Source organism: Nannobrachium achirus, assembly GCF_963921795.1.
Source record: "Nannobrachium achirus genome assembly, chromosome: 13".
NCBI lineage: Eukaryota > Metazoa > Chordata > Actinopteri > Myctophiformes > Myctophidae > Nannobrachium > Nannobrachium achirus.
Genome location: NC_137833.1, coordinates 53,811,072 through 53,883,160, shown reverse-complemented (window position 1 = coordinate 53,883,160; position 72,089 = coordinate 53,811,072). Strand labels below are relative to the sequence as shown.

At 42.3% G+C, this 72,089-nt stretch overlaps 2 protein-coding genes across 2 annotated transcripts in view; both read right to left on the bottom strand.

The window, feature by feature from the left end:
• The window catches only part of marchf8 (membrane-associated ring finger (C3HC4) 8), a gene marked incomplete at its 3' end in the record, with an annotated part of 218,951 nt that extends 212,702 nt beyond the window's left edge, over positions 1–6,249 (bottom strand). Inside the window, exon 1 of the mRNA XM_080740262.1 lies at positions 6,195–6,249. The remainder of the gene's footprint in view (positions 1–6,194) is intronic.
• A 9,198-nt stretch (positions 6,250–15,447) lies between these two features.
• On the bottom strand, positions 15,448–58,045 carry zfand4 (zinc finger, AN1-type domain 4). Its single transcript, XM_080740384.1, has 13 exons — positions 57,824–58,045; positions 54,137–54,477; positions 52,786–52,861; positions 51,876–51,943; positions 50,229–50,427; positions 44,393–44,540; positions 43,148–43,607; positions 40,249–40,647; positions 36,485–36,710; positions 35,060–35,231; positions 34,369–34,423; positions 22,911–23,028; positions 15,448–19,936 (listed from the first exon to the last, which is right to left on the bottom strand). The coding sequence occupies exons 2-13, from the start codon at positions 54,318–54,320 to the stop codon at positions 19,801–19,803; spliced, it is 2,241 nt and encodes a 746-aa protein (XP_080596510.1). The 5' UTR covers positions 54,321–54,477; positions 57,824–58,045; the 3' UTR covers positions 15,448–19,800.
• Positions 58,046–72,089: the final 14,044 nt, after the last annotated feature.

The window sequence follows — 72,089 nt, the reverse complement described above, 5'->3', positions numbered from 1 at the left end:
AGGACTTTAAGACCCTTATAATATCTCTAAAATAAAATAAAAAAATACATTATCCATATTGTCAAACATTAGAGGCAGAAATTGTGAAAATAGCCGATCTACATGCTCACAACGGCTCGCGTTGCGAGGCGTTATTAGCATGTAGATCTGCTATTTTCACAATAGAACCGTGTTAAACAAAATGTAATGCCTCACGTCTTACAACTCAACAAGTGCTCGTCAGGGTGGGGGTGTCCCCAGTTCAAATATGATTATTTTGGGGGTCGCGGCCTGAAAAGGTTGAGAACCACTGGACTAGATCAACAGAAGCACTCGACTCCAAAATCTAGACAGACATGCAAAAACAAAAACACAAAAACATACGCTTAAATGCCAAATGCCGGAAACAAGATTCAGGCTTTGACTGGCTGCCAACAGAAACGATACCAAACCGTGCTGTTGCTCACAACCGCAAGTGTTTCAGAAACTTCTATGTGGCATTCTTTAGTGTGATTTCGAAACTGAATATCAGGCAGGCAGCTACAGTAGGCTATGGTGTAATCGCATGTGAGACTACAGAGCATTTCAAAGTGAGGAATATTTTTGCAATGTGTTAGCCGCGTGTTTATGCATGTACGCTAACGCAGATAGCAAGGGACAATGAGTGTATGCTTATCTCAACAAGCCTCCGGTAGTCCGGTATTTCACAACAACTGCAAAGACATAACCGTAGGGTGCAGCAATGCAACGCGCACAGACACACAGAACAGAATAAAAGTGAACTGAATAAATTAAACACATGACACACACACACACACACACACACACACACACACACACACACACACACACACACACACACACACACACACACACACACACACACACACACACACACACACACACACACACACACACACACACACAGGGAGAGAGAGAGAGAAGCAAATTATTTTGTATTCCTATTCCTTCTCCACATATCGTTATGCCAACTACCTGCATATTTCACAGCATAAAATCACATAAACCCTTGTTTTCGCATCTTTTCGCATAATCCGCGTAATTTACAACTTTTTGCATATTTCGCAACTTTCCGCAAATGTTGCATGTTGCATATTTCGCAACTTTTTGCATATTTCGCAACTGTGTGCAATTCCCGTGTATAAAATCACATAAAACCCTGCACATTTCATCGCAAAATCAAGGATTTTTGCCTGCATTTTTCTGGAGGGTCTACCCTATGTGTGTTCAATAATACCTTGAAGTGGAAAAAGGTTTGTTTTAGCAGGAGTTTTGTCCCCTCAGCCATTGCTGCAAACAAACTGCCCCGCCCCCATCGATAGGATGGTTTTCTGTGTACAGTGGGGACATGTCCGTCTTTGTCAGAGACGTGCAGAGAATGTTAGAGAGGCAGGGTCTGAAATTTCCAAAAGGGCCTTTTGGTGGAAGCACCAAAAATAGCAGACCTTTTTGGTGTGTGAAACCACACTGAACTAAACATAATCAAGTCAGTACGAGATGTGGCGTAACGGCATGAATTCCTTCTTAAATAGAGAGGGAAATTCTTTCAACATAAGATCCTGCATTCAAGTTAAGGAGAGTTTGGACAAGGCAATTCTCTTGAATGCTGCCCGCAGGTATGGCATGGAAAGAGGGGCATGTCCAATTCTTTCACCATAGTAAAAACTACATTTATGGAAAAAGACAGGGAAACCTAGTATCGCTAAGTGGTTTAAGGAACTGTCTTTATGCCTTCCTTTAGAAAGAATTACTTACACTCTCAAAAATAAACAAGAGTTATTTGAGAAAATATGGGGAAGTTTTATTCAGTATGTCAAGGGTAATGACCTTTCCTACCTGATGGTGGAACCAGGAGTGGGGTGACTGTTTTTTTGTTTTGTTTTCCCTCTACGTTCATTCATTTGTCTGGCCTGATGTGATGTTGATGTGATGTACGTGCTCTTTGTGTTATAATTATTCTGTATTCTTTGTTTTTTTTTTTGTTTTGTTTTTTTTTGTTTTTTTTGCTTTTATTGAGATGTGTTTATTGGTTTGAATGTATAAATGTTATGCAGTGTCCCTCTCAAATAAACATATCAATAAATACAAATCTAAAATGACCGACGCTTTCCTGGTTTTAATGGGTTGAAATGGGCGATATGGACAAATCAAATATCACAAGCTATTCGGCCAAATACATACAGTAACACTAGGGACGAGCCGTTCATTTACAAAAGAAACCTAAAAGAAATATTGAAATATGTAGATTCTCCGTCAGCGAGGAAAATAACCAAGTGTGGGTGAATAGATAATAACACATAATAAATTAATAACAGCTGGAACAGTCGGGCAAGCTCAGAAAATGACACCACATTACAGTAATGCAGCCTTTAAAAGCAGCTAATGACGATACTTATGGTACTGAGGTGGCACTAGGGATGGGGCGATATGAACATTTCATGTCACGATTATTGTGACCAAAGAAATTGCGATTTACGATATTATCGCGACAATCAAAATATCCCCAACATCCATTATCCTGGGTCGGAACATTTGCCAAAATAATTGCAGATCTACAAGCTCACAATGCGTCGCAACACGACACACGTTGTAAGCTGGTAGATCAGAGCCGGCTATTTTTTGGCAGAGATTTGTTACAGAGTGAAAAAAAGACTGTATCAAGACAAGTACGTTATTTAGAGGTCCGTGGACCTTTTAAAGGGATATTACACTTTCAAAAAACTTTTGGTCATTGTATGGTCTAATCAGGCTGAACACCCTGAACAGTTTTTAATTTGCTTCATTCAGTATTTAGATATTTGATGTAAATGTTACCAGCTCCAACACGCCCAGGCCCTCTCCACATACACACCCATTGTAACTTCAAACTCCATTTTAACCATGATAGATTCATTAAAAACACCCATTATTTTTTCTGGTGACTCATAATACCCTCCTAATACGTGAGCAGACCGTGTTTTTTCAATAACCTTTTTCTTTTATTTTTAATAATTCTTTGGGAAAATGGAAAACATTAAATACAATAATATTTTATTGAAAATAAATGAAAAAAGTTATTGAAAAAACACGGTCTGCTCACGTATTAGGAGGGTATTATGAGTCACCAGAAAAAATAATGGGTGTTTTTAATTAATCTATCATGGTTAAAATGGAGTTTGAAGTTACAATGGGTGTGTATGTGGAGAGGGCCTGGGCGTGTTGGAGCTGGTAACATTTACATCAAATATCTAAATACTGAATGAAGCAAATTAAAAACTGTTCAGGGTGTTCATACAAGCCTGATTAGACCATACAATGACCAAAAGTTTTTTGAAAGTGTAATATCCCTTTAAGTGGACAGATATGCAGCGCGGCAAATAAAAGGTGCAGGACGGAGGATAATTTCACGATGAATTTAAATCTCCATGATACGATGGCGATTATTAGCCCTATTCACGGCCCGCCCACTCAGCAAATTTCTTAGCAACTTCCTGGTGCTGACATCAGTTTAGAAGGGGAAACTATAACAGAAATAGCTGGACTTAAAGCCAACAAATCATTATTTCGAACGGTAAAGTAAATTATAATGCTTTGTGCCTTTTACTATCTTGTGTTCTTGATCATGCTAGCCGTATTTTATACTTTACTATTCGGAAATTGCATTAAATTTGCGATTTCTCTATAGGCTTATAGTAGGGTTTTCCCCTTCAAAACGTGACTTCAGCACCAGGGGGATGCTAAGTGGGCGGGACGTGAATAGGGCTAACTGTGAGTTTTTTATCGCGCTAAACGATAATAGCGAGTATCGTCCCATCCCTCGGTGGCGAAGGGTTAAAGTACCTGTACCACCACCACCGCAGGGGTCTCTAGGGTTTCTTCTGGAGGACATTAGGGTTGGGGTCCGGGAAGCAGAGGAACCAGAGCCAACACTGCAGGAACTAGGAATCGCTTCCATCACATTTAGTACCGTTTCCCGACCCGGTTTTTAAGTCACACCGTCAGAAGCTGGTAGTGCTGGTATTCACGTCTGCTATGCAATTACAATACCAGTTGTTCTCAACCTTTTTGAGCGGTGCAAACCGCTCCTATAAGTGGCTGTGCGTGTGTCCGTAGCCTTTTTCCTCAGCGTTTTGCCATAGTAAAATGTGTGTACGTAGCATCATGTTTGTCTAGTGATGTCATATGTCGTAAGTCTGTAGCCTTTTTCCTCAGCGTTTTGCCATAGCAAAATGTGTGTACGTAGCATCATGTTTGTCTAGTGATGTCATATGTCGTTAGTCTGTAGCCTTTTTCCTCAGCGTTTTGCCATAGCAAAACGTGCCACCGCTCACTTCACATTGGGTGTGATTTTTTTAATTTCAAGGACCGCCTAAACAATTGGCCTGTGTTTGGGGGAAGGGAATTTGTCACTGCAGGTACTTAAAATAAAAACGTTGTTGTTAAAAAGTTAAAGCTCTATATTGTGACATCAATCATTGCATGGGGGCACGGAGGCGCAGTCGGTAGTGTCGTCAGCTCAAAGCTAGAAGGTCCTGTGTTCGATTCCCGCCGGGCGCTAGGCCTGTGTTCTCTCCTCCGTGTCATCAGCACCCACGCCCTATTAATAGGCGGGGTTGGCAAAAGGGCCTTTCTGTGTGGAGTTTGCATGTTCTACCCGTGTCCCATAGGGTAGATACCCTCACACAAAACATGCAGTAATCCTGGTATCTATGATTCCTCCCCCTGGCCAGCCGGGGCACCTGATGGAGGGTAAAGGAACTGGTTGGAATAACGTGTTCCTTCCCCGCGCTACGTCCAACTGGGGAAGCTTCCTCCTGTCAGGTGATAAGAAGCGGCCCGCTCACTCTTCATGCACTGAAGGAAGCATGAGCTCAGTTTGGCGCTCTCCCCATGGTTGGCAGAGGGAGAGCAGCGCTGCAGGATTACATCTTAGGCAATTGGCACCGGGTGAAAAATGGGTTACAAAATCGAGGGATAAAAAAATGTAAAAGGAGAGTTGTTGACTTTCTGTAACAGGGTCTCCCCCCAGCTCTTGTAGATCGGCTATTTTCTGCACAGACATTTAATGGAGAGCGAGAAAACTGAAAAGACACTAGTATAATGCCCTGAGGTACTCCGGTTAACCATATGATAGGGTATAAGTGGTTAGAATATGCTACTGGTGTACTGTAGGTGTGTGCAGAGCAGCAGAGTAGACTGTCAGCCCTAGCTCTGCCAGGGTTATTATAGTTCATTATGTGCTGTGAACCAAAGCGCTCCCACATTCTATCTCGAGGAAGGAGTGAGAACTGTAGCTGCATAATAAGTGGGTCACACAAAACACCATACATCTCATATACAGCCAGGTATATCACCCCCCCACACACACACACACACGCACGCACGCGCGCACACGCACACACACACACACACACACACACACACACTCATTGAGCTAGAAAAGCACCCATAACACACCCACTCACACATCTAAAAACATCCATATCTGCCCTCTGAAAACACCCATAACAACCAGCATCAATAAAAGTAGAGATGATGACACAGCCTTCCTTCTGTAACACAACCGGTTAGGTGTAGCCTGTGGCATAAAATGTTGAGAACCTTAATATATAACGAGACAGACTCAAAATAAAATAAAATAAAAAGGCACAAAAACACGACGGAAATAGCCTGCTCAAAATGTAAAACCAACCAACTATAAGACTAGCTTATAATAAGAGTATCTCTTAGCTCATTCGACAAACATATTCATAATATAATTCCATGCTCCTCTCCAGATGCATTCATTTAGCAAGACTTGTTTTGTTGACAACCCCACGACAGACACATTTGTTTGGGGGCAAACCGACGCAAGACATCGCGGTTTATTCATAATTTTAGCAAGCCGAGAAAAAAGGAGAAACAATGACACTTAACGTCACTCTGTCTGTGCACCAACAAATCAATAATGTTATCAACAATGGGACATTTAAAGCCGACATCAACCACGGCTGCCTGTATAATCACTGCAGCACTGTTTTCATTTTATTTTAACATGTCATGCATATAACACAAAAACAGCACAGTAGACCTATATAGCCTATAATTTATACTTGAGAAAATAGCAGACCTACAAGCTCACAGTGAGCTTGTAGGTCTGCTATTTTCGGCAGGCGACATCGGAGCGTCAAGCCTAGAGATCGAAGCCCCACCACATTATCATCCCCATAACAAACCTTTATAGAAGCGTTGTGTCGCTTGCTGCTGCTGCTGCTGATCGGACCAGGGTTCAGTTGGGAAGAATCGGGGAAAAAAGCAACAATTAAAATCCCCCAAAAAAGATATAAATCACAAAATATTATTCCAACACGCGGCGTCTCCTCCTCTTCTCTGCTCTCCTCTCCTCCAGCTGAATGTAGCGCGTTCGTTCAGACGCGACTCAGCAGCGGCTACAATGTTGCAGACATCTGATCATACAAATGATCGCTCTGATCTGTATGTAGGATACATTACAGCCACAGCCTGCTGTACATTTGTATATCCGTCCACCCGGGGTTTAAAGATGCATTAAAAAAGCCGAACAGAAAAAGCCAGATCGCCGCTTGCTGTATTATTTTGAACCATAAATGAGAGGCGATGACTGTGTGTGTGTGTGTGTGTGTGTGTGTGTGTGTGTGTGCGTACATCTGTGTTCCGCAGGCACTGGCAGCTGTGTGTGTCCGCACGCGCACGCTCGTGCGCGTATGTGTACAGTAGCCAGCGAGCAGCCTCTATGCGTCACACACACTTCCGTGTTAAAATGGAGTTGTAAAAAAAATGGAAGAGAAAAATGCATGTGAAGGACACACCGCCACGCGAGGGCGACATTAAACGCAATCTGATGACTTGAAATTAAGTTGCAAGTGTCAATCACCCAGAATTGAGAAAATTATTATTGATTCGGCCATGATGGGAATCAATAGGAAAACATAGTGCCAGGGACCTCTAGAATAGAAGGATTGAATATTTCAAAAATGATTAAATAAAATAAAATAAAAAAGAATAAATAAAATCTTCTCTACAAGCTCGAAACCTATTGCATTTGCAACACATTTGAGCTTGCCTTGTAGGTCGGACCCCACTCTTTGAGAACAACTGCATAACAGTGATTCTCTAACATTTTCATTAAGGCCCCCCAAATTGATATGTAGGCTATTTGCTATTTAGCCACTGCTGACCCCAATCTGAAAAGATCTTGTGCCATAAGAGAAGGTTTTGTTCAGATGTGTCCATAGCTGAAATGTAAAATAAGGACAAATTTGACTGAGCAACTTTCCCTGGTCCCATCATGTACGGATACTCCTATTTGTACACTGCCAGAGTTACAGATACCCAGGGTCCATTTGGTTCCTATAACTATCATTTAGCTGGGGACCCCCTGGAACCCCTGGGGGTCCCCAGACCCCACTTTGAGAACCAATGATTTAGCTGACCTCCTAGGCAATCATGGGTAAAAAAAAACAATAGTGTGAAGTGAGCAGTGCTATTTACGAGTTAATTTAATCAAGCCAATCACAGCGTGCCCTTCAAAACTTAGCCAATGGATCCCTGGCATACAAAAAACTTTGAGCCCCAGAATGTTTTTTAACACGCTTTTCCCCTCAGTTTTTAACCAGACATTTTACACAACAAACTTTGAGCCGTTTAATATCTGGTTACTTTCTTTCGTGTTGGCCAGATGTAGGCCACGCTTCAGAGCCCGGACAGAGCCCGGAAATTTTTTACACCTAGGGGCCTTTTCCACCGGCAAAGAAACGGTTCCAGAACCAGTGCCGGTTCAACTTTCTTGGAACCTTGGTTCGTTCTTGCGAACCGGCTTGCGTTTCCACCAGATTGAACCACGATTAAAAAAAAAGCTCACCTCTGGTTCATCCCATAGGCGAGAGAAAGAACCCGAACCGGTTCTTTGCCGTTGGAAAAGGCCCCCTAGTGTGAAGTGAACAAGGGTGCTATTTAAATTATGAGTTAATTTCAGCCTCCCACAAGCCAATCACAGCGTGTCCTGTAAAGCTTATCCAATGGGACCCTGGGGTAAAACAAACTTTGTGCCGGTCCTGAACTCCTTTTCCCCCTGATTTTCAACCGGACAACAAACTTTAAGCTGTTTGTGCCAGGATGTAGGCCGGACATTGTAGCCACTCTTCAGTTTACTTAAAGGACTCCACCCTAAATAACATCTAGGCTAATGTTCCTACTTATATTGATCCCAAATGACAGTCATGGGGTCTATTAGGCAGAAATGCTCCTGTTGTCCAGTTTCCCCAGCAGAACCCAGCATCCCTCATAGCTTAGAGTGGAGCCCATAAGCTTTTCACTTAGGGTTAGGGTTTATGGTATTTGTTGCAATCAAAAGTGATAATCTTTTTCATGAACGTGTTACTAGTTGTCATTACAAACACATCCATGCCTTGGTTGTCCCACGCAAGACGCCATAGTCTGCAGATGTTAGGCTGTTCTGTGTTTTGCCAAGTCCCGGAAATATCCCTAGCATGTGATTGGCCAGTACAGTCACTTTGATTGGCAGTTGTGCCGAATGCTCATCCCAAAACATGATTTACAAGACTATGGTGACTCGTGTTGGACAACCAAGGCGTCGATGTGTTACTAATGTCAACTATTAAAAGGATCCCTGGCTAATACGACAAATATGCCTTAATACATTATAATTGTCCTCTATAACTACAGTGTAAAATTAAAAACACCTTAAATATTGTATTTCTTCTAGAAATAGCGAATCTTTCACTCAATAGGGGAAATGCCTGTCGCAAGTTGATGATGTCATAAATGTCATCTGTCATTTTTATTCCATGAATGTGCAAAAAAACAAAACACAAACACATTTGAAATATTGATTTGATGCTCATATTAACCATAGGAAGTATTAAAGGTGATACACCATGAAATTTCACTTTTCCTATTTTAAAACCTTTTTTTGGGGTCCCACTAGCACCTTCTATCCTCACAAAGTCCCATTTCTGACCGATGTGTCTTTCTCTGGTTTTGAGAAGGCTGTTCAGATTTGCTGCCGATTGTGACGTCATCACAAAAAAAAAAAAAAAAAAAAAAGTAAAAAAAAAAAAAAAAGGATTTGGGGGGGGGGGGGGGCGCAGTTCAGGCCAAAGGTGGTACTGCAGCTGAAATGCTCTGAGAGCCATTCAAAAATGAGAGAGGCTCTCTATTCAGGAGTGGTAATTTAGCCTCAAACCTTTTGAAAAACGTTTTTGGGACATAAACAATATGACACAAATACTTTTTAAATGCATGGTGTATCACCTTTAAGTTTGTTTTTATTTGCACATGCATGCCATAAATTCCATAGGGTTAGATCACACATTACATTTATGACATCATCAACTTGCGACGGGCATTTCCCCTATTGAGTGAAAGATTAGCTATTTCTAGAAGAAATAAAATATTTAAGGTGTTTTTAATTTTACATTGTATTTATAGAGGACAATTATAATGTATTAAGGCATATTTGTCGTATTAGCCAGGGATCCCTTTAACACATTCATGAAAAATAAAAAAAAACACTTTTGATTGCAACAAATTGTGTAAAAGCGATAGGCTTATAGGCTCCACTCTAGTCTATGCTATGTTGCTGCTGGGTTCTGCTGGGGAAACTGGACAACAGGAGCATTTCTGCCTAATAGACCCCCATGGACAGTCATTCCACCGTTTATTTGGCATCATTAAAAGTAGGAAAATGAGCCTAGATGTTATTTAGGGCAGAGTTGTCCTTTAAGACATTTTTGAATGCATTCTCCCATTGGTTTTTGACCGGACAATGCCAGCTGTTGGAGCTACAGCTCCTGTTCCATGCAGGAGCACTGCTCAAAAACAAATCATGCCAAAGTCATGTTTATCTGCCTTTATTTATATCTGCCTGACTCTACTCTCCTAACACTGCTGAATCATCCTGCATTATTGCCAATGTTCTTGGCTCACATCCGAATGTTTGTTAAATAAATAAAAAATATCTGCCTAAGTCAAGAGGTTGTCTTAAAAGAACACACGGGGGAAATCATCCGGCAAGGGCTTCAGGCAGTAATATGGCTGCGGAAAGCAGTAGCCCAACCCACTATAGTCCCTTTGAGTGGCAGTCAGTCGCAAAAACAATATTTACTATTCTGGCCCCCAGGTTTACAACTGGAACGGCGCCGAGTCAGCTCAAGCGACCTTCGCAAATGCTCGACACGGCGACTCGCTCGCTTTAGTTCGCTCGGCCGTGTCTCACATGGCTCAAGGTCGCTTGAGACGGCACGCCTCCGTCATGGTCAATAACTATACATTATCTGCAATATAAAGTAAAGTTATCGGCCAGAAGCCCCGCCCAGTAGCGGAAGGGAAGCCTCTCCCACCCCCATATTACTGTCAGAAGCCCTTGCGGGATGATTTCACCCCCCACCCTTAAAAGCACTTTCTGCCATTTTGGAATAATCATTCTGATTGGCTGAGGACATAGGCAATAAGGCACAATGAAGTAGCAGCATTGGGAGAGTAGAGTTAAGCAGTAATGCCAATTTGGCCCAAAAATGACTTAGGGCCGGCTAACGATATCTAAAGGCCAAAACGCAGCAATGCAACTACTCGCATCATGCAAATACTTGCAACTACCGTACCCGTTAGGGTCCATTTGGTTCCATTTGTATACTGTCAGAGTTAAGGGGAGACCTTGACATTTGAAAGTTTGAGAAACACTGCATTAGTGTGACATGGCCTTAAAACCCGTTTTGATGCAGGGATCCGTTGCGAGTGGTTGTATTGGTGCAGTTTGGCCTCAATTGCATGACGTCTCCGCGATCATTATGATGTTATATGAATGAGCCAGTATGTCTATATCTTTGACTTGAACTGCACAATAAGGCCACATCAGAGAGAAGCCAGTGTAATTCACTGCTGGGGCAGTTCGTTTGTTTGTGTGGAAACCGCTCACTTAAGGGGTGGGAATTTTAATCCTCTGTTGTCTCAAAGCCCGGGCTGTGTCTACTGTGAGATGCTGTCATTGTACTGGGGACCGCATTACAGATGCACGGCCTGCCTCCACGTCCTTGGGGGGGAAGGACAACGGGCCCTCTGTGCTGTTCTGTGTGCTGTGTGTGCGTGTGTGTGTGTGCGTGTGTGTGTGTGTGTGTGTGTGTGTGTGTGTGTGTGTGTGTGTGTGTGTGTGCTGTGAGAGAGTGGGTGCCTCAGAGTGGCTGCTGTGGCCCTGCCAAGTGGACATGCATGCGTCTCAGACAGTGTCTGAGCGATGCAGAGTGCAGACCGCCTTCGCTGCAGTGTCCACAGTGTTTTTCTTTTTTTTACTTGGGCTAAAAGTAAGAATACCATCATGTAGAAATACCCTGTGACAAGTAAAAAGTCCAGTATTCAAAATGATGTAGCCTACCAAAAGTAAAAGTAGGCTACTCATTGCAGAATGTTCCATTTCGAGATGTCAACATGTATAAAAGTCTTTTGAAAATAGCAGATCTACAACCTCACAATGCGTCGCGTCAAGCTTGTAGATTTTCAAAGAGACAAAATCTATAATAGAGCTTAAGAGTAGGTCTAGTCCTAATACAAATCTAAATCTACAAAATAACTGCACCAAAGTTATCAAATAATTGTAGTGCAGTAAAAGTGCAATAGGCCAGTGGTTCTCAACCTGTGGGTCAGGATCCCCAAAATTATTTTGGGGGTCCCCAGATGATTAACTTAATGTGCAACATTGTTTTCTCACTCAACAGTAAACAAACCAACATAAAGTTTACGTGTATAGATGGTATCTGCACATTTCTAAAGTGACAATTTAAGGACTTTTTAATACCTCTAAAATGACAAATTAAACATTTGCCAAATTGTCAAGTATTAGAGGCAGAAATTGTGAAAATAGACGATCTACATGCTACATGTAGATCTGCTATTTTGTCAATAGAACCGTGTAATACAAATTGTAATGCCTCAACTCTAGTGCTTGTCAGGGTCCGGGGGTCCCCAGTTAAAATATGATTATTTTGGTGGTCGTGGACTGAAAAGGTTGAATGAGAACCACTGCAATATGCTATGTTCCTCAGAGATGTAGCGGAGCAGTAAAAGTATTGAGAATTGGAAATAATCAAGTAAAGTAAAAAAAAAAAATACCTTGAAATTATACTAAACTAAAGTACCGTACTTGAGTAAATGTACCAAGTTACTTTACACCACTGCCTCAGAGTGGCTGCCATGGCCCTGCCAAATGGACATGCATGCGTCTCACACACAACGTCTGAGCAATGCAGTCCGCCTTCGCTGTGTCCCGGCGATTGTTTTGGACGGACGGACAGACGGAGTGTGAGTGTTTGAAACGTGCAGGCGGCACGGCTCATTTCTTGACCCTTTTCACTCGCTAAAGAGGCCCTTCAACCTGTCAGTAAAAATGACCCAAAAAAAGAAAATGAAAATGTGTCGGTTAGGGCATTCACGAATAGTGATTTTTAGTATTTGAATTATTCGACCTCAAAGTATTCAAAAAGTCGAATATTCGACAGGACTGTTCAAACTGTCAAATATTAAGTAAGCAAGAGGCGAACATTGTGAAAATAGACGATCTACATGTGTTCTACAATGTTAGAGAGGCAGGGGCTGAAATTTCTAAAAGGGCCTTTTGGTGAAAATATTGAAAATAGCCGACCTCCAAGCTCACAACGCGCCACGCTGCGACGCGCTGAGAGTTGGAGGTCTGCTATTTTCGGTACTTGATACCACACTAAACTAAGCATAATCAAGTCAATACTGGAGTCTGGAGATGTGGTGTAACGGCATGAATTTCCACACAGAGAGGGCAATTCTTTCAACATTTCAAGTTCAGAGGAGTTTGGACAAGTCAATTCTCTTGAATGCTGCCTTCAGGTATGGCATGGAAAGAGGGCATTTCCATTTATTTCACCACAGTAAAAACTGCATTCATGCCTGTTGGGGTCTATCTTAAAGCCACCTTTGTGATGTGGTCCTGCTCCATTCTCAGTATATGTCCAAGCCATCAAGTCCCGCCAAAATCCATTTCTCATGTAACGCTCCATATATGGCCAAGACACCACCATATATGGAGCTGGCCAATACCTCTACATCTGACCTCACTGACGCCTCATGTCACGCTCCATATACAGTATGGCCAAGATATCTCTATCGACCAGACAGATTAATTGCGACCGAAGGTCGCACTATACCATGAGAAATGTCGCAGCTTGTCTCCGTCTGTCTGTCTGTTCAGTCAGCCAGTCAGTACACATTTTTACAGTCTATTGGTTCCCTTGTCACTGTGACATCACTCTGACATCATGCTCTGATGTCACTGTGATGTCAGGGGAACCACTCTTAACAGAATGGGTTTGCTGCTCTGTCCCTTCTATGCCCATATATTTTGTGCCCATATATTGTCGACAATGTGATGTCACAACATGCCCATATATGGGCATTCCCAGATCACACTTGCAAATGAATTACATCCTTGTCCGTTTTATGCCCATATATGGAAAAGCCTGTCCCAGTGTCATCAATATTAAGGGCATATCTGGGAATGCCCATATATGGGCATGTTCTGACATATATGGGCATTCCCAGATCACACTTGCAAAGTAATTACATCCTTGTCCATTCTATGCCCATATATGGAGATCCCTGTCCCGATGTCATCAATATTAAGGGCATATCTAGGAATGCCCATATTTGATAATGCCCATATATGGGCATGTTCTGCCAATCTGGTAACTGGTCCGATATACATCACTGGCCAGATAGCCAAGAATTGGCGAGGTTGCATGTCGCCCTGAGGTGTCTTACTAGTAGTTTAACTCCTGCTTCTTAACTGTGCCCAGAGCCCTCTATTGGAGAGTGCGTCATCTCGTTCACTTCGTGGGGCCCGGTCTACATACACATCTACAGTATTGGCAAATAGTGACAAAGCGCTGAACCGAAATGCATTAGAATCTATGGCTAAAAAGTGTCATTTCCGGGGTACGTGAACGACGTGACCGGCACTGTTTCTGACCCCGCATCGGCAGAAATCTCTAGCATAAGGCTCTGACTGTGCTGTATTAAGAAGCTCTGATGTTTCAGCGTGACATCGCCCTTTAGGGCAAGGTCGCTTCTCGCCCCTAGGTAGGGCTGTCACAATTATTACATAATCGTCTAACCGCTATTATTTGAGGTAATCGCAGTTATTTTGCATAATCGTTTCCATGTTGAGAAATGTTAATAGTTTCAAACACTTTCAAAAAGTAGTGGAAATAGCAGATCTACAAGCTATTTTTTAAGTGTAAAGTTATCAAATATGTCAGTAATTTCTTTGTATATTGAGGTTATGCGTCATATCTGCCAGGTGCAACTTCAAAGCCTAAGAGCCAAACAGAAATGTAATTGTCAACGACATACGCAATTAAATTGTTAATCGCAATTATTTGAGTGACAATTAATCGCCATGTAAAATGTCATAATCGTGACAGCCCTACCCCTAGGGCGTCTTACTGGTAGTGCTCAGTAAATGGGTTAAGAAACAAAGGCGTCAGCATTTCAGCAGCATAGTGTAGCTCACTACAGCATCATTACCTTGGATGAAATGAAACCCAGAGAGAAGATCAAGTATACAAATGAAGATGCACGCACACTGACATGACCCAGGTTGTGTGTGTGGGACAGAACAACGAACAAAACCATGACCTGGCATTTTATGCAATGACTCATCTGAACAGGAACAAAACACAATGTGATTTGATAAAAGAAGAACAGGAGTATTTTTTCAGATTCATTATCCTTAATGGAGAAAATATGGTATTATACAGCATGTTCTGAATCTAACGCGAATAACCGTTTAAACCAGGGGTCTTCAACGTTTTTAGGCCAAGGACCCCTTAGTTGAGAGAGAGATGAAGCAGGGACCCCCACAAACTTTTCATAGATTCCATATAGTTTCATTGTTTGACAGCATAATCATCATCGTATTTTGGATTCATGTCAATTTGTGTTTTCAGATACTACTTGAACGGTCAATACTTAATAAACTTGACCTTTCACTCTCTTAGTCTACTCTTTTTCTTCCCCTCTACACCAAACCTCTTTGCTGAAAATAGCTGATCTACAAGATTGTAGATCGGCTATTTTTGGCAAAAGTTCTAATATGGAATATGGTTTCTAGTGGTTAATATCCACAACTTTCCAACGTCCCATTGTGCATTGCGCAGAAGGTGTGCGGCAGCTTCCGGCGCCACAGCCAAGTGTGATCTGCAAGCTCACAACGGTTGCATCTGCGACGCAACGTGAGCTTGTATGTCTGCTGTTAACCGGATGTTTCAATATTAACCGATCTTACATCGGGGGTTCCTGCTTCAGCGCTCTCTCAGCTAAGGGATCGGTGTATAAAAAAGAAAAAAAAAAAAGAAAAAAACATTTTATTGCTTTCTATCCAATGTTCAAAAGTAAAGTGACAGACATGAATGGAAAGACAAACTTAATTTATTAGATCAAACCTCAATAGATATTATTACCGACAGTTTAATGTTTTTTTTTCTGTCTTTTTTTTGCAACAAGAGCTGTGCATAAAAAAGGGATAAAATACAAAAGAGAATTTATGGCAACCACCTTACTGTAGAAATAACAGCATAACCTTACAGTATAGACGCAACTCCATAACAGCAGTCGGGTAGAAACCTCCCGTCTCCACATTTCAACTTCATGTTTTGTTAGAATTTATTTTTGCCAGGACAAAAACTGGGTCCCACCCTAATTTACAGTACAGAATAAGACAGAATAAAGCCATAATAAGACATAATGTCTGTAATTAGAAATAATGTTTTCATTAGACAGAATATACCTTAATTACCCCTACATTATGTTCTAATCATTTAACATGGATCTTCTCAGGGTGCGCAACCTCTTTCATACTGTAAGTCCAGTTTGCGACAGAGCGTTTCTAGATATCTAGAAACGCTTGGGAAGAAATCGCTGAGCGCTATAATCGCGGCCAGATCTTCTCGCAGTGCTTTTCACACAAAATGAGCAAAACCTTGGCGAGCAGCCCGATCTTGCGGCAGATCACCCTTTTTGCCGGCGAGCGCCAAAATTGGCCGGCGACGGCACAATCGGCTCAAAAGGTCCGGGCAGTGTGTTCCAGCACTTATTCGATTTCTAATTAGAAAATAATGTAGGGATAATTAAGGTATAACTGTGTTTGTTTCTGTCTAATGAAAACATTATTTCTAATTACGAACACATAATTTCTTATTATGGCTTTATTCCGTTTTATTCTGTACTGTAAATTAGGGCGTGACCAAAAACTGTAGGACCTACAGATCTACCAGCTCACGAGCCACAATGCACTTTACATTTAAGTCAAAGTGGTCAAGGCTCTTTGGATTTGATCAATTCTGAACCAATGAATAGTATTAACAAGAGCTTGTGACCTCCCATTTCCTGAAAAGTAAAGCTTGTGGTTTCCACCCGACAGCGACCATAAGCACCCTTGCATGTCCTAGCGAAATAAAATCACTTCAAAGACAAACATCACAGCCGACATACATACATACAGAACACACCTACACACATTGCATACTTAATTATTTCAAAACGGACCTTGAAGTTAAATAAATCTGTTCAGAGTGTGTATATATATATATATATACTGTATATAAATCATAAATAAACTGAGTGTACTGTATTTTTCCCATAAAGACTATTATTATTACAGTGATGCCAGTATGTAAGTGTGTGTGTGTGTGTGCCCGTGTAAAGGCCAATTTATGCTTTGAGCGGCAATCGTCGCATTACGAAACGACGTAAAAACGACACAAAGAGTGTCGCGGAGGAGGACCTGCGGGCGACGGTGTGGAGTACCCATAGAGTTATAAGAAGAATAGAGAGGACACCAGATATTCCCGCCCGTCCACTTGCAATGAGTTGCTCACCCAGCGCATGAGGCGTTTTCACCCCTTCTTCCGGGTAGTAAAACCGTGACGTAGTGGGGCCTATGTGACGTCTTTTGCGTCATAGTTTGTGTTCATGGACACGCTGGGGCTATAATTCATGAACGAGCACTTCCGGTATGAACGCGCGTCAATACAAAGCCTAGATGCGCGTTAATGTTTCTGGCCCCAACTGCAGTACCTCAAAACGGACACCATGTACATGGCGCTTCAAAAAAAATATATAGTTTATAAAGCTTGGCTAGATAGGAAGTCATAAGAATGAGTTGTCAATGCCCCTGGTGGATGAATTTGTTAATGCTCTATAGCAGGGGTTCTCAAACCTTTTTAGGCCGTGACCCTGAAAAAGAAACATATTTCTACCACTTTTTCGAGTCACGTGTTCAAATACTGGATTCTGATTGGCTAAATTCCGGAGGTTATGAGAGGACAACTGCCGCAAAGTTGTGTGTCCGAGATCAATGCGCCTCAGTGTACATCCGGGGACTTTCCCCCAACCAACAAATGAAGGTCGCAGCGGTCCTATGTTTACTAACGTGCGTACTATCGTCGCCGATTTATTTGGATCCAATGCAATCCGCCAACTTTAAAGCCCCTTTTCTCTGAACCTATGCCTTTCTGGAAGCGAACAGCCTCTATTTACGGCCGGAACGGTGCTTTTAACTGACGTTAGCTTAGCTGTAAGCTAGACGCATGGATTACTATGGAGTTGGCGCCATCTGTTGGTGAGTAGAAGATGTTGTTTGTGGAACTATCTGCTGTCTCGCGGAAGTTTTATAGGCAATAATGATTGTAACTTAAGATCCTTGCAAGTTACAACTATGTGTTTTCTTTCATGTATACGGGAAAAAGTGGTAGAAAAGCTATTTACCACTCGGGGTCGGACATTATGCTCTCATAATGTCCTGAGTGCGGGTGTTATCGGACTCGGCGCAGCATAATGTCCTCTCACTCGGGGTAAATTGCTTACATGAACTGGGGACCCCCACCCTGACAAGCACTCGGTTCCGCAGATAAATATTGTGAAAATAGCAGATCTACATGCTTGTGAGCATGTAGATCGTCTATTTTCAATATGAACGCGTCAGTGCGATGTGTAGGTCGACACTCGCCACTCAAAGTGTGAATTGGCCTTAAGAAGAAACGGGCACGAGGAAGAGGTGCTTAATATAAAAAATCTCGAAAAGACAACGTAAACACTTCATGAAAAAAAGACAAAAAAACACGCCCCCCCCCCAAATCCCCAAAATGGAAGGACAAACATTTATATAAATATGAGAATTCTAAAGTGCATCTCTCAAAGACTTGTCGCATGAAAAGTGACTTGCAGTCCTATTCAAAGTTTAAAAACAAAATAAAATAAGTGACAAAATAATCAAAACAAAAAAAAGTTTAAAACGTGCGATTAGACATAATTCTCTTCAACGTTACCTTATGTACATGCACACATCGAAGGTGTTTTTTTTATTTTTTTGCTATGGGAAAAAATTATGGTAGCCACAAAAAAACGTAGCCACCCCCAAAACAAACTTTTGGGGTGAACTACCTTCTTGTTTTCTTCACATTGTCCAGAGGTAAAGGCTACTCCGGCCTGTGTGCCGTTTCTGCATTCGTAGATCTCTTGTTGTCGGTTTCACACTTGGCTTTCATATATATATATATATATATGTTTTTGAATTCAAAGTTTTATATTAAAGCAGAAATAAGCCGTTTTCTGCTGACATAAGCAGGAATCATGCAATTGCTTATTTTTATTTTATTATATTCAGGCGGCTAACAATGCTCCTTAAACAAATCTAGTCTCTGTGGCGCTTCTAGGAGCCGCAGTCTACCTCCAAAACTATTATTTTATCTGTCAGAAGCTCTGTCATTAGCAGCTCATTGGTGCATGAACCAGCCGACCGGGGCTAAAAGGATTGACAGACAGGTCAACCAATCTTAACAAGAACAAGAGGCGGTCCTGATTGGTCTGTTATTTTGGATGGGCACCCAGTTTAATCAACCAATGACAGAACTTCTCACAGATAACAATAATAGTTTCGGAGGCAGATTGTAGCCCCAGGAAAGTGTCACACACACAACATTTCTTTAGGAAGCATTGTTAGCCGCCTGAATAAAATAAAAATATCTTTTTAAAATAAGCAATTGCATGATTCCTGCTTATGTCAGCAGAAAACTGCTTAGTTCTGCTTTAAGCAAACTTGGTTGATTAAAAAAAACAAAAGCACACAGCGGTGAATAAAAAGTTCTTTTTCGTCTTTCATTTGTAACGTTCACTCGTGAATGTTCATTCTTTTCCTCGTTGGGTTGTAAGATCGGAGGTCTGTGTGTGGAGTCCCAAGATCACTTGGTTCTTAACGTCCGGTTCGGAGGACAATCACAAGGTCCAAAACGGACACTTTAACGGGTCTGTAAAACTCTGCGAGTGTACAGATAGAACCAAATCGAAACCCTTTACCAATTTGTAAACTCAAGTGTACAAATGTAACCAAGGGCCTGTTAACTCAAGAGAGCAATGCAAATGGAACCGAATGTTAGGGCTGTCACGATTATGACATTTTACATGACGATAATTTTTCTCTCAAATAATCAAATGCGATTAGACGATCATTACGTAATAAATGTGACAGCCCTACCGAATGGACCCTGCGAGGAACCATTTAGTTCCATTTGCACGCTCTCAGGAGTTAACTAAGAGTTTTACAGTGTAGACTGTAGGTCCCAGAGATAACAAAACCGTATCAAATGTGGTAGGGTTGGGGGTTCCGTGGCCTGGGGGCTCCTGGCTGTGGTCTAGATTTTGGGCAGTTTGGGGGTGCTGATGATGGGGTTTAGATTTTGGGCAGTTTGGGGGTGCTGATGATGGGGTTTAGATTTTGGGCAGTTTGGGGGTGCTGATGATGGGGTTGGTGTCCTGGAGGAAGCGGCGTCCTGCGCTCTTATAGTCGTACGTGCAGTCGTGGGTCTCTGCGTAGCGGTGCGTGGCGCAGAAGTTGTGGCCGCACCTGAGGAAATGGAGCAGAAAAAACACATTTTTGGTTAAGCAATTTAGACCGTCAATTTAGATCATTTTATGCTTTAGCTATTGAAAAATAGCAGATCTACAAGCTCACAGCGGCGAGCTTGTAGATCTGCTATTTTCTTACCTGTGTTAAAAGGTAAGAAAATCGCGGCGAAAGGAGTCAGCTTAGGTGGTTCGGGCATCTAGTACGGATGCCCCCCGAGCGCCTTCCTAGGAAGGTCCTCGATGCACGTCCCACTGGGAGGAGACCCCGTGGCAAACCAAAGACCAGATGGAATGACTATATCTCCAAACTGGCTTGGGAATGCCTCGGTATACTCCCTGAGGGTGTGGAGGAAGTTGCTCGCGATAAGGAAATCTGGAAGTCTCAGTTGGACCTGTTAACCCACGCGACCCGATTCCGGATAAGCGGTTGAAGCTGGATGGAAGGTCAATGAATAAATAAATCAAATTTAGAGTAGCCAATAAATCTTTTTGCCCATTTTTCTGCCCATTTTTGTCGTTATGATAATTAATTCCCCCCCCCACCCACACACACTTCTGTGTTGTCACTGCCAAATATCCTGTCCGGCTATTTTGACAATCCCCTGCATTACTACAGGAAAACATTGGCCATAACCATATATGGTCAAAGGCTGCCATCATATCAACCAGATTCATACTTTATGAAGACAAGACAGCTGTTTGAACACAATGACACAGGAAAATGTCACGTCCACAGAGGGCAGTGCCTACAAAGCGAGGAAGCTCTTTCTGAAGGACGGGAAGGGAAACGCGTGACCGCCGGCCATGACGCTCCCCATGGGTTCCAAAAGACGCTCCGGAAGTGCGATGCAGTGTTGTTTTTGACAACACTGAAAGGTTTTAGTTTTAGTCTAATTTTAGTTGACTAAATATCATAAGATTTTAGGCGACTAAATCTACAGTTGATTTAGTCAACTGAAATGTATTTTGGCAGGCCTTGATGACATTGTAACGGCTGATTTTACACTTGGTTGCGTGCTGAAAAGAGCCGATCTACAAGCTCACTCTCCAGAACGTGAGCGATTATGGGCTTGGCTTTTCCCTGTTGGCAGGAATTGAAGGACAGAATGGGAATAAAGAATTGAGGCCAACTTGGCCTGCTTTCTGTTGGACTTTATGAGTCATGCTTACAACCAACAAGCTGCAGAATAATACTCAATGTGCCTTCAACCACTTAAAACTCTACACACTTCATTGACCCATGTCCCCCAGGGCTCTAGACTTCTTTTTGCCCTCTTTACCAGTGGTTCACAAACATTTTTGGCTCAGGGCACCCCTGTGAATATTGTTTTCATCCACGGCACCCCTAATTGACATTGTTACTACAGCAGGGGTCTTTTTTATATTAACAACTTCAACCCTAGTGTCCTTATTCTGAGAACTTTAGCCAAAAATAGCAGATCTACAAGCTCACAACGCCTCGCAGAGCGCAAGGCGTTGTGAGCTTGTAGATTGGCTATTTTTGGCAAAGAGGTTTGGTGTAGAGGGGAAAAAGAGCAGACCCCAGTAGCCAATCCTATTCTGATGGCAGATCTACAAGCTTGCGTGTCGACACGTTGTGAGCTTGTAGAGATCATCGGTTTTGGGGGGGATTTGATGTAGATTGAAAAAGAACACAACGAAATATGCTACAGTGCAAGTAATGAGGGTCAAAAGGTCAAAAACGGCAACCATACTTGCAATTTCCCAGAATTCCATCTTTCTAGTGATAATGATGATGATGATGATGAGTGGGAAATCATTCTTCAATTTGAGTTGTGTTGTAGAGGCCATGTCACAATTACATAATCCTCTAATAGCAATTATTTGACATAATCGCAATTATTTTGTCATAATCGTTTCCATGTTGAAAAATGTTTAAAAATAGTGGAAATAGCAGATCTACAAACTCAAAATGCGTCGCAAGCTTGTAGATCGGCTATTTCCACTATCAATGTTCTTTTTTAAGTATCCACCTGTTTCCATGAGAATTTACTTTAGAATTATCTGCGGGACACTTCTGGTTAACAGCAGACATACAAGCTCACGTCGTGTCGCAGATGCAACCGTTATGAGCTTGTAGATCACACTCGGCTGCGGCGCCGGAAACTGCCACACACCTTCTGCGCAATGCACGATGGGGTGTTGGAAAGTTGTAGATAAAGTTGTCAAATATGTAAATCATTTCTTTGTATATTTAGATTACGTGTCATATGTGCCGACGTGCCGTGTGCAACTTCAAAGCCTACAAGGCAAACGGAGATGTAATTGCCAACGACAAAAACACAATGAAATTGTTAATCGATTGAGTGACAATTAATCGCCATGTAAAATGTCATAATCATGACTGCCCTAGCGTTATAAACAGGGTTACCACACATTTTTACCAATTAATTTCCAAAACTTTTCCAAAACTTTTCCAGAATATTGAACCCAATTTCCAGGACTATATAACAATAATTCAGCTCAATAACGAGTCGCTTACTCCTATGTGCAATGCCCAAAGACAGGTAGTGTATGCCAGTGGTTCAACCTTTTCAGGCCGAGACCCCCGAAATAATCAAATTTGAACTGGGGACCACGGCACCCTGACGAGCACTAAGAGTTGAGGAATTTTGTATAACACGGTTTTATTGTGAAAATAGCCGATCTACATGCTCACAACGCCTCGCAACGCGAGGCATTGTGAGCATGTAGATCGGCTATTTTCACAATTTCTACCTCTAATATTTGACAATTTGGCCAATGTTTAATTTGTCATTTCAGAGGTATTAACAAAATCAATAGCCAAAGACAATGCAGAGCTATTCTTTCCAGGACCTTCCAGGACCCTTGATGAATTCCAAAACTTTTCCACTACTGGAAAAATATTTTTCTAATTTCAAAATATTTCCAGGAATTTCATGACCGTGGGAACCCTGTATAAATCTTTTCCCTGAACGTAAGTGAGGTACCTGCACTCGTAGCTGGTGGCCAGGCCCGTCTTTTTGCCACAGAGGAAGCAATGCTTTGAGCTCTTCTTCTTTCCGCCCACGGGAGCCTTGACTGGAGGTAGGTGGTAGGTTGGAGTGCCTGCATGCAAGCACAGAAGGAAAATAAAAACAAGGTTTCATTTACAAACACACAGACACAGAATGACAAAACTGTGACCGAGGCAATAAATCTTACATGCCGCTGATATCTCACAAATGGCTGACTTGATGGCCATTTGGGTTCCATTTGAAAGAGTCTTAAAGAAAACAATTTTTGGGGCGTAGCTCCGCGTGCGATCATTATGTTCACGGCTCATAAAACACACAACTCATTTTGTAAAAGTCATTACGACAGTAGTTCACGTCAGCCTCTCGCTACGCCGCGGCGATCTGGAACACCAGAACATTTATTCGAGTACTGTACTCAAGCACACTTTTGGAGGCTATATTAACTTTACTTGAGGATTTAAATTTTTCAATACTTTGCAGATTTAGATTATTATCTCAATATATACGTACATTAACCACCTTAAGCCCAATTTTATGCATCAGATATTGCAACAATGGCTGATTTAGAAGCTTGTAGATCTGCTATGTTTTAAACAGACTTGAGTACCTTTACTTGGTACTGAAAAAAAAAACTATTCTCTATTCTCACAAAATCTACAAAATGATGGGGGCCCATACGAGAAAACTAATTCCACACAGACATTTTTTACACCTGTAAACCTGTGAAGTGACAATAAAGATGATTCTAATTAAGCTTTAACGGGAAGAGTGTCTAATTAAGCTTTAGAGTGTGATGTCTTCTGCAAACGTTTTATCATCACTTTAAAGGTTTAAAAACCTTGGAGGAGCTGCTGTTAGGGCTCATCAGTGATAATTTCGCCGACTAAACGAATGTTCGTCAACTACCATTTTTCACTGAAGAAAACTACACTGCTCAAAAAAATAAAGGGAATGCATAATCATTGCAATGTAACTCCAAGTCAATCACACTTTTGGGATATCAACCTGGCCAGTTAGGAAGCAACACTGATTATGAATCAGTTTCATCTGCTGTTGTGCAAATGGAAAAGACAACAGGTGAAAATGAGGCAATTTGCAAGACAACCCCTAAAAAAGGAATAGTTTTGCAGGTGGTGGCCACAGACCATTTGCCTGTCCTCATCCTTTCTGGCAGATTTTTGGTTAGTTTTGGATTTTGCCAGTGCCCTGACCACTAGAGGTAGCATGAGGCGGTATCTGCAACCCACAGAAGTTGCTCAGGTAGTGCTGCTCATCCAGGATGGCACATCAATGCGCACTGTGGCAAGAAGGTTTGCTGTGTCTCCCAGCACAGTGTCCAGAGCATGGAGGCGATACCAGGAGACAGGCCAGTACACCAGGAGACGTGGAGGGGGCCGTAGGAGGACAACAACCCAGCCGCAGGACCGCTATCTGGTCCTTTGTGCAAGGAGGAACAGGAGGAGCACTGCCAGAGCCCTACAAAACGACCTTCAGCAGGCCACTAATGTGAATGTTTCTGCTCAAACTGTGAGAAACAGACTCCATGATGGTGGTATGAGGGCCCGACGTCCACAAGTGGGGCCTGTGCTCACAGCCCAACACCGTGCAGCCCGATTGACATTTGCCAGAGAACACATACAGTAGGACTGGCAGGTCTATGTTGGGTTTTTTGGGTGTTCCCTTTATTTTTTGGAGCAGTGTAAATAAAAACTAAGCTATGATGACTAAAACGAAATATATCAACAATTTCATCAACAAATAAAAACTAGACTAAAATGTTAGGGAGGGACAAGTGAAAAAGAGAGACAGTAGCCTTAAATATCATTTTACATTTGGTGTTGCACTAATCTACAAGCTCACAACACGTCGCGCTGCGACGCGTAGATTGGCCAATTTCAGCATGCAACCAAGAGTAAAATCAGGTCTTTAAGATGCCATCAAGGCCCGCCAAAATACATTACTGTCGACAGAAATAAACTGAAAATTTAGTAAACTAAAATCTTATATTTAGTTGACTAAAACAAGGGTCTTCAACAGGGGGTCTGGGACCCCTAGGGAGGAGAGTTACTTCAGGGGGTCCTCCAAATCTTTGTGTGATAGAAACTTTTTTCTACTTTTTTATATTAACCACTTGAACCCTGTAGTGTCCATATTCTGAGAACTTTAGCCAAAAATAGCAGATCTACAAGCTCACAACGCCTCGCGCTGCGAGGCGTTGTGAGCTTGTACATCTGCTAAAGAGGTTTGGTGTAAAGGGGAAAAAAGAGCACACTAAGTAGAGAGTGAAAGGTCAAGTTTATTATGTATTTACGGTTCAAAGACACAAATTGACATGAATCCAAAATACGCTGATGACTGTGCTGTCAAACAATTAAACTATATGGAATCTATAAACAGGTTGTGGGGGTCCCTGCTTCATCTCTCTCTCAACTAAGGGTTCCTTGGCCTGAAAACATTGAAGACCCCTGGACTAAAACAGTCAAAATACCACCAAGACTGATCTCCTCATAAAACAAGCATTGCTTCCCTTCAGTGAGCACAGTGTCCTCAAGTCAGAGCAGCTGTAGTGATGTGCGTGCACTCTGGCGCTGCTAACCCCTGGTCAACTGTCGTCCTTTTTCTCAGAAAATGCATTTCCAGCTCATAAAAGTCTGAACTCGTGGAATACTGAAGGCATTCATTCTTCTCAAAAGGCCTCAAGGCAAGAAAACTGCTAGTCATCTGCTAGTACTTATGTAATGTTCAACTTTGGTAGAACCAAGGTTGATGTACTGTAGCTAGCTACCTGGGCACTGGTTCTACTACCATGACAATCAAGAATATCTTACTTTGTAGTTAGATAGTTCTCTAGAGACTTTTATAAATTGGCCAATCCACTTTGTTTGCATCCGGTTAGCGTTGAAAGCCTCATTTTGAGAGACTTTTATTGCCTTGCAATGAGAGTGAAAGGAACCACTACTTTTGGATCCTGGGATATGTCCTGTCCTGTAGTTCAGTTTGCCTTAGGCCCACAAGGTTCTGAGTTAGATCTTGGGCATATCCCCAACACAAGTGGGATTAAGTCACGACTTGGGTGACCAGCAAGTACTGGGAGCTGAAGGTAGGTGAGGTGTTGCGCCTCTGCAATCCATCTCCCAGGCGCAGTGGTTTTCAACCCTTTTTATTTCAAGGTCCATTATCTATTTGCCATTTGAGCCGCGGACCTCCATTTGATGAGATTTTGCCTCTCAGACCCAAAACGTTTCATATTTTGTTATTGCTGGATAAGATCGTGTCCACTATTCCATGATGTATTGATGTGGGTGCCATAGGAGAGATAACAGACAAACATTGATAAAAATAACAATTCTTCTACTTTCTGTAATTGTGTAGACTTCTTGTAAATTAATGCAGATGTTTAACAATAATTTAACTCAAGTGTAAAATGAAAGCATTTTACATTCCCAGGAGTTCAAGATCTATAAGGTTCCATTTGGTTACAGACTCTCCATCATTTAGCTGGGGACCGCCTGGAAACCCCTCAGGGACCACTGGTTGAAAACCACTGGAGCGCATTGAAAAGGTGATAAGACTCCTTCCTTCTCTGCCAATACAAACAATAAACCTATTTGAGCCAAGTACATCCACACTGAAGGGACAGTAGGATGTTGTGACTTAAAGGGATAAGAAACCCCGCCTCTTTATTTGTTTTATGGGATTTCAGAACATGAAAAGAAATCTGAAATGTAGGCGTGGTTATCTGCTGTTGTGGGGGGAGGGGGCGGAGTAATGCGTGCACATCATTGTGTTAGAACTATCAGAGAGACAGAGCTAAGCAGTGTTGCTGTTTCCGTTTCGGATTTTTTTTTTAAACCAGCCATTGGAGGTGTAAAAAGTATAAAGATTCGGTAACTCCATGTTCTATAACCAGTTAAAATGGGCAAGTATTTTACAAACAAGCTGTCTGAGCTTTTATCCATGGACACACTTTCTCCAGCTCTGGACTGTTTACCACGGAACCGAAGGGACGCTAAGCTATCGCCGATAGCTATTTACTGTGTGTGTGTGTGTGTGTGTGTGTGTGTGTGTGTGCACACGCGCGTGCGTGCGTCGTGACAGTGCGCGCACACACACACAACGTCCACACACGAAAAATAGCAGATCTACAAGCTCACAACGCGTCGCGAAAGTGACGCATTGTGAGCTTGTATATCAGCTATGTAGCCGAGCTAATAGCCGTAGCAGCAGCAGCTTCTCATGTAAACACGTTGGTTTCGGCTCTACGGCTATTTAGCTCGGCTACATAGCCGATATACAAGCTCACATTCGCGTTGTGAGCTTGTAGATCTGCTATTTTTCGTGTGTGGACGTTGTGTGTGTGCGCGCGCACTGTCACGACGCACACACACACACACACACACACACACACACACACACACACACACACACACACACACACACACACACACACACACACACACACACACACACACACACACACACACACACACACACACACACACACACACACACACAGCAGAAAATAGCTATCGGCGATAGCTGTCCCTTCTTCTTCGGTTCCATGGTAAACAGTCCAGAGCTGGAGAAAGTGTGTCCATGGATAAAAGCTCAGACAGCTTGTTTGTAAAATACTTGCACATTTTAACTGGTTATAGAACATGGAGTTGCCGAATCTAATCAACAAGTGCCCCACTGCGACAGCCCTACAGTCTATGCTCTGAACAACACGAGACGCCACAACGAGGGCAGAATGGAACCACGCCCCCCCCCCCCCTTGATACAACTCTATATTAAACAAACGTTAATATTAATTAGATATGCCTACGTCACATTGCACAATAGAACAGTGTGAGCTAATATTTAATGAGTGTCGCGAAATATTTATTTTCGACCTAGAAACTGGAAGTACACAGAAATGGCTACAGAGACAGCAGAAAGCTCTGAATCCCCAAGCCTATGGGCAAATTGAGCCATATCACTGCTTCCTATCACAAGTGACTCATTGATATAATATATATTTATAGAAAAAGTGATTTTCTGTTTCATGGCCCTAAGGAATGTATCGTTCTGAATAACAAACCAAACAGAACACAGTTCAGCCACTGCCCATGCTATCATCACTACTTTACTTGGCTGTGTTTATGGAACCTCATCAACACCAGCACCTCCTCCTGGTAATTGCAAAGTAGTGCAACAAATGTTAGCAGCCTTGGGTTGGCACTCAACTCTGTACTGCTTGCTTGGTTATGGACTGGCTTGGTATCAACCGCTTGTCTTCCCTTGTTAATTCCCCTCAAATACGACATACTGTATCCACCATACAGTATTCATACTGTTTTCTGGAACGAAAATCGAGCCAAATCCGGCGAGAGACTGGAAGAGGAAGAGCCCAATACTAACTGACTTTTGTCCAGAAATCCATCTTATATTTCTCTGGCTCTGCATGCTCATCGTGTGTGTGTGTGTGTGTGTGTGTGTGTGTGTGTGTGTGTGTGTGTGTGTTAGGGCATTCACGAATAGTGATTTTTAGAATTCGAATTATTCGACCTCAAAGTATTCGAATATTCGGAATTCAACGGGTATTTTTGTAATCTAATAAATCATTAAAACGCTCCTTTGCGAGCCTTAAAAACAACCAGCAATTAACGGGTTAACCTCTGTTCGTGAAATAACAGCCATCGATTGGCTGTGAGAGGTTTTCACTGGTGGATGCAGAACTCAAGCAGCAGAGAGAGAACGGACCCTTTGGAACAGACCTACAATGCACAATGCGTCGCGGATAGACGCGTTGTGAGCTTGTACATCTGCTATTTTTGACACGCTGCACTGTCTTACGACTGAACATAGCATACGACTGAACATAGCATAAACATGCTGATGAAACTTGCGACGAAAAACGAGTTCATTTTACTAGGAAAACTCCGAAAATAACTGTTCAAGCCTATCCTATCTATCTTCAACAACCACATTTATACTGTCCATCCTTGTTCGTTACAAGCAGTGTTGTAGGCTATTGTGAATTGTTTAGCCTCGGGATCCAGGCATTATAGTGATTGTTTGATGGGATGAACGCTATGTTAATGACTTCACACGCATGTCGTTGACACCTCCGCTACTTAGCAGGCCATTAATATGTACCGAGACTCATTCCAATGTTAATGAAGGCTGGTGTGACTCGAGTCTCGACCAGTACAACAGACAAGGCTAAGATGGGTTATGATTACATTACATCACATGCTATAGTATAGAAGTATACAGTATGTAACACAAGCTTTACAAGATCATCAATTCCACTCCAATCCGTGTCGCGAAACTCTCGACCCGTTATCATAAATAAAACGGCGGACGCTTAAGTACTTTTATGGTTTAAAAAGGAGATACATTTGAATATGAAGCATGACATCAACGTGGTTGCAGTGAAGCGCGGTCCGAAAGAGCTACTGTAAAGAGAAGGGTGTCCTCCAGCTGTGTCCAACACCCTGTCACTACACACTAGATCGGCAGCATCGATCTCGATCAACAAGGACCTCCCCTTCACTTCTTCACCAGATTACATTGTATTAGGAGACTCGATAATCCGTGAAGTTTCAGTTCCCAATTGTATCACCTATTCATTCTCTGGTGCCAAAATTATCGACCTAGTTCCCCACATTCCTATCATTCTCCAACGTCACCCCTCTGCCCACACAGTGATTTTTAATGTAGGTTTCAACGATATTAGGCATAAACAAGCATCAAAAATGAGGTCAGACTACGAAGTCCTGGCAAATACAGTTGAAAACCTAAATAAATCTGTTATTTTTCTGGGCCTAATCCCTTCCCTCCACCGTGGCCCTGAAATGTTCAGTCGCATTTATGGCATCGACAACTGGCTGCAAATTTTCTGCCAAGCCTGCGGGTATGGCTATATTAGTAATTTTGACCACTTTTGGAAAATCCCATCACTTTACCAGGATTTAGTACACCTCAACCAGAGTGGCAAAAAAATCATGGCAAGTAACATCTCCCACTATCTTGCAACAGAATGACGCCAGCCAAAACGTAATCCCCCCCCAACCATTTACCAAGATTATATACCAATTCCTGTAATTATTTCTCATAGACCATCAGCCACTACTGGATCCCAGCCCAACACCAGAAGAGCAAATCTTGGAAATATCACCCCACTCACCCCATCCCACCAACCACTTTCACTCTCAGACCCCCTGATTCCCAACACCATCAAAATGACATTGTTAAATGCCCGCTCTATCACCCAGTCATCATTCCTCCTAAATGACTTTTTCACAGCAAATAAACTGGACATCTTCTGTATCACTGAAACATGGCAAATGTCAGACGAGTACATGTCACTAATTGAACTGTGCCCACCGAAGTGCTCATTCACTTGTGTTTCCAGGCCAGCCGGGTCAAATACAGGTGGCGGCCTGGCACTCATATACAGAGACTGTTTCCCTTCTAGGATGGTAAATGCCGGTTCTTATAGCTCCTTTGAACTTTTAATTACTAAGGTAGGGCGCACAAACCCTTTTTATTGTATTTTAATTTATCGGCCCCCTGGTTTTAGCAGCTCTTTTTTATCTGATTTTAGTGACCTTTTAACCACCATCATTAGTTTTGAGAGATTTATTTTACTTGGTGATTTTAATTTTCACATTAATAAGAGCACAGACAGCGCTGCAATGAATTTTATCAGTATTACAGAATCTTTTAATCTTATACAACATGTCTCAGGTGCCACACACAATAAGGGCAACACTCTGGATCTTGTTTTTAGCTTTGGTTTAGCAGTGGACAATATTGTTGCAAAAGACATGACCACGACTGACCATAAAGCCCTAGTTTTTAATATATCTTTTAATCCTGACACTGTGGCCGGAACGCGAGTTAAAAAATCGCGTATGATAAATGGCTTGTCAGCCCAAAAATTCTCAGCTGCTTTTAACAGTCTGACAATGCCTCCCAATGACAATGGAAATATAGATTTTTTAGTTCATAGTTTTAACTCCCACTGCTCAGCTATTTTAGATGTAGTCGCTCCTTTTAAATCTTGCACTGTCCGCACTTTAAATAAAGCTCCATGGTTAAACGATGACATTCGTAGTCTCCGCAGAAAGTGTAGAAGCGTTGAGCGCCGGTGGAAATCCTCTAATCTCGAGATCCACCGTCTACATCTTAAATCTCTTTTTAATGATTTTAACTCCATGGTCAAGGAGGCAAGAGCTGCCTATTTCGCCAAATTAATTACCTCTAGCAGGCGAAATCCCAAAGTACTCTTTGACACAATCAATAGCATTGTAAGTCCACAAACACCCGCCCCCCCTGTTTTTTCGGTTAATGAATGCAATAACTTCCTCATGTTCTTTGTGAACAAAGTTGTTAGTATTAGGGCAAGCATCATCCCCTCCCCTCCCACTCCTATTCTAGCTCTTGACCATCAGTCCATCCTGGACTCCTTTGCTCCAATTTCAATTATTCAATTAACAGAACTTGTCACTAGCATGAAAACCTCCTCTAGCCCACTAGATGTAATTCCAACTACTATTTTAAAAGATGTTCTCACCACTATAGGCCCATCTCTGCTCAACATTTTAAACCTCTCCTTAGTCTCTGGTCATGTCCCCTCCTATTTTAAAACCGCCACTGTACATCCGCTTTTAAAGAAACCTGGTTTAGATCCTGAATCCCCCAGCAATTATCGTCCGATCTCCAAGCTCCCTTTCATATCCAAGATTTTAGAGAAAATCGTTGCAAATCAACTTTTAACCGTTTTAAATGACCACAGTATTTTAGATAAGTTCCAGTCAGGTTTTAGACAAATGCATTCAACTGAGACAGCACTTTTAAGAGTATCAAGTGATTTAATGATGTCATCGGATGTAGGCAGAGGAACAATTCTGGTGCTGTTGGATATGAGTGCAGCTTTTGACACGCTGGACCACTCGGTGTTAATAAATAGGCTTAGAAACCGTGTGGGAATCACAGGGAGTGCCCTTAACTGGTTCTCCTCTTACCTTAAGGACAGGAGTTTCTCAGTAGCTGTTGGCACACATGTGTCAACCTCTGCTCCCCTCTCCTACGGGGTCCCCCAAGGCTCAGTCCTGGGACCAACCTTATTTGCACTTTACATGTTACCACTAGGTCACCTTATCAGCACTTTTAATGGTATGTCTTATCACTTTTATGCAGACGATATTCAGCTTTATTATTCTTTTAACTCTAAGAGCCCTGATGTTTTTAATTTTAATATTTTACATGAATGTTTGTCAGCCATTAAGGCCTGGTTATCAGAGAATTTCCTCCAGTTAAACGAGGCCAAGACAGAGGTGCTTATTGTTGCTCCAGAAAGCACTATTCCCACTATAATCGACAGTATCGGCCCCCTCAAAGACAATGTCCGCCCCAATCTTAGAAACCTTGGTGTTAATTTTAATCAGTCCATGCACCTCGACACCCATATCCGTTCAATAACCCGGTCATGTTTTTTCCACCTTAGAAACATCGCTAAACTCAGATCAATTGTCTCGTACCCAGAACTGGAAATGATAATTCATGCTTTTGTCTCATCTCGGCTAGACTATTGTAACTCACTTTTCACCTGCCTCAGTAAAACCTCCATGGACCGCCTACAACTAATTCAAAATGCTGCTGCCAGACTGCTCACCAGGTCCAGTAGAAGGTGCCACATCACCCCAGTTCTGTCCGCCTTGCACTGGCTCCCTGTACATTTCAGGGTCCAGTTTAAAGTCCTGGTGCTCACATATAGGGCTCTGCATGGACAGGCTCCAAGCTATATAAAAGATCTGGTTGAACGCTATGAGCCTGAAAGGGTCCTAAGGTCCGCTGAGCAGGGTCTGTTAAAGGTTCCAAAGACTCACTTAAAAACCAAAGGTGACAAGGCTTTTCAAGCTGTGGCACCCAAACTTTGGAATGCTCTTCCACAAACCTTGAGATTCGCAGCCTCTGTTGGTATTTTTAAAAGCAACCTCAAAACACTACTATTTGAACAGGCTTTTGTTGTTGGTATTTGATTTTAATTTTGTATTTCCTAGTAACTAACTGTATAGCCTTTTGCCTTGTTTTTATTGTTTTCTCTTTTAATGCCTGTAAAGCACTTTGTGAGATCTCTCTGTAAAAGGTGCTATATAAATAAAATTTACTTACTTACTTACTCTAAACTGGATATACTCGGCAAGAGGAACGTAACTCAGCAGCAATAAAGTAAAGTAGCCTAAAGAATTACACACTTTTGTCAGCAACGAGCAGAGCTTGCTTGTTCTGGAGAGCCCCTCCCCTCCCCTCCTACACTGAGTGACTGTCATCTATAGTGACGGGCCAGCAGTGTATGTCGGCAGTCGGCACATCAATCACATAAGCTAGCCACTACAGTGTGGTTGGATTTGACAACAATCAAACATGAATGGATTAGGAGAAATACTAACACCAGAGCTCACAGCTGCATGTCTACTGTAGAAATATTGTTTGTCACGAAACAAAAAAAAAAATGAAAATAATATTAAAATTAATTTCGGCGATTTTTCGAATAGTGTTTATAGTAATCGAATAGTGTTTTGATATTCGAATATTCGAATATTCGGTGAATGCCCTAGTGTGTGTGTGTGTGTGTGTGTGTGTGTGTCTTAGTAGCACTAGCATGGACGTGCAGAGAATGTTCGAGAGGCAGGGGCTGAAATTTCTAAAAGGGACTTTTAGTGAAAGTATCGAAAATAGCCGACCTCCAAGCTCACAATGCATCGCAGCGCGACGCGTTGTGATCTTGGAGGTCGGCTATTTTCGGTGCTTGCGTACCACACTGAACTAAGCATCATCAAGTCAATACTGGAGACGTGGCTTAACGGCATGGATTTCGACACAGAGAGAGCAATTCTTTCAACATAAGATGCTGCATTAGAGTTCAGGAGAGTTTGGACAAGGGAATTCTCTCGAATGCTGCCTTCAGGTATGGCATGGAAAGAGGGGGCATTTGCATTTCTTTCACCATAGTAAAAACTGCATCCATGGTCTGGAGAGGGCACTTTTTACAGACGGCTAAAAGGGCAGGGGCTCAAGCCCACTTTGATGTCTATAGGCCGTTTTCCACAGCAAGGAGGAACAAGAACTTTCAGGAACCTGAACCTATTTTTTTGGTTCTGGTTTTGTTTCCATAGCGTACGGCCTGGTTCCAGACAAGGTTCTTGTAACCTTTTTTAGTTCCTGCTCCTGAGGTAGAACTAAACTTTAGTTCTGGGAACCTATGGGCGGGGCCAGCAGCGCTACTGCTCCTTTTTTGGGACCTTCCCGATTAGTTCTGGTTATATGGAAACGTAAGCAGAACTTGGTCCCGGAACTTCACGGGTTCTTGAAAGTTCTTGGTTCTGGAAAGTTCTGGTTGTAGTTCTGGGCTGTCCCTACAGTGAAAATGGGGACTTACCCAGTCTCCTTATTGAAGTGGACGGTCCTCCGGCTGATCCCAGACTGTTGGAGGCCTGACAACACAACAGGACACAACGTTTACACTTTTATTTTGTTATTTTAATTTTTTGAAGAAAAATGTCAACTTAATGTTGATTTAGCTATACAACCGGAGTGGAAGCACAGCACGTTGACATTTTGTATTTAAAAATAATTAAATAAATACAAGGAATACTGAGTTTTGTGATCTTATGCTGTGTTACAGTACAGATCCTTCTCGAAAAATTAGAATATTGTGTAAAAGTAAATTTTCTTGAAACTTTCATACATTTCTTGAAACTTTCATATATTCTAGATACATAAAATTTCATTTTTTTTGGCATAAAGCTCATGAATATCAAAAGTCCATATTTCAAAATATTACAATATTACACGAGACCACTCAAAACAAGGATTTATAATAGAGAAATGTCAACCTTCTGAAGTCAGAGTTGTTTGAAGTCCAGTGGGAAGTTTCCGAAGTCGGTTATGATTTGGGGTGCTAGGGCATCTGCAATGCTTTTTCACACAATATTCTAATTTTTCGAGAAGGATCTGTATGTGCTAAATGATTGACTGAGACTTGTTTCACCGTACAATGGAACTCAATTAGATTAAGTTTGCATACGGTAATTAAATGTACTTAGTAACTTCACACCACTGAGGCTCACCATGTAAGCGTTGGCTCCGCGGTGCAGGATGAGGTCCTCCTGGAGGAGGTGCATGGAGGGGCCCAGGAGGCCCGGTCCAGAGGCACTGGCAGTGGGCAGCGCCAGGCCCAGCCGGAGGCCTTCCTCCCTGCTGCTGCTACCAGCCCCGCCTGCAGCCCTGGGGGTGGCAGGCCTGCCATACGGCCATGACATACAATCACTGTTCATTTATAACATTAAAACAACCACTGTTCATTTATAACATTAAAACTATCACTGTTCATTTATAACATTAAAACTATCACTGTTCATTTATAACATTAAAACTATCACTGTTCATTTATAACATTAAAACTATCACTGTTCATTTATAACATTAAAACTATCACTGTTCATTTATAACATTAATCCATTTACACCTAGGATTATTTAATGCTTTAACTATTGAAAAATAGCAGATATACAAGCTCACTCCGAGCTTGTAGATGTGCTATTTTTGAAAAGTCATGAAAATGTGTGCAAATCTTTCAATATATGTATATGAACATTTGTAACTAAAATTTTGCTTCTGGGGGGTCCCTGGAACCAAATACATAACATTTTGGCGGTCCTTTACATGTAAAGGTTTGAGCACCACTGACATAGAAATATAGGTTTTTCAAAAAACCTTTTCACGATCTACAAGCTTGCAGCGCGCTGTGAGCTTGTAGATCTGCAATTTTTCAATAGTTAAAGCACAAAATAATGCGTTCCCAGTCTAAATGGGTTAAACCCCCTCCTCCAATGAATAACATTCATGGGGGGCCCGCAGTGAATCCTTGTACCCAGGGCCCAGAATTTGGTGTGACAACCCTTTCCAAGATTAAAACTATGACATTTTCATTTCGTCTACTACCTTTTTTCACTGACAGAAACTTAATGAAAACCAAACAAATACTAAGCTATGATGACTAAATATAAGACCAAATATATTGACAATTGTGTCTACACTAAAAGGTTACAGACTAGTGGAGAAAAGATCCAGTGGAACTAAAAGACAAGTCATCTTATGTTTGGTTGCGCTCGGGTGTTGTGATCTGAAAATAGCAGATCTACAAGCTCACAACGTGTCGTAAGCTTTTAGATCGGCTATTTTCAGCATGCAACAAAGTGTTAAATCAGGTATTATGGCGCCATCAAGCCCCGCCAAAATACATTTTTGTTGACTAGATCAACTGTAGATTTAACTAATTTACCGCCTCAACCGTGAGAAAATCCCTAATGTTCCTCTCACGCGCCCACGCTAAAAGGTAAGGACAACGTGGCAGTTAACCCCTTCAGTCGATGTTTTTAAAGACGGTAAATGAGTTAAAATCAGACAAACATTTCAGGTGACTAATATATATCTGAAACTAAAATGGAATTTTAGTGAAAAGACAATTTGAACAGTGTTCATGACGGCCGTACCTGGCGGTGGAGAGCGTGGCCAGGAAGTGGGCGTGGCTGAGCGTTCCCAGAGGCTCCGCCTCCTGGCAGGCCTGGTTGGCCATCTTGGTGATGCTCCTGGCCTCGCTCTTGCAGATGACCTCCGACCGCTTGCCCGGCGAGTCCACCTTGACGCAGCGGAGCCGCGCGGGCCGCGGAGGAGAGGAGGAGGAGGTGGAGGGGGCGGGCGGGCGGGGGGAGACGTTGCCTGGATTTAAAGGAGCGGTCAACAAGTTGAAAATCCAACTGATCCATTTAACCCATTTAGGCCTTGAATTATTGAATGCTTTAACCAGTGAAAAATAGCAGATATACAAGCTCACATCGCGGCACCGAATGCCGCACTGCGAGCTTGTAGATCTGCTATTTTTGAAAAAGTCATGAAAATGTGTGCACATCTTTGAATATATGTATTTTTAAAGCGAACGTTTGTAACTCAAATTTTGGTTCTGGGGGGTCCCCGGAACTAAATATTTTGAGATGCGGGTCCGTGGCCAAATAAATATCATTTTGGAGGCCCTTCACATGAAAAAGTTTGAGAACCACTGACATAGTAGTCTCTCAAGAACAGACTAACTGAGCTCCAGTTAAGTGAAAAGGACCTTTTCTTTGACAATGGCTGGCCAGATTGCTGACACAGAAACATAGGTTTTTCAAAACACCTTAGAAGGATTCAAAAGACACTTATAGAATCGGGTCAATTTTCACGATTTAAAAAAAAAATAGCAGATCTACAAGCTCGCAGCGCGGCACTCGGTGCCACGCTGTGAGCTTGTATATCTGCTATTTTTCAATAGTTAAAGCATAAAATAATGATACACAATAATGTGTACCCATTCTAAATGGGTTAATTGATCGTGAAGACATAATCTGATCATTTCATTAAATAATCGATCAAATGATCACTCCCTATTCAGAGGATTCATTAAGTGTGCCTGCTATGCAATAGCAGAACACTTATTGTAATCCGCCATACTTAAGTCAGTCAGTCAGTCAGTCAGTAAGTAATGTTCTTGCAAATTTCTGCTCGTAATAACTGCCGCACAATTTACGCCACCGCCGCAATATATACATCAAAACGTGCGGCTCGGCCGGGAATGGTGTGCTATTACTTTTCTTTCCGATCCGCGTTACCATTGCGACGTAATTCGCAAAAAACGACGCCAAAAAACCCCATTCACTTAGAATGGGGGAAATTTCGGCACGTAATAACTGCCGCACAATTTACGCCACCCCCGCAATATACACATCAAAACGTGCGGCTCGGCCGGGAATGGTGTGCTATTACTTTTCTTTCCGATCCGCGATACGATTGCGATGTAATTCGCAAAAAACGACGCCCAAAAACCCCATTGACTTAGAATGGGGGACTCCGAAAAAAACCCAGAAACTTTGGCGCCACATAACTCTGCCATACTTTTGCCTAGCAACGTGATTTAAACTTTAAAATGCACACACAACTTTGGTCTTTTTCCGGCCAATAGGGATGAGCTGTAATTGATTAAGCCCCGCCCCCTCTGTAACAGGAAGTGCCTCTATAAAGGCCCATTCCCACTGGGCCAGATAACAGATATCTGGAGATATTTCTCCAGATATTTTTCCATTCAAAGTGGATGGTAGATACAGATAAAAAATATATATACCACAGATATTTGCCACAGATACTTTTATCTGTGGCAAAACATTTTTTTATCTGTATCTACCATCCACTTTGCATGGAGAAATATCTGGAGAAATATCTCCAGATATCTGTTATCTGGCCCAGTGGGAATGGGCCTTAACTCATGAACCGTTTGTCGTACAGACTCGCGGCTGGTGTCATAATTTTTTTTTTCTCAAATTTTTTTTTTCTCAAAAATTTTTTTTTCTCAAATTTTTTTTTTCTCAAATTTTTTTTTCTCAAATTTTTTTTTCTCAAAAATGTTTTTTTCTCAAAAAATCTTTTTTCTCAAATTTTTTTTTCTCAAATTTTTTTTTCTCAAAACTTTTTTTTTCTCAACATTTTTTTTTCTCAATTTTTTTTTCTCACATGTTTTTTTCTCAATTTTTTTTTTCTCAAATTTTTTTTTTTCCTCAAAAAAATGTTTTTTTCTCAAAAAACTTTTTTTTTTCTCAAAAAACTTTTTTTTTCTCACAAAACTGTTGTTAAAGTGCGACCCGTGATAACGGCCAAAAATGCGCCAAAACGCCACTAATTAGTCGAAATGGCTGACTTCCTGTTTGGTTTCTGATTGGCTGCTGGCCTTGTGACGTGGGTAGAGCTGCGAGGGCCCGGTCATCGCTGCTTGCAGCTTTAATTCATTAATCGTCCATGACCTTAATTGGGGCCTATTTCGCCAAACAGGAAGTGCCCCTCACCAAACAGGAAGTGACCCTTGATCTCGTGAACCGTTTGTCATACAGACACGCGGGTTGCGTCAAATGACAAGATTAAGAGTCCTTAAACTTAATTGGGGCCTATTTCGCCAAACAGGAAGTGCCCCTCACCAAACAGGAAGTGACCCGTTTTCTCGTGAACCGTTTGTCGTACAGACATGTGGGTGGTGTCATATGAAGAACAATAATGTTAACGTTTATGCAAAAAAATGCTAATGTTAATAACGCTAATGCTAACACCAACCGCTACACAAGGTTGCACAGACTTAGCGAGCTGCAGGCACACTTAAAATTTCTTAGAAATTTTCTTTTCTAGTTATTGTCTAAAAGCTAACATAGCTGATCTACAAGTTCACACAGTGTTGCAATGGGACACGTGGTGGTCTTGTAGATATAGCCTCGCATAGCCAGACGAATCTGCTCATTGCAAAGACAAATTGCCCTCGGCAGATTTGGTCTGGCCCCGCTCAGTTATTCAAACATTTCACGGCTCACAAGTCGTGAGGATCCAACCAGGGGCTCAGTATGCAAATGTACGGCGGTCTTTAGGTCGTGAGAAACCAACCAGGCTGGCCCAGCATGAAAATGTAGGGCGGGTGTATCACCTTTGCACTTTGTTGAAGGATTAGATCTTTTTTTTAACTACCCCTTGGGGTTATCATAATAACACTGACACCAACCTGGGCCCAGTACGCAAACGTCGGTTGTATCACTTTGGCGCTACTCTGATTTAAGTAGGTTTTTAACCAATAGTCTGTCTGAATCTTTTTGTAACCACCCCAGTCTATTTGAATCTTTTTTTTGTAAAAAAAAAAAAAAGACACTGAGAAGAACCAGACTAATATCCACGCAGTGATATTGTCTGGCTATGCGAGGCTATTGTAGATCTGCCATTTTCAACACTGCACTTGTCAATTATTGGAATAATGTTAAATGTATTCCTTAGAACAGTGGTTCTCAACCTTTTCAGGCCGCGACCCCCAAAATAATCATATTTTAACTGGGGACCCCCCCACCCTACGAGCACTAAGAGTTGAGGCATTACAATTTGTATAACACGGTTCTATTGTGAAAATAGCCAATCTACATGCTCACAGCGCCTCGCGTAGATCGGCTATTTTCACAATTTCTGCCTTTAATTTTTGACAATTTGGCCAATTTTTTATTTGTCATTTTAAGTATTAAAAAGTTTAGTTATTTTAGTTATTAAAAAGTTATTAAACTTTATGTTGGTTTGTTTACTGTTGAGAGAACATGAAGTTAATCATCTGGGGACCCCCCAAAATAATTTGGCGACCCCCCGGGGGGTCCCGACCCACAAGTTGAGAACCACTGCCTTAGAATAGAACTAACTGCATTGAAAACAATACCTGGAGCCAGCAGTGTCGGGGGGTGTTGTGCTTGAACGTGTGACCGTACTGTGGACGACGACGTGAAGTCAAAGTGCTGCTGATGATGATGATGGTGATGATGGAGCCCCCTGCTGGCCAGACAGGGCGAGGCGCGGGAGGGCAGCGGGGAGGGGGGGCTGAGGCCCAGGGAACACGTGCTGAGCAGGGAGGGGGCCGGGGGGGCCAGCAGCTGCTGCTGCTCCGTCCCCTCCTCCGCCTGCATGCTGGTGCAAACCTCCAGGTTCAGGGGGTCCGAGGAGAGCAGCTCCTCCAACAGCGGGGGTCCGGGGGGCTCCGCCGCCACCACAGGCTCCACCAGGTCCTCCAACAACCCCAGCGCCAGGGCCTCCCCTCGGGACTCGGCCACATCCAAGGCCCCTGCAATTTAAAGGCCTAGAATTATTGAATTATTGAGTGCCGCGCTGCGAGCTTGTAGATCTGCTATTTTTTGAAAAAGTTGTGAAAATGTGTGCAAATCTGTATGTATTTTCAAAGCGAACGTTTGTAACTCAAATTTTGTTCCTGGGTGGTCCCTGGAACTAGATATTTTGAGATGGGGGGTCCGTGGCCAAATAAATATCATTTTGGGGGTCCTTCACATGAAATGGTTTGAGAACCACTGACATAGTAGTCTCTCAAGAACAGGCTAACAGACTAACATCCAAGGCCCCTGCAATTTAAGGTTTTAGGCGTTCAGCGCAAGTGGTTCTCACATTTTGCCAAGGACCCGCTATATTTGGCTGGAAAAACCTGAAAAGGTTTTGTGCCCACATACAGGATTAGTGTTGTTAAAAGGTTTCAAAAATGTATGAAAAGAAAATGTTTTTACAACAATTGAAAATACAACATCATAGCCTATGTATATAGGGTTAAATTGGTTAACAGGTATGCTATATTCATTAGTTATGCTGGGGACTCCCCTGGAGCCCCCTCAAGGACCCCTGGGGGTCCCCAGACCCAAGAGAAATCAAGAGAAACTAGGATACCAGGTAAACAATGAACCTAGCTAGCATCTGTAAACAGCATGAGATCTAAATAACTATAGAAAGGTAGAAGCCTCCTTCGGCTCTGGGGCATATGCATTGTGCAGGGGTTGACACTAAGGTCTCAGAGGCACTTGCCCATCGGGCAAGTACAGGTCATGTTCTACTTGCCCAAAGGTCATGCCCACTTGCCCCAAAAGTAAATTGTCCATTATAAAATGATAGATCAAATTTGAATTACCGTTCAATTTAACATTTATTTAGTTTTACTTTCTGGGGCTGTGCGATAAAAACTGTCATACCTATAAAAAAAGAATTATTCAAATACCTACATAGCTATGATTGAATATGACTATGGGTTTACACCTATTTTATGTTTGTAAGTGTAGCAACAGTGAAAACAGCACATTATAGGAAAACTATTCCACTGACCAGAAGTCAGACCACTCTGGCTACGTTCAGGTGCTTAGACAGAAATCTTGTTTTATGTTTTTCAGACAGTTGCGTCTCTTCTCAAATAAGCACTTGCCTGGTCGGGCAACCTAAAAGCAAACTCCACCTGCCCGAAGGTTTTATTTACCTGCCGGGGGCAGGTGGGCAAGCCTTAGTGTCAATGCCTGCATTGTGGGACTCGGCGAGCCATCATTTCCCACTTCCACGTGCGTCACAGAGACGGAAGTTGGTAGGCCAATCAGAGGCAGGTGGGGCGGGTCTTTTCATACGCAGCCTCTAAAAACAGCTGAGCCGCGCAACATCGGAACTGGATGGAAACATGCCAATAAAGCTCTGTAGAATTGAATTGATAAGTCCCGGAAAAGACGCGCTGTGATTGGTCAGTAGTCACTTTGACTGGCAGCATAGTCTCCGGCCTCCAGTTGTTGCAGCAGCGGATGAGGCATCTAGCTTTTTATATCTATGTAAATAACATTCCGCACGTTTCAGGGACGTGCAGAGAATGGAGGCAGGGGTTGAAATTTCTAAAAGGGCCTTTTGGTGAAAATATTGAAAATAGCAGACCTCCAAGCTCACAACGTTGTGAGCTATTTTCAATGGTTGATTTCTACACAGAGAGAGCAATTCTTTCAACATAAGATGCTGCATTAAAATTCAGGAGAGTTTGGATAAGGCAATTCTCTTGAATGCTGCCTTCAGGTATGACATGGAAAGAGGGCATTTGCGTTTCTTTCACCATAGTGAAAACTGCATTTATTGTCTTGAGAGGGCACTTTTTTACAGATGAATAAAAGGGCAGGGGCTCAAGCCCCCTTTGATATCTATGTGAGCACGTATCTGGCACATTTTGGGTCAAGGAAAAAGAAAATCAAACCTCGGTTCGAATTGAAGCGGTGGACAGATAAAACTTCTATTCTGAATGTATTTGGAGAGCTGGTATGACAGTTGGTATAATAGGTTTAAAAAATAAAATAGATTAAAACACATACATTAAAATAAGAATTTGTAATTAAATAAATACATAAATAAATATAAAGTGTTTAAATAAGACAGATAAACCCTGAAGGCCAAATTATCATGTGAAGCTTGACCAATCCTCAAAGTATCCATTCATCTGACCGGGAGGGACACCGCACACATATTCTAGATGTACAGGACATATAAAGCCTATTCATTCTGAACTGAAATGACCATATATGGACATGGGACACACATTTTGCTTTTTGAAAAAGCCTATTCATTCTGGACTGATATTTTACACATACGGGACAGGAAAAACCTGTTCATTCTGGCCTGGAGTGACCATATATGGACATAAGGTAACGGACATTCTGTTTTTGAAAAAGCCTGTTCATTCTGGACTGAAATGACCATATATGGGCGTGATACACACAAAGCCATTCATTGGAAGCGGTTTCCACCGCTTCAAAAACAATACAAACCTTCAGGCTGCCCCCTGGTGGCCAGGGGAGGAAGCTGCGGGTACACGCAGTCCCTCATCAGCCTGGCTCCGCCCACGTCCAGCCGGGACACCTTGGGAGGGGGGCGGGCCACGGGAGGACACGCCTCCTCCTCCTCCTGCAGCATGTAACAGGACGAGGAGGCCGAGAAGGAGGGGGGCGGGGCCCGCCTGGAGACGGACAGGTGGGCGGAGGAGGAGGACGCAGAGGCGACGACGGGAGGCTCCGCGGGCTCGCGGTGGTGTTGGTGGTCCCTGATTGGAGGTAGTTGTGTGCCGGAGCTGGAGTGGCGCGACTGGCTGACCAATGGGAGGGCGTGGAAGAGGCGGTGGTGGTGATGATGGTGGTGGTGGTGACGAGCGCCGGGGGGCGGGCCCAACGAGCCGCCGCAGGGGTGCGGGCTGACAGGGGGGCGTGGCTTCAACTTGGCAGACTTCTTGGGCTGAGCGAGAGAAATGCACACGCGTTTCGATTGCTATTCGAACCATATCTTTCAATATGTTCAAAAGTGCACTTCTTATAATACGATGTCCATGACAATCACACTATTACACTTTTATAAAAAATGAACAAATAATAAATAAACATGCCTTTAAATCAAAATTATGCAAACGTAATTTTTGCTCTTTTTGTGCTTGCTTTAGAGTCAAATATCGTTGTCATTTTCATGATGTTTTATGTGCGTTTTGGTCTGGTTGATATATTTGTTTTGTTGTTTTTAGGACTGCTGTTTTTAGGACTTTTAGTTAAACAAGATACTTCATCTCAAGGGGTTTCTCGTAATAAAGAATTTCAATCAATCATCACTATACCATACGCAGCACATAGCGTCACGCTGTGAGCTTGTAGATTTCTTTTTCAATCTTGGGAAAAACAATATATATTTAAAGTTCAACTGAACTGAAAACCGGAAGTCCGGTCCTGACACCAACTCTTTTCAGATGGTTTTCTGTGACTAAATCATTTGGGGGTCCTTATAAAAGCATAAACACAGGTTTCCAACGTCCCATCATGCATTGCGCAGAAGGTGTGCGGCAGTTCCGGCCGAGTGTGATCTACAAGCTCACATTGGTTGCATCTGTGACACGACGTGAGCTTGTATGTCTGCTGTTCTCCGGATGTGTCCCACACATAATTCTTCAGTAAATTCTCGCGGAAACAGGTGTATATAAAATAACAACAACACTGTCCCGAGGCCAAATATACTCAGTGAGCCTCCCTCCCTACCTTCTTGTTGAGGTTCATGTCCTCCATCTTAGCTTTGAGCAGCTTCATCTTATTCATGGTGATGTTGTTCTCCAGGCTGTGCTGGGCGGCGGCAGAAGTGTCCCCGACGTCATCGTCCTCCGTGTACACGTTGTACAGCGAGCCGCCGCTACAAACAGAGAAAGAACAGACTATTAGGCCAGCAGTCTATTAGGCCAGTGTTTCTCAAACTTTTAATGTCAAGGTCTCCCCTTAACTCTGACAGTGTAAACCAAATGAACCCTAACGGGTTCATTTGGTTCCATTTGTGCACTGACAGAGTTACAGACTTGTAAGGGTCAATTTAGACCCCCCTAAAGGAACCCACAGAGTCCCTGGAATCCACTTTGAAGACCCCTGTATTAGGCTATCCTACGGTCTCACCTTACTTTGGGTGCGTTCGGAAACCCGCACCGGGTGTGTGCTCAGTGTAGTGAGTGCAGTGGGCGTGACGTTGGAGAGTGCGTTCAGTGTGGCTTATTTACGAACGACCAGTTTTAACAGGCAGCTGTGTGCTTTTTCACTCTGAACTCTGAAGGTAAACTTCTGAAAAGCAGCAGTTGCTGAGTATGCTAACGTAACGTTGCTATTAGGAGATGTAGGTCTAATTCACAACATTGGCATACCTGCTGTTAATTTACATGTTGATGTGTGTGAAACTATCAAGCCCAAACGACCAATTAAGCTGCAAGTGCTGTATTTTGCGGTTATTTCCTCCATTGTTCACAGCTGAGAAGCATTCGAGACACGGCCATGAAAACCAACCAATCAGAACACCGCACCACACCACCACACCGCCAAACCCCATCTTCTGAGTAGGGTTGTTCAGTGCGTGCACTCAACACACCAGTGCGCCGCGCACTGGATTTCCGAACGACAACGCACCAAGTGCACCGAATAAACGAACGACAACATGGCACACCAGTGCGTTGTGTGCGCATTTCCGAACGCACCCTTTGTGTCTGGCTATGTTTTTCGCAATAGTTTTCAATGGGAACAGAGCCTTTTGTTGGCATTGCGCAGCTTTCCGCGTGTTACAACATCTCGCGTTTATGTGTTCTACGCGCTAGGGCGCCTCTAGTAGTCTATTTGAAGCAAATAAACGCTCAAGACTGTTGCTGCTTCAGTGCCTTTCCCAGGCCAATTGGACGTGTCGAAGGCCGACCGGCCTGGCAACGTCAAGAAAGACAGAAGACTCTGCAAGCTACTCCGTCACTGCATTCACACTGAGAAAAGCCAAGCTAATGGTTGGCTTGGTAATTCTATGTAATCTCTATGCGAACCAGCTTTTACATTTTCCATGCTTGAAAAAAAGCTTGGAAATGTTTAAAGCTGGTTTGCATAGAGGTTACATTGAATTACCAAGCCAAGCATTAGCTTGGCTTTTCTGTATGTGAATGAGGCATTAGGGGCTGTGCCCACAGAGCTGCCAGCCCTATGTCTGCCACGCATTTCTATGGCAAAGATGAACTGGAGTAGGGATGTCCCGATACCACTTTTTTGCTGACCGAGTACAAGTACGAGTACTTCATTTTGAGTACTCGCCGATACCGAGTACCGATACGAGTACAATTAATAATACAAAATGTATTTAAATTACGTTTTTTTTGTTTATTTTTATCAGATGTTCTTCACTTTCTGGCTGTATATAACACATTAAATTGCATTGCTTTCCCAGAACATGGCACAACTGCCACACATTTCACTTTTTTTTTCAGGTTTAGCCCATGGAAATTCCTGTACTGTGCATGATCTTCTGGATCTGCTATGCTCAAACATTTTATATTTTTACTTTTGATACTTTAAGAGAGAGAGAGAAAGGCGAAGTGGCAGAACACACAGGGTACTCGGGCGCTTTGTGAGCAGTATCGGACGAGTACCGACACCGCAAAATAGGCTGGTATCGGGGCGAGTACCGATACCACGAGTACCGATACCGCATCCCTAAACTGGAGCACTCGTCTTCCTCGCAATCCTTGTTTTTTTTTTCTGCCGCAGCGCCTTGGGTGCTTCAAGCTGACAACTTTTGGTCTGTGTCTGACAACCCGATCATTCCCATTACCTCCTACAAGGATCGCCATGTGATCGCATCATAAGCTCGTAGATAGGCTATTTTTCAAATTGGGCATAAAAGGTGCTGTTCAATAACTCTATATTCTTATAGTTATAGTTCAGTAACAGGGGTCTCCCAGGTTCTCCATCTCATTAGTAAACCAAATATGTTTTCAGGTCGTGATAACATTTCATCTAAGGCTGGAACTTTAACTGATTAATTGCAATTAATTAAATACAGAAAATTAACCTGATTAAAAAACATTACGCATTTTAATCGCACTTAGTTTTTGCACCACAGAACCTTCATTTTCGGGCATACCGATCATAGCGATGCACCAACCAAGAAGAGACAATAAACGAAAGAGAGAAGTAGCCGATCAGAGCGCTTTGCTTGGCCCAGTGGACGCGAAATTTAGATTTTAAAAACTCACTTGTTGATTCACTCATACAACAAAATGTGTTTTACTTTAAAAAAAATGCTTCTCAGGTCAAATATTGATGTGCGATTAAAATGCGATTAATTGCAATTAATTAATCACAGAGCCTGTAATTAATTAGATTAAAATTTGTAATCGCATCCCAGCCCTAATTTCATCCAATCACGGAGAACTCATAAAGGTTACAGGACAAACAAGTAACTAACATTTAAGCTTATAAATTGATTCTTGTTTCTGATTTAATGAAACTGCTGTCGCACCGGAACATGTATTCTTTGTTTATTAAAGCGCTGGAAAGACTCCTGTTAAATTCTAGTCAACAAAAAGCTAATTAGACACTCAAGTAGAGAGAGAAGAGCAAACAATATAGTGCCCAGAGCAATGAACCTGGCATCTGTCTGAATAACATTTGTTTTTCAAACTGTTTTTTTTTTCTCGATTTTAGTTTCTCTCTCTTCCGAGAGAGAAAAATAATCATGGAAAAAGTGACCAAAATAAAATCAGCATAAAGGCCCAATCACACTGGGCCGATCCCGGGGCCGAGTCATCCCGATCAGATTTCGGGATGACCCCCCGGGAAAATCGTTCTGTCGGCCCCGGACTCGGTCTTAGGTTTGAGCGGTACCCCGACACGATTGGATTATGTTAATGGGCTTTTTATGGCCTCGGGAGCTCTTCCTCGGAAGCTCCGAGAATATTCTCGGGTCATCGGGTACAAATCCTTTACAATTATTGTGGTCTGTACAGGATTGCTTCAGATTATATCAAGCCAGCTCCTTGGCTGCGCAGAGTGTAGGCTATTCTGTCACCTCACAATAGAATAGCCTACACTTTTATTATTATTATTAGCCTACTTACTTTTTACTTTAGCCTACTTTCTCCCTAAAATGTTGTAATCACTTGTTCAAAAACTTTATAGCCTATAGCGTTTTTTTTTTCTTTTCTTTTTTTCTTCTGCACAGTCATTTGGCGACAAGGCATGCAGTGTAGGCCTATTCTATCACCTCACGAAAGCCTTTCCCCACGACAACACATGGGGATATATAATATATATTTTTTATATTTATAAAAGATAATATATTGGGCTATCATCATGGTGGTTGATGCTATGCCACATTATTCATATAATGTAGATACTCAAAGTCAGAGACATTCCATTGCATTCCTTTTTTTTTAAAACTTTTACGCGCGGGCTGCGGGCACATCATTGCGCCTCTCATGCTGTCAGTTTGTTCATTGGTCCTCAAAGAGGACCGCCAGTCCTTGGGGAGTTCCAGGGGGTCCCCAGCTAAATGATATTGAGGAACCTAGGCCTGTCCCTATTCTATATGCTTGGATGAGGTGGTGGGACAGTAAAAAAAAGCGAGAGGTTAAACTTTTTTTTTTCTGCGACTGCACGCAGGTTTGGACATTCATAATTGCTATTAGCTGATTAAGCTCATGTCTGTTTAATGTCTGGCTGGTTGCCGTTAAAATGCTGGTTGATGCTATATGCCACATTATTATTCATATAATGTCATCATACTCAAAGTCAGAGAGACATACATTCCTTGGGATTTTTTTTTTCTTTTTTACTACGTGCGGCCTTTTTTCTTGTTTTGTTTGGTGTTGTATGACCACAACTCATTAACACCACGCAATTTAGGCTATTGTTCAAAAAGGTATATCATTCCCACGTAATATTACAGTGCACACAGGATTATTTGGTCATCAAAATGCGCAGCATGGTTATGTTCCCAAAATAACAGATCTGTTCTCTGTAGACGCAGCCATGGCACAGTGCATTGTGAGCTTGTATCTGCTTTTTTGGCTATCAACGAACGCGAAGATGGATATTACATGAAAAAGGTTCACGACTCAGCCTAATATATTAATAAATTAAAAGGGTTCTAAATCGACCTATACAAGTGCTACTCTGACAGTGTTGGTTGAAGGCGCTTAAGGTGGGACAGTCACAGACTGAGTTCAAGTTTAAACCTCTCTTTCTTTTTTTGTGCGGAGAAAGGCTCACTTTGATGTAATGGGCAATTTCCTATATTGAACATGCACACCTGCAAGCATTCTCAATGATGAGAAGCTTGGCCACTTTTGAGAGCGGACCACCACCTGGAACTGATGCGCTAATTATTTATCTGACCTAGTTTCGCGCAATGATGTAATGATTAATTTGAGCTCCATATAAGTGAGTTCCAACCTGGATCTTCGAGGTGGCTTTTGATGGCGTTTCACCTCGCTAAAAAACCTCCATGATTTTCACCTTCAACAGATTGGCAGCACTGCAGGACTCATTGCATATGCAAACAGAAGGTAATAAAATGGATTTGGGAGCATAGCCTAATTACAATGCGTGTCTGCGTGTACAATATATATTTTATAGTTGAAGGGCAAATAGACGTTATACACAGTAGTATGGTCGTCAATGTGCGAGCCCATGGCACCTTCCGCGACCCCACGTTGGGTCGGGACACATAGTTTGAGAACCGAGGCTGGAGCCTTGTTTCTTTATTCAATCAACTGCCAGAAAAAATAAAATAAAACTTTTTCCCCAATCAACTCTGGCCCGAGATCGCTAGGGGTGGTCATCCAGGATATCTGGCTCATTTGTAATGGTCTCAGATATTTCACTTGGCACAGCGGGATATACCGGGCCCGAATTCAAGACAGAGGATCGCTGTCGTTTGAAATGAACACCGATAAACCCCCCGGGCACGAGATCTGATCTGATGCAATATCTGCCCTGTGTGAGGCCTCTAACAGACTAGACCAGGGGTCTTCAACAGGGGGTCCGGGACTCCTCGGGGGTCCTCAGAGTTACTACAGGGGGTCCTCCAAATCTTTGTGTGATAGAAACCTGTTTTTCTCCCTTTTATATTAACCACTTGAACCCCATAGAGTCCATATTCTGAGAATCTGTATCCAAAAATAGCAAATCTACAAGCTCACAACGCCTCGCGCTGAGGGGCGTTGTGAGCTTGTAGATCGGCTATTTTCGGTGTAGAGGATCGGCTATTTTTGGTGTAGAGGGGAAAAAGAGCAGACTAAGTACAGAATGTCAAGTTTATTAAGTATTGACGGTTCAAGTGTTTAAATATCTAAAAACAAATTGACATGAATCGAAAATACACTGATGATTGTGCTGTCAAACAATGAAACTATATATAATCTATGAACAGGTTGTGGGGGTCCCTGCTTCATCTCCCTCTCAACTAAGGGGTCCTTGAGCTGAAAACGTTGAAGACCCCTGGACTAGACAAAACCAGGCCGATTTACGGCGCCATATGAGCGATACAAGCGGACACATTCTAACTGATAGCATGAAAGCTGACCTCAGAGACTCAGAGAGAGGGGTGAGCGTGCCGTCTCCTCGGTCCACCACGCGGAAGAAGTTGAGCTGGTCGCCGTCGCGGTACACCAGGAAGGTGACCTGCTTGTTGGGCAGGGGCTTCTCCCAGCCCCCCTCCTCCCTGCTGCCGCCCGTGCCCTCCATCAGCTCACTCACATCCTTGATGGGGTCCTCCACGGTCACTGACAGGGGGAGGGGGTCCACAAAGACACAAGGTTACTAGGGTTGGGATTTAAATGATTACGGTTTCTTCACTCATTCATTGCCTTTTCAAAATGGCCCCCAAGTTCCTCACTGCCACGTTCCTAAATTTCTAGTGCACGGATCAATTGTTAGTGCACGGATCGTGCACGCCCATGCCTAGATCATGCATCATATGTGTAGTACATTTTCACAGCTTTCAAACAAAAGAATTCGCTTGGAAATCCGTTCAGGCATTCATGAGATAGAAGCCTTCAAAGTCAAACAAAACAAACAAACATGGCTGCCATTTTGAAAGATGTGTTTGTTATGGGGCTAAACATGCAATTTCGCAATTGCGATCATGCCTAATACATTTTAGGCATTTTGGATTTTTTTTATTATTTTTTTTCTTAAAATAAAATAAAATAAAAAATAACTCTGGAAACTCGTGGCTTGGCTATGAATGAGTTAAAGAGACTGTGCCATAGTGTTGTACTTTTTCTGGTTTTCATGTCTCTAGGAGGTTGACAGTACTTCATTAGACCCCCTGGTGTGGTTGTTATGAGCAATTATGTATTTCCATTGTATTTTGGGTTTCTTCCTCAAGGCTGACACCTTGTGGGTCAAAAGTGCCGATCCAAAAACACAGACAAAATGACATCATATAATCATCCCCTCCCCTTTTACCATTCACCCAACACTGTGGGTGTGGCTAACTTCAGCCGGGTCGTCACCACCCACCATGACAACCAGGCATACTTAATGAACTGGTGGGTGTGGCCAAATAAAAACCTAATTTTAACTCTTTCAGTACACTTTTTTGGAAAAAATCCTCCTAGTATAATCATGATACCTGATAATCATGGGGGAGGGAATCATGGCACTTCATCTTTAACCTGATGCACCAACATGTTATACCTTTCAAGCTGGGAATGTCTCTGTCATTTTAGTTGTTATGTATGGCTGTTGTAGGGGCAGAAAGCTCGCAGCACCGTATTTTAACATTTTTTTTTCCTACATTAATGTATGTGTATGTGCATGTTGGTCTTATCAATCAAAAAGGTTGTTTATTCTTATTTCTTTAAGTAAAAATAATCTAAATCTCAATAACCAGGATGGGTTAGCCTGGAACCAGACCAATCCGCCTGGGAAAAAAAACTTGCCCTTGGCGAATATGGGTCTGGCCTCACTCAATTAGCCAGTAGCTATGCCCCTCCCAAAAAGCTTTTGTCCAATGCTAGCTTAGAATAACTTCCTGCTTGCCAAGGTTTGCCTTGGCAAGCAGCCGGTTGCTAAGCTAGCATTGGACAAAAGCTTTTAGGGGAGGGGCATAGCTACTGGCTAATTGTGAATCCATTTCACAATTGAGTGAGGAATTAGTATGAGCAACGCCAGGCTAGGGATGGGTACCCCATACATGTGTCATGGGGTGGAGTGGAGTTTTTACCTCTCCTGGTGTTGATGGGGCCTCCCCTCATAGCCAAGACTAGCTTCAATGTGCAGCCCTCTGCAATGCTGCAATACACAGACACACACACACACACACAATCAATCCTTGACAACAAGGGGAACATTCGTCTACACCAGGGAGACTCAGATGGATTGACCCGAGGGCCACACATTACAGGGACCAGTTGCTAAAATTGTGGCCGTAATGGTGACAGCGTATTTTGACAAATCAAACAGTGCTACTGCCAACTGATTCTCTGCCATGTAACCGTCAACCAGTTCTACCAAAGAGCACATTGCTTTTCATTAACCCATTAGGCCTAGTATTATTGAATGCTTTAACCAGTGAAAAATAGCAGATATACAAGCTCACAGCGCGCGCTGCGAGCTTGTAGATCTGCTATTTTTGAAAGTCGTGAAAATGTGAGCAAATCTTTGAATATATGTATTTTCAAAACGAACGTTTGTAACTCAAATTTTGCTTCTGGGTGGTCCCTGGAACTAAATATTTTGAGATGTGGGTCCGTGGCCAAATACATATCATTTTGGGGGTCCTTCACATGAAAACGTTTGAGAACCACTGACATAGTAGTCTCTCAAGCACAGACCAACTGAGCTCCATTTAAGTTAAAAGGACCTTTTCTTTGACGCCGGTTGGCCAGATTGCTGACATAGAAACATAGGCTTAGAAGGATTTAAAAGACACTTATAGAATCGGGTCAAAATTCTAATTTAGCCGCGCTGTGAGCTTGTATATCTGCTATTATTCAATAGTTAAAGCATAAAATAATAATACACAATAATGTGTACCCGTTCCAAATGAGTTAAACTGATGAAGGTCACCTGTAGGTGTGAAGACAAGTGAATTGTGAGGATAAATACCAGTAATTAAATCTACTAAAGGTCACCTGTAGTCATGAAGACAGTATTCATCATCCAGCTCCAGATTGTTCCAAATCAGGTGTTGCTGGGCAACAGGGATGCCTTTAGAGACAAACAGATCAAAGAAAACACATGTTCAGACAGAGTTCCATATCACATAGTAGAGAACAGTGGTTCTCTGAAACATTCATGCTAAGGACCCCCAAAATGTATATGGATTTGCCTGCAAACACCTCCCATCTGAAACTATTCCATAGAAGAGAAGATTTTTTTCCCCCAAATTGTTCCAAGGTTTTCACAATTTTCAATTGGTTGGCAAAAAATAGTCGATTGACAAGCTTGAGAAGTGTTGCATTGCCGTGTAAGTATAAAATATGGTTTAAGTGGTTAAACTGATATTTGGATTTGCTGGGGAAAACTGGAACCCTACAAAGATCCCAGTATCTTACAATGTAACAAGGATGCCAAACACAGCTCATGACTGCCCCCTAGAGGCAAAATAAACAGCTGAGAACAACAGGAGATGTTCTGAATTCATTCAGTAACTAAATTGGTTCAATGTTGTGCATCATGAGTCCTAGTCTGTTTGGAGGTGGTCAAAAAACAGTGCTTAAAATCATAACTGTGCCTGTATGTTATCAGTTTGATCAGTCCAACTTAGGTTGTCATACAGGAAGAAACCATGTTTTTTATTTCTCAAAAGGTTTTAAGAATTGTAAAAATAGACGATCTACAAGGTTGTAGTTTTAGATGGGTTCTTTTCACTTGCTAGAGTGCGAGTCGGGACTGAGACGACATGCCCAAAATAGGGATCGACTATTATTCTTTTTTTAACAATAGCTTAAAGCAGGGGTCTTCAACGTTTTCAGGCCAACAACCCCTTAGTCGAGAGAGAGATGAAGCAGGGACCCCCCCCAACCTGTTCATAGATTCCATATAGTTTCATTGTTTGACAGCACAATCATCAGTGTATTTTGGATTCATGTCAATTTGTGTTTTCAGATATTTAACCACTTGAACCGTCAATACGTAACTTGACATTTCACTATGTACTTAGTCTGCTCATTTCCCCCTCTACACCAAATGTCTTTGCCGAAAATAGCCGATCTACAAGCTCACAACGCCTCACAGCGCGAGGCGTTGTGAGCTTGTAGATCTGCTATTTTTGGCTAAAGTTCTCAGAATATGGACACTAGGGTTCAAGTGGTTAATATAAAAAAGGAGAAAAAGTTTCTTTATCACATAAAGATTTGGAGTACCCCCTGCAGTAACCCTGGAGGACCCTCTAGGGGTCACGGACCCCCTGTTGAAGACCCTTGGCTTAAACATTAGTTGGATTAACTGCTGCACCATGCTAGACATGCGTTCTCTTTTTACCCTCCAGTCTCTGGATCTTGGCCTTGACGGAGATGACGGCCTCGAAGGGCGACACGCGCAGCTGGAAGCATGTGCCCGTCAGGGTCTCGATGAACAGCTCCATGGTCTCGTAGAAGGGCAGCTTGTAGTGGAAGGTGCCCATGTTGTCGTCATTGTAGAACGGGGGCTCCTTCCTGTCGGCCATCCTGACGGAACGTGGGTGAGTGGGTGGTGGTGGGAGGGGTTCAGGTGTGAGTAGGAGTTGGGGGTCCGGCCGGGGAGGAGGTGGCAGCAGGGGGGAGGGAGGCCGGGCACTGATCACTGCCCTCACAGCGGCCACACATCGTGGACAATGACCACAGCTGTGGATGAAAGAGCAAAGCGAAAAACCAAATAAATTGTTTACACGCGTTATATTACTGTATGTCTCTGTTGCATCTTGGCGGTAACTTTTTATACCGTCGAAATAGGGACGATAATCGCTATTATCGTTATCGAAATGATCCTGTTGTGCACTGGGATGAATTCACCTTCTATTTGCAGAGCAGCATATCCAGTACAGTAAACCCTCTATAATTGGTAAAATGGACCTGGAAATAACATACTTGATTTTTTTTTTACTCTACCAAATCTCTTTGCCAAAAAAAACGACAAGCTCACAACGCTTCGCGACGTGTTGTGAGCTTGTACTGTACTGTGGATCTACTATTTTTTGGCAAATGTTTCCGCCCCATGATAATGGATGTTGGGGGGGATATTTTGATTTTGAAGATAATATTGTGAATCGCAAATTACTTTGGTCACAATAATCGTCACATGTAATGCTCATTATCATAAATGGTAAATGGTGCATTTATATAGCGCTTTTATCCAAGGCGCTTTACATAGATTGTGCATTACATTCACCCATTCACACACACATTCATACACCGGTGGCGGAGGAAACCATGCAAGGCACCAACCTGCTCACAGGGAGCAATTAGGGGTTCAGAGTCTTGCTCAAGGACTCTTCTTCTCAGGGGGACCCTGGATTCGAACTGGGAACCCTTCGTGCTCTAATAACGGTTTCTCTACCCCTGAGCTATGCCACCCCATCATCCCATCCCTATGTCGGAGAGCCTGATTATTCCCCTCTTTGAATGGTGCCCTATTTGTCAGGAACATGCATTTTTGTGGGACGATCGGCACAGCCGAGTCTGTTGTGGGTTGCTTGCAAGAGCAACCATGAAACATTTGCCAAATCTTCTCTGCCAATGCCAATAACCGCTTATTGTGTTTATTGAGCTGTGCTGCTTGTCCCACAAAATGCAAATGACAAATGGGACACCATTTAAAAAGGGGAAATAAACAGGCTTTCCTACGATTACTGCCAAGAAGCATTGTTACAACAGAGACTTAAATCTACCCAACACAAATTTCCAAACTTGTGTGTTTTACACGCGCGCGCGGCCGCGCACGCACACACGCACACACACACACACACACACACACCAGCTGTAGCTACAGGGCACTTCCTTGGCAACACACAACAGAATTGTGTTGTGTAACTGAACGCATTGCCAACCAGGCTCTAATAAACAATTCCGGAGTGCACTGCACACGTGAAAAAACACACAACGTGACACACACTAAATTAATTGGCATCGTATGACAAAAGGGTACATCAGAGCAACCTTTATCATGAAACATTCAGTAGGTCAGTGGTTCCCAATTGAAACGGAACCAAATGGACCCGTAAAGGTCCCCCAATCGGGGTCCATTGAACACTATCAGACTCAGAGTTACACTTGTTAGGGTCAATTTAGACCCCCATGACTGAGTGTGTACAAAAGGGACCAAATGGACCTGCAAGGGTCCATATGGTTTGGTTTTGGTCCCATCCACAAAACACAGATAATAACTCAGAGGTTTATAACTCTCAGAGTGTACAAGAGTTATAAACGTGCAAGTATCCATTTGGTTCCTGAACTATCAATAATTGTGTTAAGGACCACCTGGAATCCCTTCAAGGACCCCACTTTGAAAGCCAATGCTCTAGTGCAAGGGTCTTCAACATTTTCAGGCCAAGGACCCCTTAGCTGAGTGGGAGATGAAGCAGGGACCCCACAACCTTTTCATATATTCCATATTGTTTCAGTGTTTGACAGCACAATCATCAGTGTATTTTGGATTCATGTTCAGATATTTAACCACTTGAAGTGTCAACACAAACTTGACATTCACTCTGTACTTTTTTTCCTCTTTTTTTCCTCTCTACACGATAGCTCTTTGCTGAAAATAGCCGATCTACAAGCTCCAGAGATGTATATCGATGATATCAGGGGTCTCCATATATGGGCATAAAAGGGATTCTGGGGAAAACCCATATAGGGATGTGTCACGGTGATGTCACCCGTGATGTCACAGTGATGTGTCAGGGGAACCACAGTGTCAAGCGTGACAGAGATACGGACAAGATATGCCATTTTCATAGTTAACTGCAATAATATAATAATAATTGGTTGAAGATTGTATTAGGAGGAGATCATAGTAAGCACAATAAGTAGTTGTAGGAAAGGAACCAAATGGACCAGGTCTGTGATCTGAGGGTAAACAAGTGGACCCAGGCAGTTGGATAATGAAGAGATAATAACAGAGATGATTGATTGATTGATTGATTGAAGGCTTTATTAGAAGTTTGCATAGGAAAATGTACAGATTCATGACGGTACAGTTCACTGGTACAAGGTCTACTAAAAGGAGATCCATGAAAAGACTAAGCTTATTTCAACAGGAAACCATTAAAGTATCTCATATAACTGATAAAAATCGATGATATGAAAAAAATCGATGATATAAAAAGATATGATAAAAATCGTATCGACTGGGGGTCCATGGTAGCCTAGTTCCAGACCCTGAATCGCTAGCTTTTTGTTTTGGCGATTCAGGGAATGAATAATGAAGTGAAACGAAATGTAAATTCAGGCTGAGTGTCAGGCTAGGTCCATGGCCAAAAGCATATCAAACTGGGGGTCCCTAAAATGAAGATTCTCAAAGTGGATTTCAGGGACTCTCTGGGTTTCTTTATGGGGGTCTAAATTGACCCTTGCAAGTCTTGTCACTTTGACAGTGTACTACTACTAATGGAATCAACGGGTCCATTTATTTGTACACTGTCGAAGTTGAGGGGAGACCCTCAAATTTCAAAGTTTGGTCTAGACTGGATGAATTGGCTACTCTTATTTTATTTGAAGCCAACAATGAGTGTGTCTGGCTGTATGCAGTGCCTTGGAAACAAAGACTGTGTTGTTGTAATAATAACTTAATTCTGGGCTCGCCTCGCTGTATTTAAAACAAATAATACAACATATAACTTGCCCAACTTCCAAAAATTCACGTTTCTTCCCCATCAGGTTTTTGGACAACAAACTAACCGGTGTTGGTTACAACAGTAATGAATGGAGCTTCAGCTAGCAACAACACATCTTAACATGCTACCATTATAACGACTGCTAACAGTCACGTCAAAAATGCCATAATAAAACAATATAGCGGGTCTATTTGTTCCATAAAGTCTCAAACCTATAACTATAAACTGTTCAAACCCATAGCTGGCAGTCCTATAATCATATATTGTTAAAACGGGGACAATAAAGCTTGACGAAAAAGGCTAAAGCTGCAAGCTAACGTTAGCACGTTAGCCAACTATACAACTCAAACAATGGCTACCTTTGCTGCTGGGCTGTGGCTAGCTGCTAGCTAGCTTCCCCCGTCCTTTAAAATCCTGCTTTTCAACGTTTGTTCTCGGAGGAATGATGCGCGAAAAGGAGCTCCATTTCTGAACGCGTTTCACGCTATTAGGTGAAAGACGCCAGGTTGTTGGCTGTTATAAAGCCGGTGAATTGTTGAAACGTCTCAGATGTTGTTTGTTGTTTGGAGAAGTCATCATCACACCTGTCAACCCAGGAGGAGGAGGTTACAGGACTCAGGAAAAAAAGACCTTTGTGACACCTCTTGATTGACGGGGAAAGGGGTCAATCAGCGTCGTCGCTTGCGTCCCGCAATGAGCACTGACTGTGGGCGGGACAAGCTCTGCTAATAATATTGTAATAAATACAACAACAAATAAAATACTCTATTCTCCTCCCCTGTACTACTCTGGTTATTATAACTTAAGCCCTGAAGCCATTGAAAATCTACATTTGTTTTGCACATTGTTGTATTTCTCCCAGTACATATGGGAGTTTTTGTCAGTGTTTTCTATGTGAAACAGATTATTCATGTGCCTGATTGTGCATGGAAAGAAGCTTTTTTTACAGTCTGTTGCTAGTAGCTTTGAGACTGTGTAGACCTTTTAAGGTTAAAACATGTTTATTATAACCACAGACTTTGTAATGTTACACCATTTGAAAATGGCCATTTAATATAAAAGAATAATTACTCACCAGAAATACACTGGCCTGGGAAGAGTTAATGAGCACAAGATGGGTTCTTAATGTCCAATAATTCCAGGAAGATTTATTAAATAAAATGTATAAAAGTAAAAGTTACAAAAATGATTACAAAAAATAAAATACAATAAAATGAAAGCAACTTGAAACAAATAAAAGCAGTAAAATATGGGATGATTCCCAAGTCCATGAGCTAAATATCCTGGTGCCAATTAGGCTAAAACAGCTTACAAACGTTCTAACTTTTCCTAAGCAAAAATCTCCCCTATTGTCAAACAGAGAATAATCCAATAATCATAGTCTGAGTCCTCCACTGCAACATGATCAGTTGATCACTGATCACCCCAATTACAATTTACAATTTAGGCATTTATCAGACGCTCTTACAATCAATACATCAATACAATAAGCAAGATGATAATGCATCAATACGATAAGCAAGGCAATACATCAACATCAGCACATCAAATGCATAGAAATATCATTCTAGACAAAAATAACGTAGGTAGACGGAGCACATAGTCAGTAAAAAAAAGCTTTATATAAAAAACTTAAGAAAATAGGTAATAGGCATAGGCATAAGTCCAGTTTGTTCTGCCTCCTCAAGTCCTCATGCCTTTGGTAGAGAGGGTTATCCTACCAAACTGAGACCAAACCGAGACCTCTTGCCTGCTATGATTTTATGATGTATCTGTGTTTGGCTGGCACCTAATCTATCACCATACTGTATAGACATTACAGTTTACAGTTTACAGCTTAGGCCTTTAGCAGACTCTTTTAATCCAAAGCGATTTACAATAAGCAGGTAATACATCACTATAATAAGCAAGATATTATGTCAGTACATCAACAACAATATAACAAATGCATAGGAATATCAATCTAGAAAAACAGTAATAAAAAAACGTCTAAAACCTGAAAATGCTATCTAGCTCCATGTATGGTAATTGAGGGAAGGGGAGTGTTACAGTAGTGCTATGGGTTTAGGTGGAGTCTGAAGAGATGCGTCTTCAGTCCATGGCAGAAGCTAGGGAGTGAGTCTGTAGTTCTAAGTGTGACAGGGAGTTTATTCCACAGTCCCTGTCACCTTAACAGCCTAGTTGGTAGATTAAGTTTCTGTTTTCTTACACATTCTTGTGCCATGTCTTCCCTGTATATGGGTATTACATGCTAATGAATCATCGATTTCATGCAAACACCATCTCATAAAAACAACATCTTTAATAATGAAAACCGGTATTAATACAAGTCAAAACATATAGTTTGATCAAAGACTGCCAAGGGAGGCTAAAAATAAATCATCCCTCACACAATTTATTGGATTTAATTTTATAGATTAATTAATAAAACAAAATGTTTCTCCATTAATTTATTTTCTTCGCTTTTCTTTTACTGATGGAGGTAAAATATGGAGGTAAAATAACCTATTACTCTTGAAAAACAAAACATTAACAACCTTTGGCGTTTTACTAAGTGGGGATGGAGGAGGGAGTTCATTCCAACACTCTTGAGTCAAAGTGTCCTTTCTGTGAAATGTCCATGTCCGTTGCAACCAGCCTCTTATGGCCCATTTATATTCAATTAATGGGGATAAAGGTTAAAAGGGATAAGAAGGAGGAATGTGTATCTAAACAGAGGGAAAAAAAGAAAAGATCCTGACACTGTAGGATCCCGCATGGACCCAGGGTGTCATTCTAACAAAGTTTGTCATTTGTCAACACGTTACCTTGTCTCTGGCTTGTCTACTATCTGGTTCAGATGCCATCCTCTGGTCTGGTCGAATCATCTAAACAGCGAATGTTCAAGGTCAAACGTGTGCTGACTTGGCCTGGCAGTTAGTTATCCATCTCAGGAGTCGCTCCGCCTGTTGTCGTATTCTCTTCTCGGAAGCCCTCTATTATAGCGGCCTTGTGCAGTAATTCTTTCCGGGCATCCATAGTTGTTTCGACCGTGATGATGAGGTGGTGGGGGGTTTCTCTGGGCAGTACTTGCCCTGGACGAGGGGAGGGGACTTCTGTGGAATCTTCCTGCCTCTCTCTGTTGATTATGATCGGGGTACTTTAAACTCTGTCCTCTCTCTGCGTATCTTGCGGGTGGCTTCAGATGTAGGTATTTCATCGAAGGCGATGTATGTATTTCCTGGTGGAATGTTGGTTCTGAAGAGGGCCCTGGTCGAGGTTGTGACTGGTTTTGTGCAGCATTCACCTCAGGGGAATTATTTGTTCTTATGGGGGGAAATTGTCTGACAAAGGGCGAATGCTGTCTTGGGGGAAGGGGCTGTGGGGCGGAAGATTCAGCTCCACCATTAGGGGAGTAACTGGTGCGGCCGCACTCTGAACTCTCCCCTCCTCTTCTTCCCCGATCATCATAAGCCGGCTTGTTGACAGTTCTCTTCGGTGCAGATGGTCCTGTAGATGACATATACGAAAGCCTTTATTGCAGTATTTACACATTATTAATACTAGAAACAAAATCTCCATTCAGGGATAAGGCTACTTTAACGTGAAAGTAGCACATGACTGATGTGAAGTCAATTAGAAATGTATGCTGTCTATTGTCACAGTCTATGGTTAATCCCCAAAATGACAGATGTAAACAACATGCATCTGGTGAAATCCGCAAGAAAAGTGAGAAACAGCATACAGGTAGACACCAGGAAGCAACCCCAGAGGCTAACATGTGATTCTCTCTTAAACATAGGGATGGGTATCGTCTGCGATATTTTTAATGGTATCGATTGCATGACGTCGATACTATCGGGTATCGGTTCACGTAAAAACGAACGATACCTCGTTTTGATACTCTGGAACGCACCCCTGGCCGGTCGCATCTGTAACAGTTGGGCTACTGAGAGTTTAATGACTGCTTTGTAGGCTACACTCGTTACTGTAGAAAATAGCCGACAATAGCCTATAATGTTTATTATTATGATGATTATCCAACGTCTATACTCTCCGCTCCACCACACTGTGTGATCATCATCATCACCTCAGCTTAAATAAAAAGTATCGAAAATGGTATCGAAAAGGGTATCGTATCGATTCCCAGGTATCGAAAAAGGTATCGTATCGATTCAAAGGTGAACGATACCCATCCCTACTTAAACAACATATATTGGATTTCAACAACAGATCAACAGATAGAAATTCAAGTTACTAACTCTGGCAGCCTCTCACATGGGAGTATCTTGTCAGAGGCTATAGCCACATTGAGGGGGTAGGGGAAGAAAGGGTCCTCAATTGTAGATATTATTATTAACCAGTAAGACGCCTAAGGGCATCTTACTCGCCCTCTGTTGACATTGAGGCGTTACGACTCTACGGACAAGATGTTCCGGTTTTCATAGTTAATTGCGAACTACGGTCGCAAATAATACAAATAATAATAATTAAAAATATATCACCTTTTCGATCTTTCATTACGTCAGGCTGTTTTCTGATATCGTGTTTCCCCTCTTTGGGTTTTGCTTGTGTGTAGTAGACATTGTTCCAGTCAGACAGCTCGCTGCTGTCATGTTGAAACATCTCATCCTCTTCACCAGCCAGCTTCCTCCTCTTACATGCACTCTCCTGATGCTCTTCAGGCCCGGTTGGTTCCTTTTATGAATTATGATCACCAAGATTACTTACTTACTTACTTTTGCATTTGATCTAAATTTGACATACTGTACATGGATTTGATCAAAAGGACAGACTAGCTCTACCAAAAAAAGGCAAACATCACCATTATTTGGGTGCAGCACGGCCTTCCTCAGCATAACCCGTAAATGTTTATGTGGAGGAAGGCTCTGCTAAAATGTGTCTGAATCAGGGGTTTTCAAAGTGGGTGACGGGGCACCCTGAGGTGCCGTGATGGCAGTCCAGGGGTGCCGCGAGATCATTTGATAATATTTGGAATTTATTTGGACACTTGAAAAAATATTTAGTATCATTCTAAACTTGAAGTACAAAGTTATTTTCAGTCAGTTCTAACCGAAGTGGCTATTATCTCAACGTTTTCCTCATACATTTCCTCAACATAATCACTAAAATATCGTCACTCTCGGGCAGAAACCTCGTATCTCCAAGTTTCAAATGTGTACATCTTTTGGTAAAGCAAAGCCCTGCTTCATCATACAAGACTGTCTCCCACAAAACTAGTGAAAACAGCCGATCTACAAGCACACAACGCCTCACGATGCGAGGCGTTGTGTGCTTGTAGATCTGCTGTTTTCACTAGTTTAGTACATTTTATAGATGATAAATACAAAACGGTTTTGGACATACAAGGTTTCCACCCGACAACGATATGCTATAAATATAAGGTGCTGGGAGTGAAAATTATAATGTAGGGGTGCCTCGGATTAAAAAAAATATTTATGGGGTGCCCTGAGACAAAAAGGTTTGGGAACCCCTGGTCTGGATGCTGCAAAAGAGAAATTACCTACCTTAAAGAGATGACCTAAAAGTGATCTTTGTGCTTATATGAACATATTCTGAGCCTTGCACATAGTAAGAGACTAATCATGATTTGAATCGTGCTCGCATTTTTATTTTAGCTGTACTTCCAAAACATAGTTTATTATTGTATTGCAGTACACTCACTAGTTGTCAACCTTTTCTGGATCAGGTTCCCGCTTGAAAGTGTTTGTGCCCCACTTAACATGGCTGGCCAACTGGTCAGATGGGTGGGCCACATGCATTTTCAGAACGGTTTATTTTAATGTCCTAATAACTAGTCTGCAAACTGCACTCACCTTGTTGATCACCCACATTCTACCAGAGCTGCACTCCTGCCCTGAAGGTCTCGTGTCTTCACTTTGTCTACTTCGCAGATTGTCTACGATGGCCTCCATGTTCTTGACTTTACTGACTAAACTCCCACAATTCTTCGTCAAGGAAGGCTGTTTGTCTTTATGAAAATCAAAGGATAACACACTATTACATTATTACATATTATCCATTTATTTTGTTTTTTTGTTACGCAACTGTGCATAGAATGAGTCTGTACCTGGAAATGTTGTCTTTGGTGCAGATCGTCCTGTAGAATAGATGACAGAAGTGAAAGCCTTTATTGCAATGTTTACACATTATTAAAGATGAAAGATGGGGTTAGAAAGTTTGCAGAAAGTGTTAAATTAGGTTTTTATGTGGCCACACCACACCAGTTCATTAAGTAAGCCTGGTTGTCAGGTGGGTGGTGACCCAGCTGAAGTTCGCCACACCCACAGTGTTGGGTGTATGGTAAAACGGGAGGGGATGAGTTTATGATGTCATTAACTGTTTTTCAGTTGGGCCTTTTGACTCAGAGATACCCAGGGAAGGCAAATTTGCACATTATAACCCCATCCGGTGGTCTATTAGAATAATGTTAACTTCATAGACAGTTAAGACACATACAAAACAGAAAAAGTACAAAACTATAACACCACCTCTTTAATACTAGGGGGGAAAAAAATAAAAGCTTTTTGAGCAGTGGTCACACCCACCGTCTCCTATGCGCCTTCGCCCCTTCATCCCCTTCAAAGCTGTTAAGAAGGCTTCATGCCCAGGTTTTATGCCAGTTCTGACGCTCTTAAAGGGGATGACAGCATTCTTCCTTAACGCTGGGAGAAAAACATCATCTGAAAGTTTAATGGGATGCATTTTTACAAATGAGGCTGGTAACCACTTTTACATTGCATCTTATGAGCGGTCGGTTTCTTTTGCCTCCGAACATACTGGTTCTGACGTCTATTGGCCAAGCTTCGCAGGACGCGCTGTGATTGGCTAGCGGAACGCTTGATGAAATAAACTCACAAATAGCGTCGCTCACTTCACACTAGGTGTTATTTTTTGTTAAGTAAGTGCATAGAATGAGTCTGTACCTGGAATAGAAAGGCTTTTGTTTGTTCTCTTTGGTGCAGATGGTCCTGTAGAATAGATGACATAAGTGCCAGCCATTATTGCAGTGTTTACACATTGTTAATACTAGAAAGAAAAAACTTTTTTTCAGCTTTTCTAATTAATTGTTGCATGCAAAAAAAATTGTTTGTTGTCATGATTCCTCACAAGCCGGGGTGGCTTTGTCAGAGGCTTAAAGACATTTAAATAAATACTTTATGAAATGTCTATGGATGAAATGAATGGGGAAAACGCGTCCGGATCCAGAGTGAGCACAGGCGGGGCTTAAACTGCGATGCCCTATAGTTGGAGTCAACGGGACGAATGGTGGAAACTGATATCTTTTAAATGGACAGGGATTATTTTCCAGCCATCCCGCGAGCAAATCGGAGCAACGTGGAATATATTTTTTGATAGTGAAAATCTCTGAAGGCGTGGCAGAGAACAACACAAGTCGGAAAACAATGTTGGCATTCAATGAGTCACACTGAAGTATTATGAATATAATCCTAAACATTGCCTCTCAAAATGTAGCATCGCATTATTAAACTGAACTAGTATAAATTTAGACGGATTCAGAAGCATTTCGAGATTTCAGGGATATTCTTGCCTTTTGCCCAGCATAGAGCTGTCACATTTATGACAGTTTACATGACGATTAATTGTCACTCAAATAATTGCGATTAACGATTTAATTGTGTTTCTGTCCTTGACAATTACATTCCTGCTTGGCTTGTAGGCTTTGAAGTTGCACATGGCAGATATGACACTTAAATATAACCTAAATATACAAAGAAATTACTGACATATTTGACAACTTTATACTTGAAAAAGATCATTGATAGTGGAAATGGGAGCGTGTCGCCGTTACTACATGTCATCTTTTCGACACCCGACTCTAACCCTCACCCTCACCCTAACCACCGTGGAGTGAGTCACTAACCCTCCGGTCGAAATGATGGTCGTTCGAAAGAGCGCTATTTACCCAGTGGAAATAGCCGCGATGCGACGCGTTGTGAGCTTGTAGATCTGCTATTTCCACTATTTTTGAAAATGTTTGAAAATATGAAACATTTTCAACATGTAAACAATTATCATGATTATGACAAAACAATTGCGATTATGTCAAATAATTGCGATTAGACGATTATTATTATGTAATAATTGTGACAGCCCTAGCCCAGCATACAGTAGTTTTGATGCTGTCTCACCTGAACTGAGCACCTGTGGCTGTCCCAGCATGATGCCTCCTGGGGCCTGATTCCTGAGGGTCACCTTGGGCGTTGTTGCCACGGCAGCTTGAGGTCGCAGTATCGTCCCCTGCTGCTGAGGTTGGAATACCTGAAAATGAACATGATGTTAGACCAGGGGTTTTCAAAGTGGGTGACGGGGCACCCTGGGGTGCCGCGACAGCAGTCCAGGGGTGCCGCGAGATCATTTGATACTATTTGGAATTTATTTGGACACTTGAAGAAATATTTAGTATAATTTTAAACTTGAAGTACAAAGTTATTTTCAGTCAGTTTTAAACAAAATGACTATTATCTCAATGTTTTCCTCGCAACACAATCACTAAAATATCGTCACTGTCAGGCAGAAACCTCTGTCGCACAAAACTAGTGAAAACAGCCGATCTACAAGCACTGCTTGTAGATCTGCTGTTTTCACTAGTTTAGTACATTTTATAGATGATAAATACAAAACGAACGGTTTTGGACATACAGTACAAGGTTTCCACAAAAAAGTTTGGGAACCCCAAACTTTTCTCACCCCCCTGTGAGACTATAGCGACAGAAAGGCAACGTTGAAATGAACTACAACTGCGCTCTGTCGAGGTGCCAAGTTGTGCCTTGTGCACACATAGGCCATGTACTGTATGGACTACTTGTGTGGAAGCAGAGGTGCACTCATCACTGGCATCACCACTAGCGTTGCCAGTGACATCACCACTGGCATCACCAGGAATGCTGGTCCCTCATTGGCTGTTAATGGTGACGTTGCCAGAAATGCTGGCCCCTGATTGGGATTCGGGCTTAAACACACACAGACACCTACTAGGGCATTCACGAATAGTGATTTTTAGTAATCGAATTATTCGACCTCAAAGTATTCGAATAGTCGAAATTTCGACAGGACTGGCCAAACTGTCAAATATTAAGTAAGCAAGAGGCGAACATTGTGAAAATAGCAGATCTACATGCTCACAACGCCTCGCAACGCGGAACCGAGTCACATTAGCTGTAATACCTACAATTCCAAGTGCTTGTCAGGGTGGGGGTCCCCAGTTCAAATATGTTTATTTTGGGGGTCACAGCCTAAAAAGGTTTGAGAACCCCTGGTATAGAGCATTAACAAATTCATCCACCAGGGGCATTGGCAACTCATTCTTATGACTTCCTATCTAGCCAAGCTTTATAAACTATATATTTGTTAAAGAGAAAACAATAAAAAAATAAAAATAAGCGAATATTCGACTTCGGTGAACAACGTTGAATAGTGACTTTGATATTCGAATATTCGAATATTTGGTGAAGGCCCTAACACCTACATACCTACATACATACCTAGATACGCAGCCGAACACAGTACTTGCTCTGCTGGCGCAAGTAACTAAGAGAAAGGAGAAAATATATTTATTCTTTGTGAAAGTGAATGTGCCGTTTACCAGTGGGGCCTTCTGCCCTAGTTTGCTGATGGCAGGCTGAAGCTGAGGCAGCTGTGTTCTTGTGACCGGGGTGGTGAGGCGAGGACCTGCGCTAGTCAGGGCGACTGTAGTGGTGGTGGCGGGGGTGGTTGTGGTGATGGTGGAGGTGGAGGCTGGTCCAGAGGACAGCTGGGGGAGTTGACTCTGCTGAAAGAAGGCTGCTGAATCTGGGTAGAGCTGCCTCACTGCTGGGAGGCTTCTCTGGAAGACATACAGAAAGGTAGATCATAGATATTTGAATATCCTTTCAAATTTGAAATATTTGATATGAATTTGAGTTTTATTTCGTTAGAAAATTCAAACGTCCTTTGTCAAACATGCTTCTAGTTTAGTAAATTAATGGAATCCTATGGAGAACATGTTGCTTTTGGTACCAGAACAGCGCAACTAGTGTCACTCTTAGTTCTGTGTTTGCTTCATTTTAAATACAGACAACCCAATAGTGCAGGGCCAAAAAGTGTCCATAGTCAGTGCAAATAACTAGTATGGACAGTAGTCAGTGCTTTCATTTGGTGGTTTCAGAGTGTTACAGTAAATGCATTGTGAAAACAATACCGCAATGTGTTAATATTAAGAAGTACTTTTGAATACACATTTATTTATAAAAGCAAGTACTCCAGTACTGTAAGTCAAGTAAAAATCAACAACATTCACTTGCAATATTTGACCGGAAGTTTCCATACTTTGACTCAAGTAATGGGATTGGGTACTCAAATTCTACTGATTATCTCTGGGCCACAACATGTGCATATCTGGCAGAACTATTTTCTGAGCTCAACAGTTGTATGTAAGACCATAATACACAAGCCATCAAGCAACATTAGGGTGCCATGGCATTGGTCCGAAATCTCATTGGCTACATCCCATTAGTCAGAATCTGGTGATGTTAACCTGGTGAAAAATACTATGCCTAAACCTAACCCTAACCTCAGTACAACTATACCTAAACCTAGCCCAAACCCTAACCCTAACCTCAGTAAACTATGCCTAAACCTAACCCTAAAACCTAACCCTAACTAAATTCGGAATGGGCATGGGCAGTCCCCCATTGAAGACCCCTGCATTAGTTTAATCTCCCAAAGGAATACCAATACAAGTTGCTTCCTTACTTTGAGGAAAGGCACAAGAGAAGGCTGTGGCGAGGAGTTGAGCTCCCTGCCCAATCTGCTTGTGAAGTCCTCTACTTCCAGCTTACTCTCCTAGAATACCCAAATCAGCATAAATAATGAGGATTAAGAACTATTAGCATTTCATTTAATTTAGTCATTATCAATGTCCCTAACAGATGTGAAAAAATGACTTTAAGAAACGTGTTCTGTGATGCTTGCTTACAAGCAGGTCCTTCAGCAGCCCTCTAACATTGTCTTCTTTGTCTAGAGACATTGTCCCTTTTGACGCCAGCTTTAGCACTTTATACAAGTAGTTCTTGCATCTCACTGTCTCCTATCAGAAACACAAAACAAATTTAAAGTGAGAAAGACAAAGTTCATGCATGTAAATCAACATTTTCTGCGGAGGACAAGCCCTGTGTGTTAATGAGACTTGTCTCAACTCACATTGCTCATTGTTGCTGATGTAACAGTAGTCCCAGCTGTTTGGGTGACAGTCCTGAAGGTCAAGTCTGGCAGTGCAGTCCCACTGGAGGTCTGGGTAAAGAAAGTTAATTCCTACTTACCGGTAGATCTATCATCATGTGTTCTACGTTCCTCTGAGCTTTCACTAAACATCCACCGTGTGTTTGGGGTGGTTTAAAGAACCACTTTGTATACGTACAAAACTAAAATAAGCTGAAATGTTTTATGCTGCACTAAACCCTTTAATAAAATGCTCCCAATTAGACGTATGTTAACTCTGTTTCAAAAAACAAGAAAAAAGAAATACAAAAGACAAAACAAGTGTAATAAAGGGTACTGAAGCTACCACTACTCACAATCCATTGTGAATAAAATGAAGGTAAGGGGAATGCTATCCTGAAAGGAAGTTTGCTTAATGGATGAGTTTGACCTTTCGGAAGGCTCATACGTTATACTGTATATGGTGGTAGAAAATGTGCAGTTTACCAGTGGGGCCTTCTGCCCTAGTTTGCTGATGGCAGGCTGAAGCTGAGGCAGCTGTGTTATTGTGACTGGGGTGGTGAGGCAAGGACCTGCGCTACTCAGGACGACTGTAGTGGTGGTGGCGGGGGTGGTGGTGGTGATGGTGGAGGTGGAGGCTGGTCCAGAGGACAGCTGGGGGAGTTGACTCTGTTGAATGAAGGCTGCTGAATCTGGGTAGAGCTGCCTCACTGCTGGGAGGCTTCTCTGGAAGACATACAGTACAGAAAGGTAGCTATTTGAATATCCTTTCCAATACTGGTTAATTTGAATTATTTCATATATATTTGAGCTTTTCATTAATTCAAACGTTCCTTTGTCAAACATGCTTTTGTTTATGTGTGAATTCCAGTGATTGTCTGGTCCACAAAGGCTGTCAGAATTAGTTTCATAGCTCAACAGTGCTTTGCAAGACCACAATACACATGTTATCAAGTTGTATGAAAGAATGGAAAAAAGAAAGTCTTGAAAAACGGTCCTTGGCCTGGGGAAAAAGAAAAAAAAATCTCCCAAAGGAATATCAATACAAGTTGCTTCCTTACCTTGAGGAAAGGCACAAGAAAAGTCTGTAGTGAGGAGTTGCGGAGTTGGGACAATCTGCTGATGAAGTCCTCGGCTTCCAGCTTACTATCCTAGAATAATGACGATTAACAACTATTAGTATTTCATTTAACTTAGTCATTAGTGTGGTTGCCCTAACCATAGTACTTTTCCGACTTTCTTTCTTTCTTTCTGGATAAACGGGGCGCCCGCAGGCCTACTGGTCCAGGCGCATACCACTCAGGCATTGCCACATAAGCATGGATGCCTGACGGCGTTGCCGGTTCGATCGCCGATCCAGATGACCTTTGCCGCGTGTCACTCCCCATCTCTCCTAGCCTGGCATAGCCAGACTATATATTAATGCAGCTAACTAACTGCAGTACTGTAACTCCACCTTGTTTTAACCAAGCCCCCGGGACCGAGGGGGAGCTTTGAAGCGCCATGGACATGGTGGCCGTTTGAGGTACTGCAGTCGGGGCTTCTAATCATGAACGTGCATCTAGGCTTCTTTGTATTGACGCGCGTTCATAACAGAAGTGCTCGTTCATGAATTGGAGCCCCAGCGCGTCCATGAACACAAACTATCACGCGAAATGCGTCACAGAAGCCAACAGAAGCCCCACTACGTCACGTTTCTGAGGCGTTTCCAAACGCGGAAGTACGCTTCATGCACTGGGTGAGCAACTCAATGCAAGTGGACGGGCGGGCATATCTGGTGTCCTCTCTATTCTTATTATAACTCTATGGTTTTAACATGGGTGGATTGTTTAGCTGTGCTAGGCTACATCTCTCCCTCCATTTCCTGTCAGTCTACTGTCCTATCACTAAAGGCATAAAAGACCCAAAACAAATCTTTAAAAATCAAACCTCGGTTCGAAGTGAAGCTGTGAATCTGTATAAAATTGTCTGGAGAGCCAAATTGTCATGTGAAGCTTGGCTATATTAGGACTACTGAATATATTAGGACTACTGCGGCACATTTGGGTGCCGCAGTACCAGTAGTCCTAATATATTCAATGTGTTCTAGAGCTATGCACTCTGTATATACATTCGGTTCGAAGTGAAGTGGTGAACTTTTATTCTATGTGTTCTAGAGCTTCAGAATTCAGAATTCTGAACGAATGAATGATTTGATCTGGAGGGCTGGATTGTCATGTGAAGCTTGACCAATCCTCAAAGTATGGTCTCATTGGACATTTTTAATCATCCAATCATCAGACCGGGACGGACACTACACACATATTCTGGACGTACGGGACAGATAAAACCTGTTCATTCTGGACTGAAATGACCATAGGACATGAGGGGACACACATGGGACACACATTTACGGACAGATAAAAACCTGTTCATTCTGGAAATGACCATACCGGTATATGGACATGAACGGGACACACAAAGCCACTCCTTGGAAGCGGCTTTCACCGCTTCAAAGATAAAGCAAGAGTCACACAACTGAAGGACCGTGCTAGCTCTGTGATGCTTGCTTACCAGCAGGTCCTCGCACTTCTTTACGTCCTCCATTGTCTCCTGCCAGAAACAAACACATATTTTAGACTGAGAAAGACAAAGTTCAGTCACATGTACATGAAGGGGCGACAGTGGCTCAGGAGGTAGGGCGGCCACCTTGGAAGATTCCAGGTTCGATGTCCTTGAGCAAGACACTCAACTCCTAACTGCTCCTGATGAGCAGGTTGGTTTCCTCCACCATCGGTGTGTGAATGGGTGAATGTGAAATGCATTGTAAAGTGCTTTGGAGCAAAGCGCTATGTAAAATAAAGTCCATTTATGGAGACGTGTTATTGCGACCGTAGGTCGCATTTACTACCAAAACCTCCACCGGCTGTCTGTCCGTCAGTGAGTGAGTGAGTCACACGTCACACTTTTGCCCTGCTCATATCTCCACAACTGTTGCCCCCATCCATGCCAGATTTTGCACACACACTCCTTACCTGCCAAACTACAACCTCCAAGGACCCCCGGAGCTCCAGGGACCCCCAGGTGTAAAAAAATGTCCTTCCGTGAGTCATACCTCACACATCACACTTTTGCCCTGCTCATATCTCCACAACCGTTGCCCCCATCCATGCCAACTTTTGCACACACACTCCTTACCTGCCAAACTACAACCTCCAAGGAAAAAAACATCCACTGTGTGTTTGGGGTGGTTTAAAGAACCACTTTGTATACGTACAAAACTAAAATAAGCTGAAATGTTTTATGCTGCACTAAACCCTTTAATAAAATGCTCCCAATTAGACGTATGTTAACTCTGTTTCAAAAAACAAGAACAAATAAATACAAAAGACAAAACAAGTGTAATAAAGGGTACTGAAGCTACCA

Bases quoted from the DNA above. Each gene is read 5' to 3' on its own strand.
- zfand4 (XM_080740384.1), bottom strand. From the start codon at position 54,320: ATGGCCGACAGGAAGGAGCCCCCGTTCTACAATGACGACAACATGGGC. The intron at 44,541-50,228 runs GTCAGCTTTCAT...CTCTGTTTGTAG, and splicing joins CCTCTCTCTGAGTCTCTGAG to CGGCGGCTCGCTGTACAACG. The intron at 23,029-34,368 runs GTAAGTCCCCAT...GCTTGCATGCAG, and splicing joins CACTTCAATAAGGAGACTGG to GCACTCCAACCTACCACCTA.